The sequence below is a fragment of the Enhydra lutris genome, unplaced genomic scaffold (genome assembly GCF_002288905.1).
Source record: "Enhydra lutris kenyoni isolate GAN:26980312 unplaced genomic scaffold, ASM228890v2 scaffoldscaffold1, whole genome shotgun sequence".
Lineage (NCBI taxonomy): Eukaryota > Metazoa > Chordata > Mammalia > Carnivora > Mustelidae > Enhydra > Enhydra lutris.
The window spans coordinates 91,971,383-92,043,471 of record NW_019154085.1 but is presented as its reverse complement, the minus strand read 5'-3'; positions in this window follow the sequence as shown (position 1 = coordinate 92,043,471).

Below are 72,089 nucleotides of genomic sequence, written 5' to 3'. Positions count from 1 at the left end.
ACATAACAATTAGTTGAAGTTTTTTCTTCCATCTTTTCATTTCCTTTCTACTCCAAAAATGAAATGAAACAGAAATAATGAGGAGAAGAAGACAGACAAATAAAATGTCTTTATAAGGCACAAACAGGACGGCATTAAATTAACAAACAAAGTGTTTGTGGCATTATCACTGTAACCTCTTTACATTTGCTGTTAAAAGAGAACATTGTCTTAGATGTAATCTTACTTCACAGAAATCTCTCTATATCATGCAGTATTTTATTAATATAATAATAACAATGCCATTGATAATAGTGGAATAATATTTTGCAGTTACAGAACACTTCTCTTCAAGATAAGTGGGCTAACAATAGCTTTGATTTCATTGCTATTAAAACAGTTAAAATAATAGGTTTCTGATTTGCATAAACTGCAGATTAATGGTGTTTACTGAGCAGTGAAAGTTGTACTTATATTCAGAATGCCAATGACAAAAGACATGAAAGTTGGAGGCATCCTGTCCTGTAAACCAGTCACATGTTTATTTTTGGCAAAATGATAAAAGCACATTAGCATAGCAACTCAGTCAAGCTTAATGCAGAAATAACTAATTGAAAATCCTAGAGGTTTGTGTAAGAATGAAATGAGTATTTTGTTTATTTAATTAGAGCAAAAGTAACTTTTTAATGACCCATTTAAAAGCAAAGACACTTGAAAAACTGAGCAGGAAGTTTATAGTCTTATTGAAAATTGTAAGATTACTCTGAATATGTAAATAAAGGTTACAGAAAATGATAATGCTATTATAACCTCCCACAGTAGGGAAAAAAAAGTATATTTCCTTCCTTCTTTCCTTCCTTTCTTCCCTTTTCTTTCTTTCTTTCTTTCATCTATCTGTCTATCTATCTATCATTTATCTATAATCTTCTATGTATCTGGCCATTCTCTTTCTCTATAATAAGAGATGGTATTCTTCCTTTAATGTGGACATCCCAGAGAAGGAGCTGCTCTCTGTCATTGGATACACCACAAGGGGAAGATGAATATGGCCTGTTGCAGCCATAACATCCTGCACTTCTTTCCAAGGCTGCTTTTTCCCACTAGACCAATCCCCTGGTCCTTCAGACATAATGAATGAGCTTAGGGACTTGCAAGAGATTCAATATCGTTTGTATTTTATCTAAAGGAAGAACTGAACTCTTTGACAGTGATCAGTATGCACAGAAATGAATACTTCCTGTAATGAAGTGTTGAAGGTGACTTATGTCAGTAATTGATACAAACATAGTTTTTTAAGGCTGGAGAGATTGCTCCCTAGGTATTTATTTGTTCTTTCTTGGATTTTGTGGTGGTGAGCTAGGTTCTGCAGCTTTTGAAAGGGGATTTAAATGAAGAGCTCCTTCAAAGACTTATCAGTTTAATGTTTTATTCAAGTTGTTTTTTACCCTCATGAATAAAGAATGATCAAATATATGGTAATATATATGGGGGTTCAATATTGTGATCTGCATTCTAGGCTTGAAAGTATACATATAATTACCCATTCTTATAAAAAAAAAACATGCCATTAATTTTGAGGAATTCAAAGAGAAATTCAAAATTTTAGCAGATTTTAGGAAAAAAAAAAGTCACAGAATGTGGCCTTAGGATCCTCACCCTCACATAATTCCATCCTTTTTGTGAACATCCTACATTTTGCCTTGGCAAATGTTATTTATTCCTCTGGATATTTGCTTCTATCCTATGAAATTCAATGACTAAATTCATGTTTGGATTGTCTTTAATGGCTAGATGGTTTTATTTTCAACTATAGCCTTTATAAGGCATTTTGTACCCATTTATCACTACTAAGAAGGCAGCCCATCTTTAGGCAGTGAAGAGAATGCTTTCCATATGTTATCTTATTTTGACTCACTGAACATAGACTGACAGTAATGATTATTAGGTATACATACATAGGTTCACTCACATTTTGTTTTGATTTGTCTATTGGTTTGTACACACATGTAATGTAAAAACCAAAAATGTAAGTGAAAACAGTGCAGGCCAGTACAGAAAAATTTAAAAAAGAAAGTCATAGTTCCCTGAAATCTCATTGACTAAATATATCAGCATGAACATATTGTATAGTGTTCTTTCATACAGAAAGAGAGCTGAACACACACACAATTTTTAATTAATGGGATCACATTTATTTTTATTTATTTATTTATTTATTATTTTTTAATGAGATTTTATTTATAATGTGATTTTCTTATGGGCCCTTCTGCTTTGGCTGTGGTTTGCCATCCTTTGCACCTTCAGTGTATTCACCATCACTCACAGCTGAGATTACCTAATGTGTATCCTTCCTTGTTTTTTTCTAGGCTGACTCAATCCTACATGCAACGATACTTACACAGATTTGTTTTCTGCTTTTGTTCTCATTTTGTATATTTAGTTTTGTTTATAAAAAGTGGATCGCGAGAGGAGTTAAGATGGCAGAGAAGTAGCAGGCTGAGACTACTTCAGGTGGCAGGAGATCAGCTAGATAGCTTATCTAAAGATTGCAAACACCTACAAATCCAATGGGAGATCCAAGAGAAGAAGAACAGCAATTCTAGAAACAGAAAATCAATCACTTTCTGAAAGGTAGGACTGGCGGAGAAGTGAATCCAAAGCGACGGGAAGATAGACCTTGGGGGGACGGGCCGGCTCCCGGCACGCGGCGGAGCAACGGAGCACAAAATTGGGACTTTTCAAAGTCTGTTCCGCTGAGGGACATCGCTCCAGAGGCTTAATTGGGGTGAAGCCCACGCGGGGTCAGTGTGGCCTCAGGTCCCGCAGGTCACAGAAGGATCGGGGGTGTCTGAGTATCACAGAGCTTACAGGTATTAGAATGGGGAAGCCGGCTACAGAGACAGAGCCAAGGAGTGAGCTCTAAACTTGGGGTTACCTTGAACCGGTCGCAGGCTCGGTCAGCTCTGGGCACGGCCAGAGGCAGAGTGACGGGAGTAATTGGGCGCTGTTCTCTGAGGGAGCACTGAGGAGTGCGGCCCTGGGCTCTCGGCTCCTCTGGGCCGGAGACTGGAGGCCGCCATCTTCATTCCCGTCCTCCGGAACTCTACGGAAAGCGCTCAGGGAACAAAAGCTCCTGAAAGCAAACCCGAGCGGATTACTCAGCCCGGCCCCTGGTAAGGGCGGTGCAATTCTGCCTGGGGCAAAGACACTTGAGAATCACTACAACAGGCCCCTCCCCCAGAAGATCAACAAGAAACCCAGCCAGGACCAAGTTCACCTACCAAGGAGTGCAGTTTCAATACCAAGGAGAGCAGAGGAATTCCAGAGGAGGAGAAAGCAAAGCACGGAACTCATGGCTTTCTCCTCATGATTCTTTAGCCTTGTGGTTAATTTAATTTTTTTTTCTTTTTCAATTTTTTTTCTCTTCTTCTGCTAAATTTTTTTAACATTTACCCTTTTCTTTTTTAACGTTTTTTAACTAGTTTATCTAATATATATATATATATTTTTTTTCCTTTTTATATTTTTTCTTTATTGGTTTTCTTTTTTTAATTGTTTCTTTTCTTTTTTTTTCTTTCTGAAACTTTTTATCCCCTTTCTCCCCCCTCACGATTTGGGATCTCTTCTGATTTGGCTAAAGTATATTTTCCTGGGGTTGTTGTCACCCTTTTAGTATTTTACTTGCTACATCATATACTCTTATCTGGACAATATGACAAGGTGGAAAAATTCACCACAAAAAAAAGAACAAGAGGCAGTACCAAAGGCTAGGGACCTAATCAATACAGACATTGGTAATATGTCAGATCTAGGTTTCAGAATGATGATTCTCAAGGTTCTAGCTGGGCTTGAAAAAGGCATGGAAGATATTAGAGAACCCCTTTCGGGAGATATAAAAGCCCTTTCTGGAGAAATAAAGGAACTAAAATCTAACCAAGTTGAAATCAAAAAAGCTATTAATGAGGTGCAATCAAAAATGGAGGCTCTCACTGCTAGGGTAAATGAGGCAGAAGAAAGAATTAGCGATATAGAAGACCAAATGACAGAGAATAAAGAAGCTGAGCAAAAGAGGGACAAACAGCTACTGGACCACGAGGGGAGAATTCAAGAGATAAGTGACACCATAAGACGAAACAACATTAGAATAATTGGGATTCCAGAAGAAGAAGAAAGAGAGAGGGTAACAGAAGGTATATTGGAGAGAATTATTGGAGAGAATTTCCCTAATATGGCAAAGGGAACAAGCATCAAAATCCAGGAGGTTCAGAGAACCCCCCTCAAAATCAATAAGAATAGGTCCACACCCCGTCACCTAATAGTAAAATTTACAAGTCTTAGTGACAAAGAGAAAATCCTGAAAGCAGCCCGGGAAAAGAAGTCTGTAACATACAATGGTAAAAATTTAGATTGGCTGCAGACTTATCCACAGAGACCTGGCAGGCCAGAAAGAGCTGGCATGATATATTCAGAGCACTAAACGAGAACAACATGCAGCCAAGAATACTATATCCAGCTAGGCTATCATTGAAAATAGAAGGAGAGAGAAAAAGCTTCCAGGACAAACAAAAGCTGAAAGAACTTGCAAACACCAAACCAGCTCTACAGGAAATATTGAAAGGGGTCCTCTAAGCAAAGAGAGAGCCTAAAAGTAGTAGATCAGAAAGGAACAGAGACAATATACAGTAACAGTCACAGGCAATACAATGGCACTAAATTCATATCTCTCAATAGTTACCCTGAATGTTAATGGGCTAAATGCCCCAATCAAAAGACACAGGGCATCAGAATGGATAAAAAAACAAAACCCATCTATATGTTGCCTACAAGAAACTCATTTTAGACCTGAAGACACCTCCAGATTTAAATGAGGGGGTGGAAAAGAATTTACCATGCTAATGGACATCAGAAGGAAGAAGGAGTGGCAATCCTTATATCAGATCAATTAGATTTTAAACCAAAGACTATAATAAGAGATGAGGAAGGACACTATATCATACTCAAAGGATCTGTCCAACAAGAAGATCTAACAATTTTAAATATCTATGCCCCTAACACGGGAGCAGCCAACTATATAAACAAAATCAAAGAAACACATCGACAATAAAGCAATAATAGTAGGGGACTTTAACACTCCCCTCACTGAAATGGACAGATCATCCAAGCAAAAGATCAACAAGGAAATCAAGGCCTTAAATGACACACTGGACCAGATGGACATCACAGATATATTCAGAACATTTCATCCCAAAGTAACAGAATACACATTCTTCTCTAGTGCTCATGGAACATTCTCCAGAATAGATCACATCCTTGGTCCTAAATCAGGTCTCAACCAGTATCAAAAGATTGGGATCATTCCCTGCATATTTTCAGACCACAATGCTCTGAAGCTAGAACTCAATCACAAGAGGAAATTAGGAAAGAACCCAAATACATGGAGACTAAACAGCATCCTTCTAAAGAATGAATGGGTCAACCAGGAAATTAAAGAAGAATTGAAAAAATTCATGGAAACAAATGATAATGAAAACACAACGGTTCAAAATCTGTGGGACACAACAAAGGCAGTCCTGAGAGGAAAATATATAGTGGTACAAGCCTTTCTCAAGAAACAAGAAAGGGGGGCACCTGGGTGGCTCAGTGGGTTAAAGCCTCTGCCTTCAGCTCAGGTCATGGTCCCAGGGTTCTGGGATCGAGCCCCACATTTGGCTCTCTGCCCAGCAGGGAACCTGCTTCCTTTCATTTCTCTCTGCCTGCCTCTCAGCCTACTTGTGATCTGTCTGTCAAATAAATAAATAAAATATTAAAAAAAAAAGAAGAAGAAGAAAGGTCTCAGGTACACAACCTAACCCTACACCTAAAGGAGCTGGAGAAAGAACAAGAAAGAAACCCTAAACCCAGCAGGAGAAGAGAAATCATAAAGATCAGAGCAGAAATCAATGAAATAGAAACCAAAAAAACAATAGAACAAATCAACGAAACTAGGAGCTGGTTCTTTGAAAGAATTAATAAGATTGATAAACCCCTGGCCAGACTTATCAAAAAGAAAAGAGAAAGGACCCAAATAAATAAAATCATGAATGAAAGAGGAGAGATCACAACAAACACCAAAGAAATACAGATGATTATAAGAGCATACTATGAGCAACTCTACGCCAACAAATTTGACAATCTGGAAGAAATGGATGCATTCCTAGAGACATATAAACTACCACAACTGAACCAGGAAGAAATAGAAAGCCTGAACAGACCCATAACCAGTAAGGAGATTGAAACTATCATCAAAAATCTCCAAACAAACAAAAGCCCAGGGCCAGATGGCTTCCCGGGGGAATTCCACCAAACATTTAAAGAAGAATTAATTCCTATTCTCCTGAAACTGTTCCAAAAAATAGAAATGGAAGGAAAACTTCCAAACTCATTTTATGAGGCCAGCATCACCTTGATCCCAAAACCAGACAAGGATCCCATCAAAAAAGAGAACTATAGACCAATATCCTTGATGAACACAGATGCAAAAATTCTCGCCAAAATACTAGCCAATAGGATTCAACAGTACATTAAAAGGATTATTCACTACGACCAAGTGGGATTTATTCCAGGGCTGCAAGGTTGGTTCAACATCTGCAAATCAATCAATGTGATACAAAACATTAATAAAAGAAAGAACAAGAACCATATGATACTCTCCATTGATGCTGAAAAAGCATTTGACAAAGTACAGCATCCCTTCCTGATCAAAACTCTTCAAAGTGTAGGGATAGAGGGCACATACCTCAATATTATCAAAGCCATCTATCAAAAACCCACCGCAAATATCATTCTCAATGGAGAAAAACTGAAAGCTTTTCCGCTAAGGTCGGGAACACGGCAGGGACGTCCGTTATCACCACTGCTATTCAACATAGTACTAGAAGTCCTAGGCTCAGCAATCAGACAACAAAAGGAAATTAAAGGCATCCAAATTGGCAAAGAAGAAGTCAAACTATCACTCTTCGCAGATGATATGATACTATATGTGGAAAACCCAAAAGACTCCACTCCAAAACTGCTAGAACTTGTACAGGAATTCAGTAAAGTGTCAGGATATAAAATCAATGTACAGAAATCAGTTGCATTTCTCTACACCAACAACAAGACAGAAGAAAGAGAAATTAAGGAGTCAATCCCATTTACAATTGCACGCAAAACTATAAGATACCTAGGAATAAACCTAACCAAAGAGACTAAGAATCTATACATAGAAAACTATAAAGTACTCATGAAAGAAATTGAGGAAGACACAAAGAAATGGAAAAATGTTCCATGCTCCTGGATTGGAAGAATAAATATTGTGACAATGTCTATGCTATCTAAAGCAATCTACACATTTAATGCAATTCCTATCAAAGTACCATCCATTTTTTTCAAAGAAATGGAACAAATAATCCTAAAATTTATATGGAACCAGAAAAGATCTCGAATAGCCAAAGGAATATTGAGAAAGAAAGCCAAAGTTGGTGGCATCACAATCCCGGACTTCAAGCTCTATTACAAAGCTGTCATCATCAAGACAGCATGGTACTGGAACAAAAACAGACACGTAGATCAATGGAACAGAATAGAGAGCCCAGAAATAGACCCTCAACTCTATGGTCAACTAATCTTCAACAAAGCAGGAAAGAATGTCCAATGGAAAAAAGACAGCCTCTTCGATAAATGGTGTTGAGAAAATTGGACAGCCACATGCATAAAAATGAAATTGGATCATTTCCTTACACCACACATGAAAATAGACTCAAAATGGATGAAGGATCTCAATGTGAGAAAGGAATCCATCAAAATCCTTGAGGAGAACACAGGCAGCAACCTCTTCGACCTCAGCTGCAGCAACATCTTCCTAGGAACATCGCCAAAGGCAAGGGAAGCTAGAGCAAAAATGAACTATTGGGATTTCATCAAGATCAAAAGCTTTTACACAGCAAAGGAAACAGTTAACAAAACCAAAAGACAACTGACAGAATGGGAGAAGATATTTGCAAATGACATATCAGATAAAGGCCTAGTGTCCAAAATCTATAAAGAACTTATCAAACTCAACACCCAAAGAACAAATAATCCAATCAAGAAATGGGCAGAAGACATGAACAGACATTTCTGCAAAGAAGACATCCAGATGGCCAACAGACACATGAAAAAGTGCTCCATATCACTCGGCATCAGGGAAATACAAATCAAAACCACAATGAGATATCACCTCACACCAGTCAGAATGGCTAAAATGAACAAGTCAGGAAATGACAGATGCTGTCGAGGATGCGGAGAAAGGGGAACCCTCCTACACTCTTGGTGGGAATGGAAGCTGGTACAACCACTCTGGAAAACAGCATGGAGATTCCTCAAAATGTTGAAAATAGAACTACCCTATGACCCAGCAATTGCACTGCTGGGTATTTACCCTAAAGATACAGACGTAGTGATCCGAAGGGGCACGTGCACCTGAATGTTTATAGCAGCAATGTCTACAATAGCCAAACTATGGAAAGAACCTAGATGTCCATCAACAGACGAATGGATAAAGAAGAAGTGGTATATATACACAATGGAATACTATGCAGCCATCAAAAGAAATGAAAACTTGCCATTTGCGACGACGTGGATGGAACTAGAGGGTATCACGCTTAGCGAAATAAGTCAATCGGAGAAAGACAACTATCCTATGATCTCCCTGATATGAGGGAGAGGAGATGCAACATGGGGGGTTAAGGGGGTAGGAGAAGAGTCAATGAAACAAGATGGGATTGGGATGGAGACAAACCATAAGTGACTCTTAATCTCACAAAACAAACTGAGGGTTGATGGGGGAGGGGGGTTGGGGGGGTAGGGGTATGGACATTGGGGAGGGTATGTGCTATGATGAGTGCTGTGAAGTGTGTAAACCTGGCGATTCACAGGTCTGTACCCCTGGGGATAAAAATATATTATATGTTTATAAAAAATAAAATTAAAAAGAAATGGAAAATACATGATAGAAAATTTTAACAGTCATGCATAATGTTAATACAATCATATTTTTGAAGAATAAAATCTTCAAATTTAATGCCACAGTTACTGATGAAAATACCTTTTGTGAGTAGAAATATGTTAAATATATTATAAAACAGTTGGGAAACTTATCTGCATTCTATTAGGAGGATTGTATTAATCAAACAGTAGAATAATAACTAATTCATTATATAAATATTTGTTTCCCTTTTTGTAAATGAGGAGGGAGATTATTAGGGAATTAAAGATGTTAATGTTTTTATTCAAGAATAGCATATTATTAAAATGCATCTGACTCATACTGAAAAATAAGATTAAAGTCCAGATTCAGCAATGAAAAAAAAAAAAAAGTGGATCGCATTCTATACATTTTTGGCAACTTGCTTTTCTCATTTAGAAATACATCCAGGCAGATCTCCTCTCATCATGCTTTACTTTATTGTGCTTTGCAGGTACTGTGTCTTTTCATATTGAAAGATTGTGGCTTTGAGCAAATCTGTTGGCACCATTTTTCCAACAGCATTGGCTCACTTTGTGTCTTTATATCACATTTTAGTAATTCTTGCCATACTTCAAATATTGCCATTATTATTACTTTTGAATTGCTGCAATCTCATGATAAAGCTTTAATGGATGCGGCATTGCTTCTTATAGATGAACAAGGAAAGTGGTTTCATGAGATGGAATCTACTCCTGGTGAAGATGCTGTAATGATTATTGAAGTGACAACAAAGCACTTAGAATATTACGTACATTTAGCTGATTAAGCAGTGGCAAGGTTTGAGAGGATTGATTCCAATTTTAAAAGAGTTCTACTGTGTGTAAAATGTATGTGGTATGGTGAGTGCTGTGAAATGTGTAAGCCTGATGATTCACAGACCTGTACCCCTGGGGCAAATAATACATTATATGTTAATAAAAATAATTAATAAAAATGCTATTAAACAGCACTGTACACTACAGAGAAATTATTGGTGAAAGGAAGAGTCAATGGATGTGGCAACACTCATTGCTGCTTTTTTTTTTTTAAGATTTATTTATTGGGGTGCCTGAGTGGCTCAGTTGGCTGAATGTCTGCTTTCCACTCAGGACATGATCTTGGGGTTCTGGGATCAAGCCCTATGTTGGGCTTCCTGTTCGGTGGGAAGTCTGCTTGTCCCTCTTCTTCTGCCCCTCCCCTCACTCATGCCATCTCTGTTTCTGTCTCAAATAAATAAATAAAAATATTTTTTAAAAAAGATTTATTTATTTGGGGCACATGGGTGGCTCAGGCAGTTAAGTGTCTGGCTCTTCGTTATGGCTCAGGTCATGATCTCAGGGTCCCAGAATCGAGCTCCAGGTAGCTCTACACTCAGTGAGGAGTCTGCTTATTAACCTTCTCTGCTCCTTCCCCTACCCATGGGTACTCTCTCACAAATAAATACATAAAATATGTTTTTGAAAAGATTTATTTATTTATTTATTTGTGAGAGAGAGAGAGAGAGAGAGAGAGTGAGAGAGAGAAAGAGAGAGAAGGGAGTGGGGGCAGGGGCAGAGAGAGAGAGAATCTTAAGCAGGCTCTAAGCTGAGTATGGAGTCGGTCATGGGGCTTGATCTCACAACCCTGGGATCATAACATGAGCCAAATCAAGAGTCAGGTGCTTAACTGACTGAGCCACCCAGGTTCCCTCAGAGCTAATTCATTTAAAAAATTTGTCTTTTATTTTCAATATATATGGCATATTCATTTTCCTATTAATGAGTATTTAGTTTGTTTCTATTTTTTTGCCCTTAAAAACAATTCTATAATAAGTGTTCTTTTTTTTTAAAGATTTTATTTATTTATTTGACAGAGAGAGAGATCAAAAGTAGGCAGAGAGGCAAGCAGAGAGACAGGGGGCTGAGCAGAGAGCCCACAGCAGGGCTGGATCCTAGGACCCCCAAGATCATGACCTGACCTGAAGGCAGAGGCTTAATCCACTGAGCCACCCAGGCGCCCCTATAATAAATGTTCTATACATACATCTTTATTGATTTGCTCTCTTATACAATGAAGTAGGTAATCCAAGAATGAAACCACCATGGTAAACAGTAGTTGCACTTTCAATTTTAATATTAATTTCCCTAACAATGTTGGATATCCTCTACTATGAATTGCCTATTCAAACCTATGCTTTTTCTGTCTTCAATTAAATTTTTTATTTTATCAAATTTTAGGTCCTTATATTTATAAAAGATCTTTGTCTTTGTACATTTTAATCCTTTTCCTTATCTCCTTTACAATATTCTTCTCCAATTAGTTGGTCTGGTTGGATCTCAGGAGAGAGGAGATGCATGATTGGTTATGTCTACAAGGTGGAACTCAGATCTAAGGCAGGAGAAGCCTGATGTAAGAAGCAATCTCCTGATTACCATAAAAATCAAAGCCATCAAAGAACAATGAACCTGCTTTCATGGTTCTTTCTGATAAACTGGGATTTCTTTTTTCCCCCCTCTTGTTCATTTCCCTGTTGTTGGTTACTTATCTAATACTTCCTTTGGTTCCCTCAGGGCACCTGGTTGAGGAAACCAAATAATAGAAATTCCATCTCTGAAACATCAATATCTGAAGTAAGAACTGTGGGTCTTTCTTTCAATAGGGAAAATAATTTTTAAAAATTTCTGACAGAGCGTGTGTGGGTGGCTCAGTTGTTTAAGCAACTGCCTTGGGTTCAGGACACGAACCAGGAGTCCCGGGATTGAGTCCCGCATCAGGCTCCCAACTCTGAATTTTGAAAAATTTGAAATTAAAATTTCTATTTAAAAAAAAAGTTCTGACAGAGATCACTTGAACTAAAGAGTATTTTTATTTATTTAGGCAGTCTGCTAATCATAGCTCCTATTGGCTTTATGAGAAGTTAAAGTACACAACTTTTAGGACACAGAGAACTAAAGAAAGACTTACTTGACAATCAATTAAAGGTAAGTTAAACTTCTCACCACTCTCAAGGAGCTGTAGTCTGTGAGAAGTCACGCAATCACACACACAGTAAAATACAGTTAGAACTTTGACTGAGGTTGACTGTGTGGGAGAAAAGGTCAGGCGTCAAGAGTGGAGAGTTTTGCAGGGTCTAGTTAGTACATTTTCCTGAGATGGGGACCAGTACAATTGTACGACCACTGCATTTGCAGTGCCTATTTCAGTTTCTTGTTCCTAACTGTTCATACCTATGTAGTGACTGAATGAATAAGGGAATGATAAGAGATTTTTATTTTGTTTTGAAAGTCTATGACTAGAGAAGTATTATGCTTAGATTTACAGTTTAAAAATATTGGACTTGGGGTGCCTGGGTGGCTCAGTGGGTTAAAGCCTTTAACTTTGGCTCAGGTTATGATCTCAGGGTCCTGGGATCGAGCCCCACATCTGGCTTTCTGTTCAGCAGGGAGCCTGCTTCCTCCTATTTCTCTGCCTGCCTCTCTGCCTACTTGTGATCTCTATCTGTCAAATAAATAAATAAAATCTTTTAAAAAAATAAAAAAAATATTGAACTTGTATGAGTAGAAAGTTGGATTAAAAGGTGTTAAATGGGAGGTGGGGAGACTAATTAAGAGGGTGTTTCAGTAACTCGGGAGCCAAAGGATGAGAAAGTCTGAAGCTAGGGCTTGAAAATAGATGAGAGGAAAGATTGAAGAGACAGTTTAGTTAGGAGAATCCACATAGTTGCTACTTTTTTGTAGAAATAGGCTAAATGCAGGGTTAAAAGAAAGTCTCCAGTTTCTGTCTTGGGCATTCAGGAGAGGAGGTTTCCATTGAACAAAATAGGGGAAAGAGGTGGAAAATGGTTTTAAGTTTGAAGGCTGTGACCGTGGGCATACACACCTAGAGCTCGGGAAATAGGCCCCAGTGGAGCCCTGGCTTTGGCAACCCTAATCACATATGTTATGGTATTTGAAAATGTTGCCATGATGAGCAGCAAAATGGGGAGGAAAAGTATGGAAGACAAAGGTCAGGGTAATAGCATCTAAGGAGTGTAGTAGGAGAAGTGGTTTTAAAGGAATTTAAGAAGGAGTGAACAGAGAATTAGAATAAAGAGGAAAAAGACTGTTCCTCATGTTGACAAATGAGTAATTGATAGTGTTAAATTCAACAAATTAAAAGGTATTCAATGTATGGAGCATTGTCAGAAGAGTTTCAGTACTGTCTGGGGTCCAAAGGATAGTTTTAGGTAGCATGAATGCCTGGATACAATGGAAAATAGGCAAGGTAGAGATAAACCACTCTTGGAAAGCATGGTTGAGGGAGAGAGGCTGATACAAGTCCAATGCTTAGCATATAATAGGTGCTCAATAAATGTTTGTTGAAGAAATAAATGAGTACTTAGTTTCTGAGCAGGTCAAGGCAACGTGGTTATTAAGTGATGAAAGAGACATACACATGTTTGTATGTTGAAAGATATGGAGCCAAAGAAGAATGAAAAAAGAAAGTGATATAACATCTTGGAGAGTGAAAAAAAGGAATGTCTCAGCACATAGACAAAACAATTCACTTTGCGTAGGAAATAGGAGTAAAGATCAGACATTCAAATGTTAATGTATTTGTAAATGGAGACAGAAGGGGGCAGAATATGATCCTGTCTATTCTCTGTATAAATTAGGGAACACAGGCCTGGGGCTGAAAGGAATGAGATCAATGATTGGAATGATTTTTGAGATAATAGTAAATGAAGCTGGTCATGGACAACTGGGACTGGCCAACAACACAGGGTATCCAGATCGCTTTGGATATTAAAAATCTTGGTCAGGCAAATGGCTCAGTTTTTGTGTGTTTCTCCAGCTGTGCAGGGCAATACAAGAATAGATGCAGAAGGAAGGTGAGTGGATTGGTGATTTCCTAGGGATTTTAGGTCTGGATCAATGGAAGGCCAAAGGTGTAAAGGGATGGAAGGTGCTGGCAAAACAGGTTTACTATAGGATCTTTACTTGAGAAAGAATAAAATAAAACCAGAAGTTTGTTGAAAGATTTAGTGGTAATGAAATAGAGAAATTCATTACACAGTTTCCTAAGGAATACATATATCCTAGTTATGTTTTTATAATATTAAAAAATTGAAATTAAAATTTCTAAGATGGAGTATTTCCAGTGCTTGACAGGGTCCAATGGATTGCTGAAGTAGAAAGGAGATTTAAAATATACTTATACACATACACATCAATTAATTATGATTCTTTATTCAAGGTTTTGAGATAGAAGCATCAGATGCATAAATACTTTCAGATATATAAAATATATATGATACATTATCGTATAAGTATGGGATATAATACATATAATTAGAATTTGGGTTCATAGATTCTTAAAAATGGCTCTGCTGATCCAGCGTGAGGGGCATCCTGGTGGCTCAGTCGATTAAGTGTCTGACTCTTGATTTCAGCTCAGGTCATGATCTCAGCAGTCTGACCTCAGCATTGGCTCCTCACTCAGTGCAGAGTCTGCTTGAGATTTTCTCTCTCCCTCTCCCCCTCACCCCACCCCTCTTGTGCTTGCTCTCTCTCTCTTTCTCAAATATTCAAATCTTTAGATAGCATGAGTCTTTGGCAGTTTGAATGAACTGCCTATATACTTTGTAATTTTTACTTATTATGTGATTCATATCTGTTGTTTTAGAAAAATTCAAACACATCCTTAATAGCCACAGTGTGGAGAATCCTGAAGGAAATGTTAGCAGTAAGGAGGTTTAGTTTTGATGTGGGCACCATTTTTAATTGACTTTCATAACAGAATGTTGCTGTCAGTGGGATGACAATTTCCTTCCTTTCTCTCCACTTTTTAGCACACCTCTGTGCTGAAAATCTGACCAGCAATTTTACCTGCAAATCTACAATCTCCTGAAATAATATTTGTTCAAATAGCATCATTCTATTCTAGATAAAAATACTCCAGCTTCCTCACAAGAAATAGTGTTATTGCAAGCTTGAACTATTGAAAAGGTAATATTGCCTCCAAGGGGGTACGCCATCTTAATAAGACATATCTTCAAGACAAGGAAAAATGTACTTTCCAAATCCTACATGCGTTATAAACCACCACTTACGAAACCTTTGTTCTAAAGTGTTGCCAATTTTACCTGAGGCAGGCATTTTACTGCATTTAAAAGGTCTCCAAGGATGTTAGGGAATCTTAGGTGAACCTGCAGGCCTGGTGAATATAATGGAAACTAAAGTTTTTGTTTTGTGAAGTTTTCTCAAGGCTTTTCTCCTGGGTATTGAAATGCAGCTTTCATTTTGCTAGTCTAACTTCACTATGTAGTGTAGGCAGAAATTTTAAGAAGAAAATAGCTGGTGAATGTAATGCACTAAAAAAATAGGGCTCTTTCTTCACTCACCTGCTGTTCGACTGAAGGACCTGATGGTAGAAATATTGTTAATCTAATTAAAAATAGAAGCCAGCAGTCCATAAAAATGGGAGACCAATGTCATTTTTAGAATCTTTTGCTTTTGTGACTTACTTGCTGGTTAGCTCTAGAAAAAAATTACCAAACCAAATTTACTCCCAAATTACTGCTAATGTCAACTTTTTTTCTCTCATTTAAAAATTCTAACCTTTCTTGCTCAATGGGACCAGGGTTTTACTCGAACTGGTGGTGTAAAACAATTCACACTAGGGGGCTAATGCCTTACTACGTTGCTCTTTTCAGAGATATCGTCTGCTTACCTTCCTTTATATATGTGATCCTTTTAATCATTCATTTGTCCAAAAAAATATATTTTAAAGATTTTATCCATTTATTTGACAGAAAGAGATCACAAGCAGACAGAGAGGCAGGCAGAGAGAGAGAGAGAGGGAAGCAGGCTCCCTGCTGAGCAGAGAGCCCAATGCGGGACTCGATCCCAGGACCCCGGGATCATGACCTGAGCTGAAGGCAGCAGACTAACCCACTGAGCCACCCAGGCACCCCAAAATATATTTTTTGAACAGGACTTATACATCTATATATTGTTCTGGAAATATAGAAGCAAACAAGACCTTAGAGATCTCTGCTGTTAAGGAGTTTGAATTACAATGGAGGGCAGACAACAGTACCCAGAAATTTCATAATATACATACATATGGCTGAGTGGTAGATGCTGTGAAGAAATCAAAACAGGGTAAAGCACTGGAGAGTGGCTAATGCGCTTTACACCTCTTGTTCCCCAAACCCAAATCAGAAGATAACAAAGGTTCTTTATTTAAAAAACTTAAATACCAACTTAAAGAATATTAGTAAAGTCATTTTTATCCATTTAATTTCAATGAAAGCTGACACAAAAGGACTGGTAACAAAAATATTTCACACTTGAGAGAATGTGGCAATAGCATGATACCAGGGAAGTGCTACTGTTACATTTGGTCCTCACTGGTACCAAAATTTTAATGGAAAAACTGAGAAAACATGCTTAATGATGAAAGAGGTGTAGAAAGGACGAAATCATGGTAATGTCTAGATCTTTTCTGTCCAATATAGTTGTCACTGGCAGGTGTGGACACTGAGCACTTGAAATGTAGCTGGCCCAAACTGACATGCACTATGGGAGTAAAAATGCACATTTGAATTTTGAAAATTTACTATGAAAAAAATGTGTAAAATATCTCATTAATTATTTTTATATTGACTGCAGATTGAAATAATGGCATGTTGGATATATTGGATTAAAGTTAGTTTTATCTGTTTCTTTTTACCTTTAAACAGAGGGCTACCAGAAAATTGCACATTGCTTATGTGGTTCGCATTGTATTTTGAACAGACAGTGCCGAGCAAAATTCTCTAGGCCTTAAATCAAGACTCAGCAAACTTTTTCTGTAAGGAGCCAGCCAGTGAATACTTTAGACTTTGTGGACCAAGAGAAAAGAATGGCAGATACGTTGTGTATAGTTATATAACCATTTCAAGTACAACCACGTAAAAATGCAAATATCATATTTAGACTTCAGGTCATACAAAAATAGTGGAGGGTGACTGGGTGGCTCAGTTGGTTAGATGACTGACTCTAGATTTCCTCTCATGTCATGATCTTGGGGTCTTGAGATTCAGGCCCAAGTCTATAGGGCTCCATGCTCAATAAGGAGTTGGCTTGTGGATTCCCTCTGTCCATCTGCTTCTGCTCCTCTCCTCCCATCCCCCTGGCTCATGTGTGCATACCTGCTCTCTCTCTCTCTCTCAAATAAATAAATCTTAGGGGGAAAAAAGAAGATAGGTGATGGGCTGGGTTTGGCCCACAGGACACTTCTGCCTTAGAATACTATGGAATGATGAAGGAGCTCAGAGCTCAGGGGTCAATATTGACTATCACTGAGCCAAAAAGATCAGACTTGGTTTTCTTTTCCCTTGTTTGTAAAATGAGGGAGTTAACATCTACCCCTTCAAGGAATTTAGCAAGATTTGATGGAATTGGTTTGGAAACCACTTGACAAAGTGTCCATTTCTAATTTCTTACAAAATGTGAGATTATCAAAAAGGACTAGGGTATTTGGACAGCACGTCTTTTGGAAAACTATAGCATATACATGCATACACACATACACACACCTGCCCACAAACATGAGTTCTTTTTAAAAAAAAGTGTGAAATGGGTCATATAATAACAGTTTAGATTGTTAGAAAACAACAAAATCTATGACTTACGATACATGTGTCCTGACCCTCTAAAGAAAATGTACAGTCCCTTAAATCTAATTGCCCCCAAAATGCTTGTCACCAAGAAGCACCAAGAAGCACCAAGAAGCTCTCTGCTGGTGAAATTTCAAATACCTGGGCTGGGGACCGTCTTTGAACAATGGTCCTACTTGAAATGTCTCACAACAGACTGTGCAGAAAATCACTTCAATATCAAGTGCTTTTGAGTGTTGCTTGTTGGTCTTTTTAGAAGTGAGAGAATTGTCAGATCACATGACTAGTATTCACGGTTGAGGGGGAAAAAACTGAATGGAAAATGACCCCTAAAAATCCAAATAGCTTATTTTTTTATTTTATTAATCACAACAGAATGTAAATGAATTTGGCAAGTATTTGCAACAGTGAGTATGAGACATGAGATGTATTCAGGATACAGATCATCTTTGTTGAATACCTGGACCATAGACTTCCCAAGAGCTCTGTGAACACTTTGGGCTCAGCAAACACATGTGCACCACCTTGGAAAATAATACCCATCCCATGAGATGAATTCATGAGAAATTTAGAGTTAATTTCATTCCCACAGTAATACTGACTTACACTAAAGCACTCACATTTCCTGCCCCCGTGTGTGTCCTCTAGTAGTGTCCCAAAATTCCATAACCCTGCTTCAATTTCTGAGAGTGTCCTCACTTTTATATGTGTTGTATCACAATCTCACTGCATGCTTTGGCCTTTTGCAAGCTACCATTATTAAGCATTGATACTAAGTGTCTCTATCACTGGCTCCATAGGCCTAAGCAGAAAACAAAACTCTTCACTAGAGGCCACAGTTTCAGATGCTCGTGGCTCAAATGCAATTAAAGACAGGCACTGACTCTAAATAGGTGTCCCTTTGAGAATTTTCAAAAACTCATTTTTAGCACCATTGCATATGACATGCCATAATTGCCATGCAAAATTGTTCTACAAAATTTCAATGTTTCTACACACCTTAGTCAAAAGATTAAGGGCTCTGTGGAGGGAAACCAGCCCAAGTTATAAGCTGCCTTATTAACTCGTTGAAATTTTCATCCATCAGCATTCATTTAATGCCCAGAACAGAGCACAGCTCCAGGTACTTCTTTGTCATTCAGTGTGACTCAATTATACTGAAGGTCAGTTGTTCAAATTAAAAAATAGGCACTCTTCTTGGGATGCCTGGGTGGCTCAGTTGGTTAAGCGGCTGCCTTCGGCTTGGGTCATGATCTCAGGGTCCTGGGATCGAGTCCCACATCGGGCTCCTTGCTCCGCAGGGAGCCTGCTTCTCCCTCTGCCTCTGCCTGCCACTCTGCCTGCCTGTACTCTCTCTATCTCTCTGAAAAATAAATAAATAAAATCTTAAAAAAAATGCACTCTTCTCTCCATCAAACTTAATTATTATCAAAGACTTGCCCTTATTATTTATTTGTCTGGTTTTATGCTTAAGTGAAAAGGGTGTGTGATATTATCCCACAGAGAAGATACAGCCAGATAATTTGGATTCAAGTTCATATTTTGAAGTTTCCATACATGGCATGAGATCCTAGACAAGTTATTTAATTTCTCTGGTCTCAGTTTCATCTGTAAAATGGAGACGATAATAATATCTGCTTTATAGAGTAATTATGAGGTTTAAATCAGTTAATATATATGAAATGCCTGGCATGGAGAAAGCCCATAGGAATAGTTGTTAATCATGGTACATAGGTAAAGAACACACACCATTGTGGTCTAAAACTTAACTGGCATGATTGTATAACTTTTTTAAAAATTTTAATTTAATTCATTTTTTTTCAGTGTTCCAAAATTCATTGTTTATGCACCACACCCTGTGGTCCATGCAATACATGCCCTCCTTAATACCAACCATCATGCTCACCCAACCACCCAGCCCCCTCCCCTCCAAAACTCTGTTTGTTTCTCAGAGTCCACAGTCTCTCATGGTTTGTCTCCCCCTCCGATGACCCCCAACCACTTCCCTTCTATTTAGAAAACTTTACAAGATGGGGCACCTGGGTGGCTTAGTCATTTAAGCGTCTGACTCTTGATTTCACTCTGATCATAATCTCAGGAATATGAGATAGAGCCCTACTTGGGCTCATCATCCAGTCTGCTTGAGATTTTCTCTCTCCTTCTGCCTATCCCCTGGTTCAATTTCCCTTTCTCTCTAAATTAATCAATCAATCAGTCAAATCTTTAAAAAAGTCTTTATAAGAACTCCAGTTTGATAGGGACTTTTTTGTTGTTTTTTGTTTTTGTTTTTGTTTTTGCTTTTGTTTTGATAGGGACTTTTTGCATAGTGAGTTACTGAGAACTCCTATAATTTAAGGAGGAAGTTTTCATTGTAAATATGCTTTTGAAGATTATTAAAATTTTAAATTAAAAGATATCTTAGAAACCTTAAATCCAACTTGCCTAACTTACTAATGAGAAACTGAAGCCTACGGAAGCAAAGTGATTTATCTAAGAACACGAAGCTACTTAGTCACAGAACTCAGACTACAATCAAAATACTCTGGTCTTTGACTCAGTGTTTCTTTCAGGACATCTTACTGACACAATTAAATTTTAACAGATAAATGTGTCTGCAGTTTCAAGGGGTTTTTCTACATATTTCAAGGTAAAATGTTTAAAGAAAAAGAATGAAAGAGGGCGTATTGTTACTATCAAACCAAGAATGCACATTCTTCCAGTTTATAGTTGCCAAATATGATCCAGGACGCCAGTTACATTGAGTTTCAGATAAACGGCTTTTTTGTTTGTTTGTTTGTTTTAGCAAGTATGTCCCATGTAATATTTGGCTGTGATATACTTATCTGGGAAAAAAAAAATGTTTGTCTGAAGTTAAAACACAACCAGTGATCCTATATTTTAATTTGCTTAATATGGCAATACTACTGAGCCCCCGCAGATGAAGTAATCAGTGAATGACTATAACTGGGTTAGTAATTTCCACATGGAGAAGTAGGATAAGACATAATCCAAATTTGTGACTTTTTATGAAGAAAGGATAAAAGTATCATACTTGTAGGAGGGCAGATACCAGCATTACAACCTCATCCTGGACTTAGATATATTTGTGATATTAGTGATAGCGGTTGCCAACACTGAATGCTCTCCCTGTACCAGACACTTTACAATAACTGTCTGGAAACTGTCATTTAATTCTCACACAACCTAGATGGCCAAGAACTATTATTATCCTCTTTATATATGAGATAGATAAGTTAGTTTGGGTTGCGATCCACAGAGGATTATTTCTTGCTCATGCTGTGTCTCTCAGGGCTAAGAGGCAGTCCTGCATTGTGGAACCACACTGAGGGGGAAGCCTCCATCCAGGACATTGTGAGTCTCGTGTGCAGAGAAAATAGATCATGGTGGATCTCTGTCATGGTTCAGAACGCTACTGCTTTTAAGTGACACAGGCCATTTTGGTTCAGTGGCAAAAGGCACATGCAAGCTTAAGAAAATGAGGCAAGAGAGTATAGTTCTTTGCCAGGTTAGAGCGGCAAATATTTTGAGCAACAGTGTCATGTACACTATGGGAAAGCTGAGGTGCTGAACAGTTAAGGGATCCACCCACTGTCACATGGTAATATTTTTGACTTGAACATTCTGAGTCCATATCCTGTGTTTTTAACCCTCTACTACACTGTCTTCTTGCTATGTGGGGACAATAGCCTGGACAGTAACCTATGTCTGTTAGCATGCACACTGAGCATGTCGATTGTGATCAGAGAGGATCATGGGAATTGTGTCATGCTGGGGGCTCCTTGACAACCTCCCTGTGAGGCCCGCTTCAGAAATTCCAGGAGGTCACATTGGGGCCTTGCTTTCTGCCCTATGTACACTACTGTAATTGAAGCAGAATGTCTTTTTAGTTGTGCTATATAGGGTTTTTAAAAATGTATAAATAGTGTCCTGCACTTTAAATAAGATCCATTAGCAAAGCCCAGACACTATTAGCCAGTGAAATGACTTTTGGGTTCCAGATGTTTGTACACTGTTTTCCCATGATTCCCATGATTGCCACTGAGTGGTTACACCTCCTTTACCAAGCTGAATAATACATCACACTTAAACTGACATCTCACCAGAGACAGAGTGCTTCTGGAAGGCCTTGGAGAGCCTGAGCTGTTGAAAATGAATGGATATTAAAGTGAAATATTAGGCCACATGGTAGAGCATGGCTTGTTGCATAAGAATGTTAAAATGATGTTATTGGCAAGTTGGAGAACACAATAAGCAGAAAATGATTATAACAGCTAGAAAAAATGACGTCTTATGAAAAATTCATTTATTACCTTAAATGGCTTGTTCATAATTGTAACCATTTTCCCATTGTGGTAAGAAAACATAAATCTTTTTTTTTTTTTCTCTTTCATGCTCAGGTAGGTGATTTTTTTCTTTTTTCTTTTTTAACATCCTTTCAAAACTGAGATCTATTTGCATTTTTCTAATTGATGAGAGAAATAAATTTTACTCAAATCAGCATCAAGTGAAACCAAAATTTGCATATGGTATTTCTGAGAGGAGATTCTAAGAACTCTTGCCTGGTTGTGTAATTTTACAAGTTCACTTTATGGCACATAATTTTACTATAAACAGCCACTTTCCATTCAAGCATTTAAGTCATTCAGAGCGAGGTTTTATTGAAGTAGCATTAGGAAAAATCCCTGTAGGTCCAGTCTTTGAAATTTTCCTTCTGGAAATGCATATAAACCTTAAAGACGAGGCTGTCATTGGCTCTACATCCCATTACATATTCTTCTCCAAGCAGGACAGGACATTTTTATTTGTGAGTCAGTATGTTATGGGATAACTTCATTCCTCTTTTTAAGAATAAGCCTAACATAGAGAACAATACCCAGAAGTCTAAGGGTATGTGTTTTAATACACCCTCTTCTCCTTTGCTAAACGAATATACTCATTTTGAAACACTCGTTTCCAGCATGATTTACTGGGCTTCAGGTGCCATGGCAGAGCCAGCAAACATGCAGCCGGCCGTGGTTACGAATATAAAGATGAGGAATGCAACAGAGTCATTGTTTTTAGCCTTAGCTCATGTTGAAATCTCCTATAGAGATTCACAAACTCCTGCTGCCTGGGTGGCATTCCTAGCACTTCTGATTGAAACTGGTTTGGAGTGCAACCTGGGCACTGGGATGTGAACCCTCCCCAGGAGGTCCTAATGTACAGCTAAGACTGTGAATCTCCAGCATCAGAATGGAGGGAGAAAAAAAACGTGTGTTCAAGGGAGATTGGGCAGACAGGAAGGGCCTTGTTCTTTTCTGATAGAATTGCCAGTAACCTGTTCCTCCTCCTCCTTCTCTGCCTGCTGGTATCTTCCTCCTCTTTTCCCCGATCATATACAGAGTCCTTACTATGTTACAGTGTCCTACATGGACACCCTTATTGAGTCCTCAACACAAACACATGCTTTAGATAATATTACTCCTGTTTTGCAAGGGAGGATGTGGATGGTCAGACAAGTTTAGCCACAGGCACAGTGCTGCATATTCATGATGGCTTTGTGCGTGTGTCTCTGTTTTAAAGAGTCCAGCCCAGGATTGTAGTTTGTTCTTTTTATGACCCTTAGATCAGTAGGTGTTGAATTTCTGATTTTTTTTTTTTTTTTTTTTTTTGCATTTCAATTTGTATTTGTGAAACAAAGATACTGTTGTAAGTTTAGAAACGCTCTTCTTCTAGTCTCCTCTCTCTGGTTTCTTATTATTGCATAGAACCCACTTCTTAGGCAGCCGCCAGGTGGGACCGAGTATCCTTTTCTCTTCATATACAAATAATCCTAATCCTGGTAACAGAGTTAGCTATTGACATTTTTTTACACCATAACCAAAGCTCCCCAAATTCTACTCTGATGTTTTATCACTGGCTTTGGGTCAAGTCTAGTATGTAGTGAAGGGGGGCAATGAAGATGTCTGAATGATGCGTCGCCATCCTTAGACTCCACGTCAACATAGGGAATCGAGATCGTTAAAATGAAAGTGGAAAGGACAGTCCCAATTTCTATGACAAATCCTCTGTAGTCAGACACTGGCAGTTACATAGGAACCATTTCCTCCTCCTCCTTTTTTTTTTTTTTTTTTAAAGATTTTATTTATTTATTTATTTGAGAGACAGTGAGAGAGAGCATGAACGAGGAGAAGGTCAGAGAGAGAAACAGACTCCCCGTGGAGCTCGGAGCCCAATGCGGGACTCGATCCCGGAACTCCGGGATCATGACCTGAGCCGAAGGCAGTCGTCCAACCAACTGAGCCATCCAGGCGCCCCCCATTTCCTCTTTCTTATGAGTAAACTTGCTTTTTGCAGTCATCCTCTTGGTTTTTGAATCTCAAGTTCCTATGCGTGTGTTTGCCAGTATTTTGTACACATTCACATTATTGTTTAATAACATTCTTAGTCTAATGCAACACTCCTATGTATTTTATAAAATAAAACCATTTCTAGCATACACAGAGATCATGAACAGCTAATAAGTGACGAGGGAGGAAAAAAAAAACTTAAGGAGTGGAGAGATTCTGGAAGTATTTTATGATATAAATGCAGTGGATTGCTGGTGTGGATGGATTATCTGTCTGCCTGTCTCTCTATTTTGCTTATGGGGGAAAATATGAAAACAAAACTCATCTCCTTCAAAATTTATTTTGTATCTCCTTAGGAAATTTTGACAACTCAATGTTATGACTTTATATAAACATAGCAGGAGAAGTAGTTTATTTGGTTTTGTGTCCCCCCAGATGATGAGAGTAGACAGTGATCACTTTCATCCACAGTGTGACCATGTTTGCTGCCAAAGAGGAAGTCACAAAATGATTCCCTAACACTGAGTGAGATTATAGGAGTAGTGTCTTTAACCAATGAAGGCTATTAAACATAGAATATAAGGACATATGATATATCTTCTAACGATTGCTCCTCGGCATGTTCATTGTCATTAAAAATCACCTCAGAAGTTAATTTAGTCCCATGGGGCTTCTATTATTCTAAACATTTTGAAAATATCTCTGTTGCATATATTTTTCACTATTACTACATCAAGATGTTTCTACTTCTGAAATAACTGCATACCTGAAAATGTTTGGGTTTTAAATTTTGGCCTGAAAATATTCGGTGATAAGACCAAAATGCTACACTAAATTTGAACAATCTCCAAAAGCTCTGTGTGGAGGAGTTATCTCTCTGAATAGTCATTCTTTCTCTAAATAATTAAGGCATGGTTTGCACTTGCTGAGGAAGCCCTCATTAGCTGGGGATAAAAGGCCTACTCAGTAAGAGAGAAGCAGCAGAAATGTGTTTTGGAATTCATGAATCCTTCTACGTTCTTAAACCCTGTTATCTGTAGTAATAGGAAATAGCAGAGGCCTTGAGTCACTCTCTCTCATTTAGACTCTCGGTCTTCAATTCTGTGTAGAATAAGCATTTGCTGCATTCATAGGAATTCCGAAGGACACTCTCCCTGAGGAATTTTTTTTTTGTTAATATTTTATTTATTTATTTAACAGAGAGAGAGACAGAGAGACCACAAGTAGGCAGAGAGGCAGGCAGAGAGAAGAGGAAGCAGGCTCCCCGCTGAGCAGAGAGCCCGATATGGGGCTCGATCCCAGGACCCTGAGATCATGACCTGAGCTGAAGGCAGAGGTTTAACCCACTGAGCCACCCAGGCGCCCCTCCCTGAGGAATTTTTGAGTCAGACTCTCTTCACTGCACAAGGTCGCAGTAGATCTGAAAGAGATAAAAAGGAATTCCTTCTAGTTTTTATTTTCTAAATGACAAGCCAGGGAATGTTTCCTTTGCTACTGTCTCTGATACTGAAATAAGTATTGCTTAAGTCTTTCTTTCTTGCATTCCAATTTACACAGTTAGGCCCAATTGACAAATCATCACGTATCTTTCTTATTCCATTCCGGTAGTCCTTAACTTCACATGCCTCACGTTCGGGAGGGGAACAGATACATAGCAAGGAGCTGTTTACACATAATCAGTAATGCCAAATGATGTTAATAAGGAAGAATGACTATGATTACAGCAAGCTGACAAAAGCTTTAAAGATTCACTCTTATAAAATGGGAGAGCAAGTTGGGAAATAGTCAGGTGACCAAATATCTACATGAGATTAAAATATAATAGGACTGGATGTGAAGTGGTCTTTGGAGGCAAATCCGAAAGGAGAATTTTATTTTGAACAATAAAAGTTACATTGGAATAAAAATATCACTTTATAAGATTAGTCTTTGAAGGACTGCTGTCTTGTGCCTGCCTAAGCTAGGCAATGTTTCATAAAAAGATGCATTACTTATAGTTAATTTTTTCATAACTCACCATATGACTGATCTAGTCATTCAAAAACTATGATGGCTCTTCTCAATCTATACAGTCATGTCTCTGGCAAAACACAGTAATTCAATTTGATCAGAAAATTTCTGTGTAATATTTATAGAGTTAACTAGGGTGAGTTAAGCGAAAATAAGTAGTGAGAGTTACAACAGTGGCAGAGTGTGCTGTTTCCAATACTCTTGATTTCATATCATTAAAACCATGCAGAATAACCCAGTGTGGAGCCTGGGGCACATATGGCCCCTAAAGGCCCTTTGACTTGGTTTTGCCCATGATCTTCACTAACATCTCAGATTTCTTTGTTTTAATAGTCAGTTCAGTACCAAAGCCCAGGGAGGGTCTTAACTCAGGTTTATGTCATTGGAGTTGAATTTAAAAGCACCACATCTGAGGAGGGATGTCAGCAAGATGGCTGAATGAGGCCCTCCTTAGTCATATGCCCCTGTTAAGAACAATAATTTGGCATCTACCTCCAGACAAAAGTGTGTTTGTAAGAGCTATGGGATTCAGATAGGGACTGTGAACCCCTAGTGCAGTCTAAGAATGAAGAGAGCAATTTTGAGAAAAGATATTTGCATCTAGGCTGCTCACTCGCCAACCACTGTCCCAGTGATAAACCTGGAGACAACTTCACACCCCTGAGGATTCTGGTACACTCCCATTTGGCTTTGGCCTATTGCCAGCACCATACACAAAGGGACCCAGGAAGACTCTTGTTCACCCGAATGTTGAGCAATAGTCCTATAGACCTCTATCCTGACAGTAGATCCTGAATTGCCCCATGAACTGGCTCCAACCCCCCTTAGTCAGAGTCCAGAGGCCCCTGGAGAACACTGAATTAGACAGTCACCACGGATGAGATAGGCTTTGTGAAAATCCAGGAGTCTGGTGGAATTTCCAGCACACTATTAGAGCAAAAATAATCCAAGATTGAATGTTATAACACAGTAAAGACTAGAGGAGGTGAGTGCTATGTCAAATACGAAGACAGTGATGCAAAGACTTCAAGGAACGTGAAAACCGAAGAAATGTGACACCACCAAGGGAACAATGATTTTCTAGTAACCAAGTCCCAAATCATGGAGATCTACAATTACCTGATAAAGAACTCAAAGTAGGCACTCTAATATGGCTCAGTGAGATACAAGAAAATACAAAAAGACAATTCAATGAAATCAGGAAAACAATTCATGAATAACATGAGAAGTTTAACAAAGATGTAGAAATCATCAGAAAACATCAAATAGATTCTGGAGCTGAAGAATACAATGAATGAAATGAAAACTATGACAGAGACATTGACAGTATAACAGATTAGCAAAAGAAGCTGTGAAATAATAGACAGGAGCTCTTAAATTAAGAGTTAGAGGAGAAAAAAGATAAAAGAATTTTTAAAAAAGCCTACATGAACTATGGGGTACCAGTGAGAGAAACAATCTGTGAATTCCTGGAGTCTAAGAAGAAGATGAAGAGAAGAGAAGGGCAGAAAGCTTAATTAAAGAAATAATGTCTGAGAATGTTCTAAATCTGGGGAGAGCATTGTAAAGCCTAATTCACAAAGCTAATAGGTCACTCCAAAATTTCAATCAACTATGTTCTCCAAGACATATTGTAATAAAACTGTTTAAAACCCAAGAGAAAGATAATTTTTTAAAGCACCAAGAAAAATATTTCTCTCCCAGAAGGGGACCCCTTCTCCCCTGCAAAGACTATTTCAATGGATTTCTCAGCAGAAACCATGCAGACAAAGAGAGAGTAGGATAATATATTTAAAGTGCCAGAAGAAAAAAACTCCCAACCAAGAACACTCTGGCAAAGATGTCCTTCAGAAGTGAAGGATTTCATCGCCTCTAGAACTGCCTTACAAGAAACAGTGAAAGAAATTCTTCAAGCCAAAAGAAAAGGATGCCAGTTAATAATATGAAAATATATGATATTATATAGCACACTGGTAAAAGTAAGTATAAAGTCAAATTCAGTATACTCTAATACTGTCATATGGTGGTATGTTAACCAATAACTCTAGTATAAAACCAATAACTCTAGTATAAAGAGACAAAAATATTAAAAATAAGTATAGTTACATATTTTTTGATAAATACATAATATAAAATGAGGTAAACTGTGATACCAAAAACATAAAAGGAGAGTAATGTGTAGAGTTTTCCTTTGTCATCAAAGTTGATCTGTTATCAATGTAAAATAGACTGTTATATCTGTTGGATGTTTTATGTAAGCCTCACAGTAATCACAAAGCAGAAACCAACAGTAATACACAAAAGATAAAAGAGAATCAAAGCATACCACTACAGAAAATATAAATTCATAAAGCAACAGCAATAAAGGAACTATAAAACATCCAGAAAATAATGAATTAGATGACATTAGTAAGTCCTTGCCAGTCAAAAATTACTTTAAATGTAAATACATTTAATTAAAAAATCAAATATATATACACAATGGAATATTATTCAGCCATGAGAAATAAGGAAATCCTGCCATTTGCAACAACATAGATGGAACTTGAGAGAACATGTTAAGAAATCAGCCAGACAGAGACAGAGAGATACCATATGTTATCACTTATTTGTGGAATCCAAAAAAGTCGAACTTATAGAGACAGAGTAGAATGGTGGTTGCCAGGAACTGGAGATAAAAGAAATGGGGAGATTAGTCAAAGGGTACAAAATCCCACTTTAAAGAGGAATATATTCTGGGGATCTAATGTCCACCATGGTGTCTATAGTTAACTATATTGCTATATGTTATATGTTCTTATTATTTAAAATAAGGTAATTATGTGAAGTGATGGAGGTGCTAACTAACCCTATGTGTTAATCATTTCACAATATATATATGTATCAAATCATCACATGTACATCTTAAACTTCACACAGAAAATAATAAAGTGAGTCTCTTGTAGAAAATAAGAAAACATTACATTGATATTATAGATTAAAACTTTCCTTTCTAATTGGAAAATGGTGTTATTAATAATAATACCACATGGGCAGAACTATGATAGTTATTTTGATAAGCTTTTTTATGAAAAAAATACTTTAAAAATTTAAGCTAAAGATTGAAATTCAGTAGGGTTTCCATGGGTAAAAACAAAAATTGTTGTAGTGGGCAAGGCACTCTAAAGTTTAGGGGAAATGCTGAGAGTCAGGGATAGAAGAAAAACAAGTAAAAGTCCTTTTAGGTTGTAGTTAGGCCACCTGTTGTATCACTAATGAAAAAAAAATGATACAAAAGCTTTATCCTACTTTTCTAGCAACTGAGATATTTTGAGGAACATAAATTTGAGTATTTAAGTCAGACTCAAAATAATCATAATATAAATTTTAAAATAGGCTAATATTGTATAGATGGAGTAGTTTCTGGAAATGCAATAATAAACATAAGTCAATTTTAGTCATAGAACTTATCACAAAGTAGAATACTTGGTTCATGTTAGTGCTGACATGCTAGCCAACCAGTTTTCAGCTACTGTGTGTTAATCTAAGGGTGTTAAAAAATATGTACATTGATAAATTTATTCAATTAATTTTTGTATTATATTTTAGAAGAAAAATACTCAATTCCACATTTACTTTTTTCTTTTTTAGAGAGTTAGAGAGAGGTAGGGGAGGGACAGAGGGCAAGAAAGAGAGAATCCCAACCAGGCCAACTTGGGGCTCGAACTCACAACCTTGAGATCATGACCTGAGCCAAAATCAAGAGTCGGATGCTTACATCGACTGAGCCATTCGGGTGCCCCTCCATTTCATGTTTTAAATGTATCATTTTCAGGTTGGTGAATAGTCTTTTCTATATAGGTTGGCCAATTAAAGGGAGCTATAAACTTTCCAGGGCTTACAAATACTATTAAATTCTTAAATCATACAGGTACCTCTTGCCCCCAGAAATTGACTTTCACAGCTGTAAAATTGAATTGCGGGGGGGGGGTCTTGAATCTGATCCAGCATCCCAGCTAATTGGAAAACCATGCTTGTGATATAGCATGTCTTTAAAGTGGTCAAGATAGCAGATGGTCTCTAAAGCAAATTAAAAGCTAACAAGCCCAGTTGGGGCACATCTGACAGCAACACTTAAAATGCAAAGGGAAAATGGACACAGTTCTGCTACTCTGACAATGGCAGTCTGTTACATAGATCTGTTTCCGTTTTGAAGGGAAACGCAAAGCATGTGCCTTTTGGCAAATAGTCTGTCATCAAAGGGCAGCCTCCTGCCTCTGGTGTGTCTCTCTTAAGTCTCCTCTGTATTCCTCATCTAGGATTTATATAAGCAATCTTTCAATTTAAAAGTTCTGTTTTGTTTTGTTTTTTTTAAGATTTATTTATTTATTTTAGAGAGGAAGAGAGAGAGAAAGAGCATACACACACAAAAGGGAGGGGCAGAAGAAAAGGGAGAGAGATTCTGAAGCAGATTCTGAGTCAAGTGCAGAGCCCGATGCAGGGCTTGATCTCACAACCCTGAGGTCATGACCTGAGCGGAAACCAAGAATCTGACACTCAACTGACTGTGCCACCCTGGCAGCCCTCAATTTGAAAGTGTTTTTATGATCTATAGCACATTCAGGTCATAATAATCATTCTTAGCTCCCCTCCCCAAAATAATTTCCTGACATCTCTTTGCCTGCAGTCATCTCCCCATCATACCCTGGTGTCTATCAAACTAGGAAGTTTAACTGTGGGGAAGAGGCTCTACACTGACTCAGTCTCACTGCTTGAGATGGGTAAGTCTAAGCAATCTGACATGGCAGAAGGGGTTTGAGCCATGCTACTTGTGCCAGAGACAAGGGCCATTTACTTTCATTTGCTTACTCAGCACTGGGAGGAAACATGATAGGCAGCTGGCAGATTAGAATTCTCTTTCCCCTCAAGCAAACATCATGGGTGTTCACTGGGAAGGATGATTCCACTACTTTTTTTTTTTTTAAATAAACATATAATATATTTTTATCCCCAGGGGTACAGGTTTGTGAATTACCAGGTTTACACACTTTACAGCACTCACCATAGCACATACCCTCCCCAATGTCCATAACCCCACCCCCTGATTCCATTACTTTTAACCAAGACATTTTGACAAGGTCACAGGAGCCTCCCATGGCTATTTTGTAGGAAAATAAGAATATATTTCATGTTAAGGTTTAGTTGGCCACCACACAATTCAGGCACCCTACAGTTGGCCTCAATAAAGGAGTTAGTCCTATTTGCCTGCATTTGCCTTGAGAGGTCTGGATAAATATTTCACAGTATTCATTTCACTTTGGTGACATGATAGTTATCAAAACTATCAGTTGCTTAAGTTTTTCTTGAGCACCATATGAAACATGCTAGACATTTTTTTGTCCTCTGGAACTTAAATATTTTGTTAGCAAGATTTAATATATTCATTCTTTATCTCACATCATGTACTAGGAATGCAGTAGGCACTTGGAAAATATGGATTGACCAACTGGTTATTTGATGAACCCATGACACTGTTGGTTTTATTAAATGATCAAGAGAGGTGCATTGTTACCACTTATCCAGTATGCTAAATATTTTGGAATGTGACTGCACATTCCTGGCTATTTGTTTGATTTTGATACATTCTTCAGTACATTTCCGCTCTACAAATAGTTGCAAAAATCTGAATATTTTTCAATAGGATTATTCAGAGATCAAATGTCATTTGGGGAAAGTCTAAATGACTAATGGTTTTAATTTTTCATTTGGATACGTTTTATTGTAATGCAGATACAACTTCCTTTGGGCACCCTATCAATTGAAGGAGATAATATTTTAACTCACTAGAATTTTTCATTGTTTTACTCAAAGCCTACTGAGAAATACCTGCCACTAGCCATGTAGATGGAAATTTAAAAAAAAAAAAAAAAAAAAGACTGATTTTATCTGTTGTGGAATGCACGTACTTCTTTGCAACTTAGCCACTTAGATTCCGTATGGCATGTATGTGTATTACAGTGAAGAAATAGACATGGGTTTTCTGCTTAGTACAAATTCTTGATTTACTGCCCTTTATATTTCATGAGTCAGTGCCAGTCATAACCTTTTTACTGTTTGTATCTTGTATTAACTTTGTAGGAACATGGTGGCTGCTTGCTTCACAGGTAAGGGAACTGATACTTCAATTTCTCATTTGCTTGGTCAAGGTCATTTAGCGGGTGAAGCTGAGACACTGACCAAAGCCAAAAACCGCTAGACTCTGATGATCATTCTCTGTTTACTCAGAAGCATTACTGTACCTCTAAAGTTCTACACTCTATAGTTCTTGACTGTCGAGCTTTTAAATGCTTTTGGAGGGGAACCTGGGTGTCTCAGTTGGTTAAACATCAGACTCTTGATTTCACCTCAGGTCAGGATGTCAGGGTTGTGACGTTTAGCCCCAAGTCAGGCTCTGCAATCAGTGGGGAGTCTGGTTGAGATTCTCTCTTTTTTCCTCTGCCCCTCACCCCATGCATGCTCTCTCTCTCTCTTTCTTTCTTTCTTTAAAATAAATAAATAAATCTTTAAATGGTTCTGGAATTTCTCTGAGACATGAGTGAAGCAGTCATCTGACCCTTGCTGAAAGTGAGGACATGGGACTCTCCTCCTGATCTCTCAGTCACCGTGACCATGTGGTCAGGCCCCTGTGCAGTGCTGATTAGTGCAGAGAGGGGGAGATGGAACTTTTTGAATAATCTTTTATTCAGCTATGAACAGCTTCTTCCAGAGGCTTTCTTTCTTGAAAAATCCCAGGCAATGGTTGCTTTAACTCACCTGCTTTGCATTTTGAATGAACAATTTGGCAACTGGAAAATATACAGAAGATGAAAATTCAATAATTGTAAAGGGGGAAGGAGATTATAGAGGAGAAATATATTTCTCTTCCTCCCTCTCAGGTACTATTGATCTTTTTAAAACCAAGACACTGACACTTGAGTTTGATCTCCAAACCAAAGGTGAGAACATAGTCTCTGACAAGTCAGACTTCTGCCCCTGGGCTGGCCATCAATCTGGACTGTGCTGCCAGGCCTTTAACCTCTCCATCTTTGATGCAGCAATGCATGGAATAAAGCAAAGACATAACTGTGAGGACATAATAAGAAAGGCTCCCTCATTTTCTGGCCCTGGAATATCATGGACTCTTGGGTTGTAAGGGAACGTTGTAAGGTTTTCTAAGCAATTCTCTGCCATATTTTTAATATAGATGCTCCTAATGAGCTGAGACTATATCCTATATTCAGTTCAGCCCTGCAGGACTAGGAGGAGGCCAGTATTGGAACTCTTCCTCAGACCCAGTTTATCCCTGGGTTTTGTGGAATGTACATTTTCAGGAATTTGAAGGGTAGTGAACGTCATTTATTAAGTACCTACTGTGCTAATTATTTCATAAACATGATAAATATGTGTAAGTTTTACAAGTTTACAAGGTAGATGTTCTTACAGATAAGGAAGCTAAGGCACAGAGAAGAATAACGATCATGTTTATTGTTTATCACATTTAATCAGTTGTGGAGCTGGGTTTCCAGCCCAGGTTTGTCTCATTGGAAAGACCATGCTCTTAATGGATTATACCATGCTGTTTGAAGAAACTTTGCTCTTAGAAAACTAATGTTTTCCCCCCTCATAATTCTCTCATCTTTTTTCCTTGGTTGAAACAATGCATAACTCTGCTGCTTACAGTTTCAAAGATTATGTTTTCTATCTTTGCTGACATTTTTGAAGTCTAAGCGAATATTTATATACAATGCCTCTTTCTTGCATTTTCTTCTAGATTTCAAGCTAATTTAATAACTCCAATTTAAACGCACATGCCCAGAGAAACCTAGAACCTGTGTACACTAACATTTTTAATTTTAAATCCTAAATTGAGTCCTTTTATCATGCTGAGATTTCTTGAACTAGAATGGGATGACATTCTCTTTGAGTCATCCTCATATCTACCCTATGATACCAGGGCTACTATGTGAGGAAAGGAGAGAAATTTGCCCCACATGTCTCTGAAACTATTGTTTTTATATTTACCTTCTTTATTTTTTTTTTAAGATTTTATTTATTTGACAGACAGAGATCACAAGTAAGCAGAGAGGCAGGCAGAGAGAGGAGAAAGCAGGCTCCCCACTGAGCAGAGAGCCCAATGGGAGTTCAATCCCAGGACCCTGGAATCATGACCTGAGCTGAAGGCAGAGGCTTTAACCCACTGAGCCACCCAGGTGCCCATATTTACCTTCTTTAAATTAAAAAATTATCCAAGTATAATTAAACTACAGTGTTATAGATGATTCAGGTATACAACACAGTGATTCAACAATTCTATACGTTACTCAGAGCTCACTGAGGTAAGTGTACTCTTAATCCCCTTTATCTATTCCACCCATCTGCTGCCAGCCTCCCCTCTGGCAACCACCAGTGCCTTCTCTGAATTTAAGTGTCTGGTTTTTTGTCTGTTTGTTTTCTTAAATTCCATGCATCCTTACGTTTATTTCAACATTATTTATAATAGCCCAGATATGGAAGCAACGTAAGTGTCCACTGATAGATAAATGGATAAAGAAGATGTGATATCTGGGGCGCCTGGGTGGCTCAGTGGGTTAAAGGCTCTGCCTTCAGCTCAGGTCATGATCCCAGGGTCCTGGGATTGAGCCCCGCATCAGGTTCTCTGGTCAGCGGGGAGCCTGCTTCCTCCTCTCTCTGTCTCTGCCTGCCTCTCTGCCTACTTGTCTGTCATATAAGTAAATAAAATCTTAAAAAAAAAAAGAAGATGTGATATCTATTATGCAGCCACAAAAAAAGAATGAAATCTTGCCATTTGCAACAACATGGATGGACCTTGAAGGTATAATGCAGTGAAATAAGTCAGTCAAGAAAAGACACATACCACATGATTTCATTCTCTGAAACTATTTTTAAACATCATTTATAAAAAACATCAGGCAGATTTGGATTTTGCCATTTGAGCATGTTAAAACTGTACCTGTGTATTTATGCCTAACCATGACATCACCCTCAGTATTCCCTGAGGAAGTCAGGCTTCTCTATTCTCAGGGCTTGGTTCATCTATTTTGCTGTCCCCCAAAGTCTCTTCCCCTAGTTCATTCTGAAGAATATTTATTCCTTCTTTACAGTTCTGCATAGGCATGCTTCCCTGACAACTGTTCCACTTTCTTAGTCCTATCTCTGTTTTATATTATACCTGCATCTGACTGTGAGTCTGTGTGTTTCTGAATGTATGTATTCATGAATCTGTATAGCAAATTAGCTTGGCACATCTCAGTATAAGCAGAAAACACTTCTTCCTTTCTGAATCCAAGAAGCTAGCTAGGACAATGCATAGCACATAGTAGTCACTAGATGGGCTTGCCAATTAAAACTAAGCACTCTAAATTTCAGAATTATATTATGAACTTGGTTTATGAAATCCTGGTTGGTTTCACTAAAGAGAAAGATGTACTTCTCAAGGAAGCTGAATACTGAACATCAGTATTTTATTGGGACACCTGGCACAGTGAAGAAATTTTGTGGCCATTTTTTATTAAGGCAAAATCTAATTTTGGTTTCCTACTTCTTAATAACAAAAGTTTATAGCTTATTATTTTAAGAACTTAAAAGGAAAGAATCACTAAGATAGCATATAAATAATAAAACCATTAAAACTGAATTTCAGTATCCCTTGACATAGGCATTATTCTTAGCTAGTCGGTTAGAAAATGTTGTAACTAGCAAGAGACATTTTTTTTTTCTTGTATATGTGTCTTTGTATTCTAATGAGATGAAAAAATCTTGGCTACAGTACTCACAGAAGACATATTGCTTCCTTTGTAATACAACTTTAATGGTTCTTATGGAGATAGAGTACAAAGTCAGTGCTATATGGCTCTAGACCCAGGGTTGGCACGCTAAGCCTTATGGGTCAAATCAAACCCTCCATCTATTTTTGTGCAGCGTGGGAATGAAGGATGATTTAAAACATTTTTACATCCTTGAGAAAAATCAAAAGAAGAATTATATTTCATAGCTTGTGAAAATTATATAAAACTCAAACTTTAGTGTCTATAAATAAAGTTATATAGGCACATAGCCATAGCCATTCATTTATATATTGTGTGTGGTTGTTGTTGGACCACAGTGGAAGAGCTGAGTAGTTTCTACAGAGGCATTATGGCTCACAACTCTAAAATATTTACTATCTGACCCTTTATAGAAAGTTTGCCAATCTGTCCTCTAAAAGACATGCTTCTAGTGCTCTTCCACATCCATTTATCTTGGGAGAAATGTACAATCAATCAACACTTCCTTGCTACACTGGACAGTCTGTGTTCAGGATCTCACTTGGTTATATGAGAAATCAATGTGATTCAGTTCTAGAGTTTCTGATAAATCTAGCTGTGTCATAAAAATAAACAGGGTTTAAATGTAGCCTCTATTCTTGTTTGTCTTGCACATTTCAATAAATAAGGATGAATGGAAAATACTCCAACAAGACTCAATAGTATGTCACAGAGATAATAGGAATTTATTAAATTGAAGTATTTTCATTTCCAGTAACCCACTAATTATTCCTAGTTGTCATCCAGCTCTGCACCCATCAAAATACATTTGTTTTTATGACTCCAGGAAAAAGGTAGATATGGGCTGGAATAAGAAATTCAATATTTGGCTTTGCCTTTACAAAATGGTCTTCTCATATTTAAGCATCTATGAAGACTGAAGCTTTGGGTTTGCAAAAATTAGGTTTTGTTGAGTGAAAAGATTTTACAAACCAATCTCATATCTGAGCCTGAAGAAGGTAAAAGCAGAGTCAAGCCTCATTTTTTGGCATTTTTCTATTAGCTATTCAAGGAGAAGGGTGTATTATAATCACAAGTTTTGCTAGGAAAGGAAGGAGAACTAGGAACTTCTCTTGTTGCTAAGGGGTGAGGGTAGATAGGAGAACAGAAAGGCAGGAATGCACAACATCTGGCAATATCTTTGTTGTATTCCTTACCTCCTCCCGTAGGCTTTAACCAATGGTTAGGTGATAGAAATATTCATTTAAGTGTAGGGACATGAAAGAGCAAGTCCTCAGTCCTCCAGCAAAGCTTAGAATGCCTGGGGTCTCAGGACACCATGTTCAACATGGCAGAATCCGCACATTCAAGTACACTCTGTACCCAAGGGGAGACCCGGTGGCCCAGCCTGGGAAACCTTTCTGCCCCATTATGCAGGGACCAATAAGGGCTCCTACAGTTTCTGATAGAATAAAATAAGCAGACAAAAATTACACTGTAAGAACTCTGAGAATTAAACTGCTCTTGGAAGCATAGTAGAAAAGTAGGTCAAGGCCCCAAGACCCATGTGATAAACCTAAACAGAGTGACTTCCTGCTAAAATCAAATATTTTAATAGGACAGAGAGCTTCATAGCATAATAGACAATATGTCCAGAATGCCATAAAACTCACTTAACATAGTAAGAACCAAGGAGAAAAAAAAATTCGAATAAGAGAATCAACTGACAGTGACATTGAGAAGAATCAGACATTAGAATTATCTGACAAGGATTGTAAAGCAGCTATTATAAATGGTTCTAACAATACATTATAAAATCTCTTGAAATAAGGAAAAAATCAAAATTTCAGAAAAGTAATGAAAGTTATAAAAATATCACCAAATAAAAATGATAAAACTGAAAAATAAAATAACAAAAATTAAAAAAAAGTACTGGGTAAGCTCAGTAGAAGTCTTCTGTTTTTTAAATCTTGAAGCCATATAACCTTATTGGAAGAAATAGTAAAATTAAAAGCAAAAACTTAAGTAAATATTTTGCAATGCATATTGCAATATGCATGTCTAGCATGGTGACCATGAGGTTAATCTGTAGCTATGGGGAAGGCGGTCCAATCTCAGTTCTTACTGCCATCAATCAACATGAGCTTGTCAAGAGGTATTCTGCCACAGCTTCTGGGACCCTTATCTTGTGCAGATTGGTGAGATGGCCACCCACTCTTTGATGGACCTGACCTGCTCAACTCCCCAGAAAGTCACATAAATGGAACTCTCTCTTACTGGTGCCACCTGGTGAGGCTACAACAGAATAAGTGAATGTGAGGACAAAACAATATAGGTGAGGTAATATGAACAACAGAGAGAAATGGAAGATTTAAAACAAAAACAAAAACAAAAATCTGAAGAGACCCAAGCACTTGTGGAACAATAACAAGAGATCCAAAAATTACATCATCAAGGAGAGGAGAAAGAGAGTGGGATTGAAAGAGTATTTGAATAAATATGACTAAAGCCTCCCCAAATAAGGTGAAGCACACAAAACTACATATTCGAGAAGCTGAGTGAACCCCAAACAGATAAGCTCAAAGGAATTCATGTCAAGACACACTATCAGTAAATTTTGGAAAGCTTAAGATAAGGAAAAGATCTTGTAAGCAAGCAGAATTAAATAGTACCTTACTTGTAGACAAATGCTAAATCAAATAATAGTGTATTTTTCATTTGAATCAATGAAGGCCAGAAGGAAATGGTATAATATTTTTTCTTTCAGTACTGAAAGAAATGTCAAAACAAATTGTACAACTTATGTAACAATCATTTAGAAATGAAAGAAAATAAATTCTTATTGAAAGAAATTCTTATTGAAAGAAAATAAATTCTAATTACATAAAGTCAAAAGAATTTGTCTCCAGCCCCCAAAGATTGGCTAATGGAAATTTTCCAAACAGAAATGAATAAAACAAGTTTTGGAGCAACAGGGAAGAAGAAACAAACAGAAAGATCAGGATGATAAAAATATACAATAGACTACTTTTTCTGACAAACTTAATAAATCGTATTTGATAATTGAAGCAAATATGACATCAGGCAATACCGAGGGCAATAACATGTAAAAGTGGGGAACGAAAGGAAACAAAAAGCAAATATGGTGTCCATACTTCACTCAAAGTGGTAAAATGTTGATACTAGTAAACAGTTTTAAGTCAGGAAAGTATATTGTAATACCCAAAGCTGCCACCACAGAAACTATACAAAACACAAAGAATAAATCAAGATGTGATGTCAAAAATAGTTCTAATAGTCTTTGGAAGGTAAGAAAAGAGAGAAATGGGGACATGAACCAGAGGAAAGAAATAGAAAATAGAAAATAACACTAAATATATTAAATGCTAATATATCAATAATTATTTAAATGAAAATGGTCTAAACTAAGATTAGCAAAGTAGACCCAAATGACCAACTGTATGTGGTCTACATGAAACTCATTACAAATATAAAAGGTGGATTGAAAGCCAAAGAATGGAAAAACATATAACATGCACACATTAATTTAAAAAAAAAAGTATGAGTGGTATATTAATATCCGGTAAAATAGACTTTGAAGAAAAAAAATGCTGGAGATACAGAGGAGGAACATTACATAATTATAGTTGAGGACTTTAGCGCTTCTCTCTAAGTAACTGAGGGAAATACAAAACAAAATCAGCAAGATATAGATAAAGTGAATGAAAAAACCAACCAATGGAAAATAATATATATTGAACACTTCTTTCAGTACCTAGAATATAAATATATATTTTTCAAGTGCTCATAGGACATTTACCATGACAGACAATATGCTGTGCTATAAAATAAATTTCAAAAAATTTAAAAGGATTGAAACTGCAGAATGTGGTCTCTGATCATAAGGGAATCAAACTAGTAATTAAGAATAAAAGACAATAGGAAAATCTCTAAACATGTGGAAATTAAACAATACACTTATAAATTATTCAGAGAGCAAGAAGCCTCAAAAGAGATAAATACATAGAATTGAATAAAAATGAATATGCAGGGATGCCTGGGTGGCTCAATTGGTTAAGCAGCTGCCTTCGGCTCAGGTCATGATCCCAGCGTCCTGGGATCGAGTCCCGCATCAGGCTCCTTGCTCATCAGGGAGCCTGCTTCTCCCTCTGCCTCTGCCTGCCATTCTGTCTGCCTGTGCTTGCTCTCTCTCCCTCTCTCTCTCTCTGACAAATAAATAAAATCTTTAAAAAAAAATGAATATGCAACATATCAAAATTTATAGAACACAACAAAAACAGTGCCAAGAAGGAAATTTATAGCACTGAATATTTACATTAGAAACAAGGAAAATTTTCAAATCAATAACCGAAGTCCCTAACTCAAGACAAAGAAGAGCAAAATAAACCCATGTAAGGAGAAGGAAGGAAATAAGAATGATAACAGCAGAAATCAAGGAAATTGAATAGGAAAACAAAGTATAAAACAAAATGGTGATCTTAAAAATAAAGAAATTTGCTAAAACTATACTGAGAATGCAAACAAAAAAAATGAGGGAAGACACTGATCACCAAAATCAAATGAAATTGGGGCTAGTACTATAGATCCTGCTGCCACTGAAAAGACAATAAGGACATCCTACAAACAAGTTTATGCTCATAAATGTGACAATAGAAGAAATGGACCAATTCCTTGAAAATTTAACCAAGGGGAAATAAGCCATCAAATGGCTAAAATTTAAATAGTTATGACCATGGAAGCAATTGAATTCATATTTAAAACCTTCCAAAAAAGAAATCTTCAGGTCAGACTGTTTCACTGGAGAATTCTATTAAACATTTAAAGAAAAAAATAACACCTCGTTTTTTCTGGAAAATGGAAAGGGGAACACTTCTCAACTCTGCATGAGGCCAGTATTACATTGATTCCAAAACCAAACAAAAACAGCACAAAAAATAAATAAATAGAACTGTGGACAAATATCTCTCAGGAAATTCAATGCAAAAATTTTCATTAAAATATAATTAAGCAGAATCACACATTCTATAAAAATAATTATATAGCTGAGCCAAATGAGACTTATTGTATGTATGAGAGTCTTAACAATATGTGGATAGAATATGTTTGTTGAAAATATAAGATGCTGATAAAAGAAATTAAAGAAAATCTAAGTAGATGGAAAGAAACATAGATTGGACCACTCAACTTAGCAAAGATGTCAGTGTCACCAAAGTGATGTATGGTTTTAATGCAATTCCTATCAAAATCCCAGATTTTTTAAGGCATAGGCAGGCTTGCTTTAAAATATACAGGGAAAGGTATAGGTCCTAGAATAGTTAAAACAACAATCTTGACAAAGAATAAGGTGGGGTCAATCAGTGCATTGATATTAAAACTTCATATATAGCTACATTAATCAAAACTGGATAACATTGGCAGGAGGATAGATACACAGATCAATACAACAGAACAGAGAACCTAGAAACTGATCACTAAAATAGGCCTGATTTTGATAAATGTGCACAAACAATTAAGTGTAAGAAGGATTAACTTTTCAACAAATGGTGCTGGGAATCCATAGGCCAGAAAGTCGAAACCTCACACCTTATACAAAAATTAACTCAAAATGAATTGTTGACTTATATACAAAATATAAGCATATAAAAATACAGTAAAAATTCCCAAGTAAAAATTTAGAAAGTAAGATAAAATCTTCAGAATCAACTCTAGGTGAAAAGTTCTTAGACATATCCCCAAACAAGTATGATCCATAAAAAGAAAAATCAGTAAATTTGATATAAATAAAATTAAGAACCCTGCTATGAGAAGCCCATGTGAAGAAAAGGAATGGTAAGCTAGAACGTGGGAGAATCACCTCTCTGACAAATGGTTAGGATCTTGATTATATAAACTCTCAAAACTCAATAGTGGAGAAAAAACAATTTGGCTATAAATGGACAAAAGACATGGACCGAAACTTCGCTGAAGATTGATAGATGGCATAGAAGCATTTGCAAAGATGTTCATCGTCATTAATCATTAGGCAAATGTAAATTCAAACAGTGAGGTAGGTCTACATATCCATCAAATGGCTAAAATATATAGTAGCTATAAGTACAAATGCTGGCAAAAGAAACTGAAACCTGATTATTCACACATTGCTGCTGGAAATGTAAAATAGTACCATCAGTTTGAAAACAGTCTCTTAGAAAATACTAAACATGGAAGTACTGTAAGATCCAGAAACTGTACTCCTTGGCATGAATCCCGGGAAAGTAAAAATATATGTTTACACAAAAACTTTATGTAAAGGTTGTTAGCAGCTTTATCTGTAATAATCAAAAACTGCAATCAGCCCAGCTATCCTTCAACTGGTGAATGGTTTAACAAACTATGTTTCATACCTACAAGGGAATACTACTTAGCAGTAAAAAGAAACAAACTATTGAGACACTTAACAATTTGAATCACTCTCCAGGGAATATTTTTGGCCAAAAAACCAAAACAACCCCCAAACCTGGAAATATAATATATGATTCCACGTTATAACATTTCTGAAATAAATACATTTTAGAAATGGAGGACAGATTAGTGGTTATCTGGGATTAGAGATAGGAAGATGGGCACAGGAGGAAAAATGTGTGCGATGTAAAAGGACAACCCACGAGTCCTTATGACTTTGGAGCTATTCACTGTCTTGACTGCTGGTGGCAGATGTACCCACACAGGTGAAAAAATTATCTAGAACATAATATACACACCTATATATAAACAGGTAAAACTGGGTAAATCTGAATAAGATTGGTGCATTATATCCATATCAATATTCTGGTTGTGATATTAAACTATAGTTTTGCAAAATGTTACCCTTGGGGAAAACTAGGAAAAGTATACAAAAGTATACAAATAATCTCTCTGAATTATTTTTTACAAATTAGTTATGATTTTACAAATCATATTATATTTATGTGAGTCTACAATCATTTCTTCAAAATTTCAGTTAACAATATTCTAAGACATTAACAGTCATTATTGATAAACTATTTCCACAAAAAACTTTTTGTTTTTTTTTTTTAAAGCCTATAGACTGGGGGTGCCTGGGTGGCTCAGTGGGTTAAAGCCTCTGCCTTCAGCTCAGGTCATGGTCCCAGGGTCCTGGGATCGAGCCCCACATCTGGCTGTCTGCTCGACAGGGAGCCTGCTTCCTCCTCTCTCTCTGCCTATCTCCTCTGCCTACTTGTAATCTCTGTCTGTCAAATAAATAAATAAATAAAAATCTTTAAAAAAAAAAAAAAAGCCTATAGACTGTAGGGACCTCCAAGGCTACCAACTGTGGCAGTCTCCTCTATCATCAGTAGTAAGTTCCAGCATTAAAAATCCAAAGTTCAGATAGGGTCTACCCTGCGCAGGGCCAACAGGCTCAGATCAATCAGGAAGAGATACTTCAATGAGACCATGAAGAACCAAATGTGTGCTCCTTTTCTGGACCTTGGGCAAAGCTTCTCTCCCCACCACTTCACTTCCAAATCTCAGATCTTTGCCAGAATGAAGCACCAGCCTAGAGGGAAAGTGAAGAAACTCTGAAAGACTATTTTCCTAGAAGTGCCTGAACAGTCACAGGGACACTGTCTAAAAGAATGCTACCTGAATATGGCTGAAACATACTGGGTTAGATGGGGTAGCCAGGAATGGAATAGTGCAAGCTCACCATTTTAGATGGATGTTAACCAGAGCAAAGTTGAATTCAGTCTTAAAACAAACAAACAAACAAAAAAATTAGAGATCATATATATATCTGCATATCTGACTCAAGTGTCAACCTTGGTAACATAATTTCACTATACTGAGTATATTTGAATGCAGAGCCACAGGGGTGATGAGGAACGTGGTAAACCTCAGTAAGTCAGCGTCCCCTAAGCATCTGCTTCAGAGTGTCTTTGGCAATCTGCTCCATCAATTTAGAATGATCATGACCTTGAAGACAATGAAGCAAATGGTTCAAGTCCAGATAAATTCCTGCCCACAAATTAAGCTCGAATGAGTTAAATGCAGCCCCTCACTCATAAATTAGACTGACAGTCTGTGTATTGCCAGTAACTGGTGCAGAGCCAGCAGCCGCAGAACCAGGCAGGGTTGGATAAGCAAAGTTGAATTTTGAGATGTCTTGGGATATCTAACCTAAATACAAGGTACATTTTTTGGATTTGTGTAACATAATTTTTGACTGACTGCTATTTACCTTCCCTGTATCAAGAGATTTGGAAGCCTTTATTAACTTCTGCTAAATAATGTAATAAGAGCTTGACTCTTTCTCAGTATTTTTAATATAAGACTGAATTTTTAGCCATTAGAAATATGTGTAGTTCAATTGTTCTTAATCTTTCCCCTTTTGTTATTTTCCCTTTGACCTCACATATTAAGCTGTTTAGTTCTGCATATGTAATCTTCAGAGCCATTTATTACTAAGTATGTAAATCAAGTATTGAATAACAACGGTCCAATTTCCATTAGGCTTTTAAAAGTATTGGGACCTAGTTCTTGAAGCTCCATTTTCACATTAATTTTTTTTTTAATTTCTAACATCCTGAAAATCACAGTTGAAGGGAAGTAGAATATGCCACACCAAAATGTGCCACCTTGGCATGTGGATTATTTTGAGCTGAAAGCATTGAGACAGCAAATTCAGGAAAAGCCTTTTAACTTTGTTTTAACTGCCTAGAAGAATCTAGATGATGAATCTGTATCAGGAAGAAAGCTAGTTCCAGAAATAACTTCTTATAGCAGAAAGACTTATCTGTATCATGTGGCAAGCATTTGTTTACCAAACATCTGTTCTTTTCATCTTCTTGTGATTATCTTCCTCTCCTTTGAAGCCATAGACCCCTTGTCCTTTCTCCTTAGCTCGAGATGGTATATGAGCCTCAATTGCCTGACTATCTTCAAGTGTCACATTGTTGAGGAGCTCCCGTACATATGTAATTGCATTTGTTTATCTCCTGTTAGTTTGTCTTGTATCACTTTTAGTATCGGGCCAATCCATGAATCCAGAAAGGAAGAAGGGAAAAAAAAATCTTCATCCCCAATACAATCTTACAACCACAGTGCCACTGGATGCTTTTTTTCCCTAACAATTCCAAGGACACCCTTTTTAGCATGGATAAAATAACATGACAACCACATCCTACAGTTGCAGGATTTATTCACAGAAAGCAGCAGACTTTTGAACAGATACTCACTTATGCGTGACTTGAGGCTTCTTAGGAAGCTTTCCCTTGAGTCATCCCTGCTTTTTCTACAGTGGGACATAGGCCCAGAGAAGATCCCTTTATGCTAACATAACATTGTAATTTAGACAGCTGGCCTGCAGAGGGGTCCACAGAGATCTTCCTGGTATTGTACAGTGGCCCATGACTTAGATACCTGCATTTATTACTGCTCTTTCATGCCTTTAGAAAAATGTACGTTGGTAAGTAACTGCTTGTGCAACACATCAGAAATGACAGCTTTGAGATGGCTGGAACAATTAAACTTAATGATTACTGTTAAAATTCCAGCCATGTAGAAGGCTTTATAATAAGCATTGCAGGAGATTCAAAGATGAGACAGGTAGATTCTCTTCCCTCTGATTGCCTGAATATCACCCAATATCATCTTTAAGTCATACATTTTAGTTCGTATATTTTCATGTTCATCTTGTCATTTGGTCCTTGGAATATTATAGATGAGAAAGTTGAAGCTGGAGAGCTATGACTTGCCTAAAATTATAGAACTGGCATGCAGTGTGCAATGCTCAGTCCTAAAGCCAGGTTATCCTGATGGTTTCCCAGTCCATCATTCCATTTCCAAACCTATTCCTGTTAACATTGTCCAACACCTGTTTGCGTTTTTAAATTAAGGGCATTATGGATTTTTGTTTTGTTTTGTTTTGCTTTAGCACATTGTCTTTAATCGAGAAATATATGCTTGATGTGAACATTATCTGAAAAATTCTGATGCCACGATTATATATTCACATCAAAGGATTCCAGTTGTTAGAACAATGGACGGCTAGTGTGCTATGCCTGTTTTATCTCTAAAAGCGATAGTAGAATTAAGTCCAGGTGCTATCAGTGTTTCCTCATAATTAATTGAGTACTGGTAGCCTGCTAGAGAAATAAGCATATGATTCCATCATTAAAAAAAGATAAAATATTTATTATTTTTAGAAAGAAAGGATTTCTTGATCTTCTTTTTCTCACAGTCTCTCTCATTATCTTCTAAAAGTGTTTATTAGTTATCTTACAGAAAAATGTGCTTACTGCCAAATGTTTCCATGGGGAAAAAAATGCTCTGCATTCAAATTATCTTGCACTAAGATATCTTAATAAAGTTGTACTAGTAGGCAATTAAAATTAATTGAGTCAGTGCGGTATTTTAAGGGAATAGACAAAATGAGAAATGTAAATAAATGCAGGTAATTGAAAAGAGGCTGGAGATCCAGAGATTTCTCTCTACACTTATTAAATTCTAAGAAGTCTTTCTTTTTCTTTTTTCTTTCTTTTTTTTTTTAAGAACACTTTCTTGCAAAATTCAAGGAGATTGCCTATAAAAGTTGTGGTCCTTACACAGTGTCAAGAGTAGGAGCCTAAGCCCTGAAAAAAAGTCCAAGACACAAGCAGCAGAAGAACATACAGAATTGGTTGAATTGCAGAACAAGAGGTATAATGACCAAAGGGAGAGTGTGAGAGATTAGTGACTTGAGGAATGGCTCTGAGTAGTGGGCACTACATAGAGAAAAATTGCAAGGAGAGTATGAATATGGGTATGAGAAGAGAATATGGATATGAGAAAACAAAGGTGTGAAGAATAGAAAAATTAATAGAGCAGAATGGGGGTATTAAAAGAAGCAAAACAATCTTTGAACACTTCCTCTAGACCTCTTTGAGTCTCTGAAAGGAAGAGGCCGTTGATACATGATTGTACCTATCTAGGGGAAAGGTAAAGGGTGAAGTCTAATTGTCAGCAAGGATCAAGACATTTTGCATGTATGTTAAACCGTGTGCATCATTTGATTTTTCACTTTGGCAGCATAGACTTCAGTGTTAATAAATCAAAAGGAAATATGTTTAGTTGATAGCATATGTGTTTGAGCTATTTTCTTGAGATAACTCAAAGATTTAAATTTCATAATTACTAATTAATGCACAAACAAAAGGTCTTCTTTTCCTGCACAAGGAAAGAAAACAACCTGTCATTTTTTTCTTCAGTGATCATGGGCACCTTAGCTTGGGTAACTTTTCCATGAGTCACAAACCTGACAGCACCACATTCACAGAGAGCTGAACTTCCATCATACCATTGAATTTATTGTTGAGTTTGAACTCGGTGATTGCCATTTGCTTTGTAGCAAATTCGAAATCCATTATGGGACTCATCAGCTCAAAACTCCACTCACTGGTTTCCCAATATTTATCAGATTTCATTGCACTATGTCCTACTTTCATTAACTAGTAAAATCGTCTGCTTTCACAATTGTTTTAACTTTGATCCTTGTCTTTCTCCTTTTCTTTCAATTATCTTTGTTTCTTACTTTTCTTTCGTATTCCTATCAGCTGTTTTCAAGTCATTACAGGCATTGTGTGCTTCATCTTTTAAAATGGCCTGAACTTAAGGTGTTTCTTTTTCGACCTGGAGTTTTATCCCTATTCATAAAAGTTTTTTTTTTTTTTTCTTCTAGAGTTACACCGTATTTAAAAAAAAATCTTAATTCATGTTAAATTTCAGCACGTGATTATTTTAGTATGTTCTTACCTATGTATAATCGTGAATATAGAAACCCTTCTAGAAAATTTGCTCATTAGGAATACCATGCTTAAAAAAAAAAAAAGAATACCATGTTTAAAGTCTCAGCTTCTTTATTTTGTAAATTACCTGGCAGGAGGAAACTCTAAATAATTCCGTTTTGTATTGCACATTAAATATATTGAATGAGGATATAATTTTATCTTTCATGTCCAGTTCATCAAGTAGTTGACGGTTCTTCATAAATCATAGTTTAGCCATTATAGAGACTTATCTTAAAATTTAAAATTTCTTTTTGATTGACCCACTAATTTTCTCTAGAAAATGAATGATTATTTGTTCTTCCCATTTTAAACCACCTCCCTTACCTTCTTTCTCATCTAGCACTTTCCATAATGAACCTGCTGATTTTATGCTTCAATATTTTACCCTTTTAATGCATTATTTTACTCCTTTGTCTTATTTTTTCTAAAAATATAAGTAAATACCCTAGAGTTTTATGGCAGTAGGGGATGTAGTTCTATTTTCCTAAATGTTTAATAAGATTAATAATGAATAATAAAGGAGGCAAAGGACAAGTTCGTTCTAGATCATTTCTTCCCTCATCCTTATTCTTCACCATGTTCAACAATTTTATCTTTCCTTTTGTTATATAGAAATGTAAATCACCTGTTGTTTGTGGAATGTGCTCTCTATAGGACTGTTTTGATGTTGTAGTATGTTTATATTCACACACTACGCTGTTTCTTCTCTAGTATTTATTTTTGACAGCTCAGAGAAAGTCTTTGCCATAGATCTTGGACTATCTGGGTCTCCAACCATTTTTAATCCTAAATGCTTTTTAACAACTCATAGGCACTGTTTCAAAGCCTCAGATCTTTTTTTCTATCATGTCAACATCCATGACATGTACAATAATGGCTAGTTCCTCTCTTTGACTGGTAAATTAGCCACCCTTTCTTTGATCTTCTTAAACTTACAAATAAATTCCTCTCCTTTTCTTAATAAACATATTTCTATGTAACTAAAATGTTGCAGTATTAATACTCAGATATTCCTTTTAATGAAGCATGCAATTCAGTACATCAGGTCATCTTTTTTGTTTTTCTCATGGGGTGAAAGGTAGGACAGACAACTTTCAATCATTCAGTGAATAATAAATCTGTGCTAATCTTACTCTTTACTTTTGTAGAGCCATAATTAGGATGTTGATCATATTTCTATGGATACCATCTTTTTAAATTTGACATTTTCACTTAGTATTACACCCAACATTTAAATAAGAGAACATTGTTCCTCAAATCCTGACAGATACTTTGATAAATAATACACTAGTGTCCACATGAGCCTGTATGTAACTTTAAAATGTTATTCCTCTCTCCATGAATTAGAAAAGAAAGGTAGGGGCGCCTGGGTGGCTCAGTGGGTTAAGCCGCTGCCTTCGGCTCAGGTCATGATCTCAGGTCCCTGGGATGGAGTCCTGCATCGGGCTCTCTGCTCAGCAGGGAGCCTGCTTCCCTCTCTCTCTCTCTCTGCCTGCCTCTCCATCTACTTGTGATCTCTCTCTGTCAAATAAATAAATAAAATCTTTAAAAAAAAAAAAAAAGAAAAGAAAAGAAAGGTAGGTTTGTAGCAGAAAATGCTAGTTGCTTACCCCTACCAATTTTCCCCTTTTCAGTTATCGAGATTTTATTCATGATAGCAGTATGTCCACCTAACACACATTTTCCATCTCCTTGTAGCTATGCAAGTCTGCGTTCCTAACTCACTGAAATGAAGAGTGAATACAGTGGATGGGACTTTGAGGAAAACAACTAAAAAAGAACTGACTAAGCTCCTTTGTTTTTCTTGGAATTCATACATGATGGCTGGAGTTCTAGCAGCTATTTTGGAGCATGAAGTGACCTTGAGGATCAATGGATCTGTAATAGCTATAGATTCACAATACCACTCTGAGATTCTGCTCCCAGACTTCTTTTATGTGAGAGAGAAATATCTGAATAATGTTTAAGATTGATTCTTACTGATAACAAATCAAAGGAAAGGAAAGTGTGATTAAGTTCTTTGGTTTTGGGGCACTTGGGTGGCTCAGTGGGTTAAAGCCTCTGCTATCGGCTCAGGTCATGGACCCAGAGTCCTGGGATCGAGCCCCACATCGGGCTCTCTGCTCTGCAGGGAGTCTGCTTCCTCCTCTCACTCTGCCTACTTGTGATCTCCGTCTGTCAAATAAATAAATAAAATCTTAAAAAAGTTCTTTGGTTTTCTGTTTTCATTTGAGTTAATTTTTGTAACTTGATTTTATAATGGGCTGCTGTTTTTTTTAAAGATTTTATTTATTTGTCAGAGAGAGAGAGAGAGAGAGAGAGAGAGCACAAGCAGAGGAGCAGCAGGCAGAGGGAGAAGCAGGCTCCCCGCTGAGCAGGGAGCCTGATTTTGGACTCGATTCCAGGACCATGGGACCATGACCTGGGCTGAAGGCAATTGCTTAACCAACTGAGCCACCCAGGCATCCCAGGTTGCTATGTTTTCAATTTGCAAATACAGCTACTCATTCTCATGTATAAATACACAAATACAAATGCTCCTAGAATTAATTACCAACTCAATTTTTTATCCTCAGAATATATGTTTTGATTCCTATACAACATTTTCATAACTATGATAATAATAGCTAACATTCATGTAGCACCCCATATAGCAGACAAGGAAGATTATAGCTAATTGTTAATGATAATAGTTTAAAGCTAACCTTTTTTTTTTTTAATTTTATTTTTTATAAACATATAATATATTTTTATCCCCGGGTGTACAGGTCTGTGAATCGCCAGGTTTACACATTTCACAGCACTCACCATAGCACATACCCAACCCCAATGTCCATACTCCCACCCCTCCTCTCCCAACCACCCTCCCCCCATCAACCCTCAGTTTGCTTTGTGAGATTAAGAGTCACTTATGGTTTGTCTCCCTCCCAATCCCATCTTGTTTCATTTACTCTTCTCCTACCCCCTTAACTCCCCATGTTGCATCTCCTCTCCCTCATATCAGGGAGATCATATGATAGTTGTCTTTTTCCGATTGATTTATTTCGCTAAGCGTGATACCCTCTAGTTCCATCCATGTCATCGCAAATGGCAAGATTTCATTTCTTTTGATGGCTGCATAGTATTCCATTGTGTATATATACCACTTCTTTATCCATTCATCTGTTGAGGGACATCTAGGTTCTTTCCATAGTTTGGCTATCATAGACATTGCTGCTATAAACATTCGGGTGCACGTGCCCCTTCAGATCACTACATCTGTATCTTTAGGGTAAATACCCAGTAGTGCAATTGCTGGGTCATAGGGTAGTTCTATTTTCAACATTTTGAGGAATCTCCATGCTGTTTTCCAGAGTGGTTGCACCAGCTTCCATTCCCACCAACAGTGTAGGAGGGTTCCCCTTTCTCCGCATCCTCGCCAGCATGTGTCATTTCCTGACTTGTTCATTTTAGCCATTCTGACTGGTGTGAGGTGGTATCTCATTGTGGTTTTGATTTGTATTTCCCTGATGCCGAGTGATGTGGAGCACTTTATCATGTGTCTGTTGGCCATCTGGATGTCTTCTTTGAAGAAATGTCTGTTCATGTCTTCTGCCCATTTCTTGATTGGATTATTTGTTCTTTGGGTGTTGAGTTTGATAAGTTCTTTATAGATTTTGGACACTAGCCCTTTATCCAATATGTCATTTGCAAATATCTTCTCCCATTCTGTCAGTTGTCTTTTGGTTTTGTTAACTGTTTCCTTTGCTGTGTAAAAGCTTTTGATCTTGATGAAATCCCAATAGTTCATTTTTTCCCTTGCTTCCCTTGCCTTTGGCGATATTCCTAGGAAGATGTTGCTGCGGCTGAGGTCGAAGAGGTTGCTGCCTGTGTTCTCCTCAAGGATTTTGATGGATCCCTTTCTCACATTGAGGTCCTTCATCCATTTTGAGTCTATTTTCGTGTGTGGTGTAAGGAAATGATTCAATTTCATTTTTCTGCATGTGGCTGTCCAATTTTCCCAACACCATTTATCGGAGAGGCTGTCTTTTTTCCATTGGACATTCTTTCCTGCTTTGTTGAAGATTAGTTGACCATAGAGTTGAGGGTCTATTTCTGGGCTCTCTATTCTGTTCCATTGATCTATGTGTCTGTTTTTGTGCCAGTACCATGCTGTCTTGATGATGACAGCTTTGTAATAGAGCTTGAAGTCCGGAATTGTGATGCCACCAACTTTGGCTTTCTTTTTCAATATTCCTTTGGCTATTCGAGGTCTTTTCTGGTTCCATATAAATTTTAGGATTATTTGTTCCATTTCTTTGAAAAAAATGGATGGTGCTTTGATAGGAATTGCATTAAATGTGTAGATTGCTTTAGGTAGCATAAACATTGTCACAATATTTATTCTTCCAATCTAGGAGCATGGAACATTTTTCCATTTCTTCGTGTCTTCCTCAATTTCTTTCATGAGTACTTTATAGTCTTCTGAGTATAGATTCTTAGCCTCTTTGATTAGGTTTATTCCTGGGTATCTTATAGTTTTGGGTGCAATTGTAAATGGGATGGACTCCTTAATTTCTCTTTCTTCTGTCTTGTTGTTGGTGTAGAGAAATGCAACTGATTTCTGTGCATTCATTTCATATCCTGACACTTTACTGAATTCCTGTACAAGTTCTAGCAGTTTTGGAGTGGAGTCTTTTGGGTTTTCCACATATAGTATCATATCATCTGTGAAGAGTGACAGTTTGACTTCTTCTTTGCCGATTTGGATGCCTTTAATTTCCTTTTGTTGTCTGATTGCTGAGGCTAGGACTTCTAGTACTATGTTGAATAGCAGTGGTGATAATGGACATCCCTGCCATGTTTCTGACCTTAGAGGAAGAGCTTTCAGTTTTTCTCCATTGAGAATGATATTTGCAGTGGGTTTTTCATAGATGGCTTTGATAATATTGAGGAATGTGCCCTCTATCCCTACACTTTGAAGAGTTTTGATCAGGAAGGGATGCTGTACTTTGTCAAATGCTTTTTCAGCATCAATGGAGAGTATCATATGGTTCTTGTTCTTTCTTTTTTTCTTTTTTTTTTTTTATTTTTTTTTTAAAGATTTTATTTATGCATTTGACAGAGATCACAAGTAGGCGGAGAGAGAGGAGGAAGCAGGCTCCCTGCTGAGCAGAGAGCCCGAGGCGGGGCTCGATCCCAGGACCCTGGGATCATTGTTCTTTCTTTTATTAATGTATTGTATCACATTGATTGATTTGCAGATGTTCAACCAACCTTGCAGCCCTGGAATAAATCCCACTTGGTCGTGGTGAATAATCCTTTTAATGTACTGTTGAATCCTATTGGCTAGTATTTTGGCGAGAATTTTTGCATCAGTGTTCATCAAGGATATTGGTCTGTAGTTCTCTTTTTTGATGGGATCCTTGTCTGGTTTTGGGATCAAGGTGATGCTGGCCTCATAAAATGAGTTTGGAAGTTTTCCTTCCATTTCTATTTTTTGGAACAGTTTCAGGAGAATAGGAATTAGTTCTTCTTTAAATGTTTGGTAGAATTCCCCCAGGAAGCCGTCTGGCCCTGGGCTTTTGTTTGTTTGGAGATTTTTGATGACTGTTTCAATCTCCTTACTGGTTATGGGTCTGTTCAGGCTTTCTATTTCTTCCTGGTTCAGATTGTGGCAGTTTATATGTCTCTAGGAATGCATCCATTTCTTCCAGATTGTCAAATTTGTTGGCGTAGAGTTGCTCATAGTATCTTCTTATAATTGTCTGTATTTCTTTGGTGTTCGTTGTGATCTCTCCTCTTTCATTCATGATTTTATTTATTTGGGTCCTTTCTCTTTTCTTTTTGATAAGTCTGGCCAGGGGTTTATCGATCTTATTAATTCTTTCAAAGAACCAGCTCCTAGTTTCGTTGATTTGTTCTATTATTTTTTTGGTTTCTATTTCATTGATTTTTGCTCTGATCTTTATGATTTCTCTTCTCCTGCTGTGTTTAGGGTTTCTTTCTTGTTCTTTCTCCAGCTCCTTTAGGTGTAGGGTTAGGTTGTGTACCTGAGACCTCTCTTGTTTCTTGAGAAAGGCTTGTACCGCTATATATTTTCCTCTCAGGACTGCCTTTGTCGTGTCCCACAGGTTTTGAACCATTGTGTTTTCATTATCATTTGTTTCCATGAATTTTTTCAATTCTTCTTTAATTTCCTGGTTGACCCATTCATTCTTTAGAAGGATGCTGTTTAAACTCCATGTATTTGGGTTCTTTCCAAATTTCCTCTTGTGATTGAGTTCTAGCTTCAGAGCATTGTGGTCTGAAAATATGCAGGGAATGATCTCAATCTTTTGATACCGGTTGAGACCTGATTTAGGACCAAGAATATGATCTATTCTGGAGAATGTTCCATGTGCACTAGAGAAGAATGTGTATTCTGTTGCTTTGGGATGAAATGTTCTGAATATATCTGTGATGTCCATCTGGTCCAGTGTGTCATTTAAGGCCTTGATTTCCTTGTTGATCTTTTGCTTGGATGATCTGTCCATTTCAGGGAGGGGAGTGTTAACGTCCCCTACTAGTATTGTATTATTGTTGATGTGTTTCTTTGATTTTGTTATTAATTGGTTTATATAGTTGGCTGCTCCCACGTTAGGGGCATAGATATTTAAAATTGTTAGATCTTCTTGTTGGACAGATCCTTTGAGTATGATATAGTGTCCTTCCTCATCTCTTATTATAGTCTTTGGCTTAAAATCTAATTGATCTGATATAAGGATTGCCACTCCTGCTTTCTTCTGATGTCCATAAGCATGGTAAGTTCTTTTCCACCCCCTCATTTAAATCTGGAGGTGTCTTCGGGTTTAAAATGAGTTTCTTGTAGGCAACATATAGATGGGTTTTGTTTTTTTATCCATTCTGATGCCCTGTGTCTTTTGATTGGGGCATTGAGCCCATTAACATTCAGGGTAACTATTGAGAGATATGAATTTAGTGCCATTGTATTGCCTGTAAGGTGACTGTTATTGTATATTGTCTCTGTTTCTTTCTGATCTACTACTTTTAGGGTCTCTCTTTCCTTAGAGGACCCCTTTCAATATTTCCTGTAGAGCTGGTTTGGTATTTGCAAATTCTTTCATTTTTTGTTTGTCCTGGAAGCTTTTTCTCTCTCCTTCTATTTTCAATGATAGCCTAGCTGGATATAGTATTCTTGGCTTCATGATGTTCTCGTTTAGTGCTCTGAATATATCATGCCAGCTCTTTCTGACCTGCCAGGTCTCTGTGGATAAGTCTGCTGCCAATCTAATATTTTTACCATTGTATGTTACAGACTTCTTTTCCCAGGCTGCTTTCAGGATTTTCTCTTCGTCACTAAGACTTGTAAATTTTACTATTAGGTGACGGGGTGTGGACCTATTCTTATTGATTTTGAGGGGGGTTGTCTGAACCTCCTGGATTTTGATGCTTGTTCCCTTTGCCATATTAGGGAAATTCTCTCCAATAATTCTCTCCAATATACCTTCTGCTCCCCTCTCTTTTTCCTCTTCTTCTGGAATCCCAATTATTCTAATGTTGTTTCGTCTTATGGTGTCACTTATCTCTTGAATTCTCCCCTTGTGGTCCAGTAGCTGTTTGTCCCTCTTTTGCTCAGCTTCTTTATTCTCTGTCATTTGGTCTTCTATAGCACTAATTCTTTCTTCTGCCTCATTTATGCTAGCAGTGAGAGCCTCCATTTTTGATTGTACCTCATTAATAGCTTTTTTGATTTCAACTTGGTTAAATTTTAGTTCTTTTATTTCTCCAGAAAGGGCTTTTATATCTCCCGAGAGGGTTTCTCTAATATCTTCCATGCCTTTTTCAAGCCCAGCTAGAACCTTGAGAATCGTCATTCTGACCTCTATATCTGACATATTACCAATGTCTGTATTGATTAGGTCCCTAGCCTTTGGTACTGCCTCTTGTTCTTTTTTTTGTGGTGAATTTTTCCGCCTTGTCATTTTGTCCAGATAAGAGTAGATGAAGGAGCAAGTAAAATACTAAAAGGGTGGCAACAACCCCAGGAAAATATGCTTTAGCCAAATCAGAAGAGATCCCAAATTGTGAGGGGGGAGAAAGGTTCAGAAAGAGGTTCAGAAAGAAAAAACAAAAAACAAAAACAATTAAAAAAAGAAAGCGAATAAAGAAAAAATATAAGAAAGAAAAAAATATATATATATTAGATAAACTAGTTAAAAAATGTTAAAAAAGAATAGGGTAAAAGTTAAAAAAAATTTGGCAGAAGAAGAGAAAAAAAAATTGAAAAAGAAAAAAAAATTAAATTAACTGCAAGGCTAAAGAATCATGGGGAGAAAGCCATGAGTTCCGTGCTTTGCTTTCTCCTCCTTTGGAATTCTGCTGCTCTCCTTGGTATTGAAACTGCACTCCTTAGTAGGTGAACTTGGTCCTGGCTGGGTTTCTTGTTAATCTTCTGGGGGAGGGGCCTGTTTTAGTGATTCTCAAGTGTCTTTGCCCCAGGCGGAATTGCACCACCCTTACCAGGAGCCGGGCTGAGTAATCCGCTCGGGTTTGCTTTCAGGAGATTTTGTCCCCGGTGCGCTTTCCGTAGAGTTCCGGAGGATGGCGGCCCCCAGTCTCCGGCCTGGAGGAGCTGAGAGCCCGGGGCCCCACTCCTCAGTGCGCCCTCAGAGAACAGCGCCCAATTACTCCCGTCACCCTGGCCTCTGGCTGTACTCTGAGCTGACCGAGCCTGCAACCGGTTCAAGGTAACCCCGAGTTTAGAGCTCACTCCTCGGCTCTGTCTCTGTAGCCGGCTTCCCCGTTCTAATACCTGTAAGCTCTGAGACACTCAGACACCCCCGATCCTTCTGTGACCCTGCGGGACCTGAGGCCACGCTGACCCCACGTGGGCTTCACCCCGGTTAAGCCTCTGGAGCGATGTCCCTCAGCAGAACAGACTTTTAAAAATCCTGATTTTGTGCTCCGTTGCTCCACCACTTGCCGGGAGCCGGCTCCTCCCCCAGCGGTCTATCTTCCTGTCGCTTTGGATTCACTTCTCTGCCAGTCCTACCTTTCAGAAAGTGGTTGATTTTCTGTTTCTAGAATTGCTGTTCTTCTTCTCTTCTATCTCCCATTGGATTTGTAGGTGTTTACAATCTTTAGATAAGCTATCTAGCTGATCTCCAGCTACCCGAAGTAGTCTCAGCCTGCTACTTCTCCCAGCCTGCTACTTCTCTTGACTCCTCCCAGATAATTGTTCGAGAAAGTGAGCCAGAATATACTGAGAATCTGTCATGTGCCTAATATTGTGCTAATGATCATTTAAGATACTAAAAATGTTCTCCTTTGATCACTTACCTTTAGATGTATATTCTGGTTAAGGATCTAAACAGGAAATATGTACGAATATCTACTTAACAAGATACCATGCTAAACAGTGTAAAAGTATGCAAAAGCATGTATGCCTCTGAGGGGAATATATTCTAAGACACATATAGGACAAAGAATAAGACATATCCATGCTGTTAAATCCATACCTGGTTCCTAATGTTTTTAATTCTTTGCATGTTAAAAGTTCATTTTAATGGATATAATAATTTATTTTAATGCATACCAATTATCATATTTTTATAATCAACATGGATTGAGTGCCTGCTGTCTGCCAGGCAGTGTCTAATTGCTTCTAATCCTGCATTAGTTTGTCTAATGTAGTTTAGTTTGTTTAATCCTCAGGATCACTCTGTGAAATGGTGCTATCATTAATTTCATTTTATAATATGCTTATTCTTATATTTAATATTAGTAGAAGCATTTAGTATCTTTTAAAGTGAGAAACTGAGAAAGAGAAAGGTCAAGTGATTTAACCAAGGTTTCATAAAGTATAAAGTAATGAAAATAGGCACATAAGGAATTGTTCTACATGGTTTCGATTTCGCAGAGAATACATGATCCATTGGAGCATGGTATAGTCTCCCAAGTCAACAACCGGGGTGCGTTAGTATTTGGAAATCTTCACTAACCACAGAACAATTGGAGAAAGCCCACACAACTTTTGGACAAATTAATTATCTTATTAATTAGTTATTTTGGCACCTACTATGTAGTAAACATTATTTGAGATATCAGCATATATAGAGACAAATGAGATGGACAGAGGCTTCGTCCTTGTATCCTTTAGGCTCTAGAAGAGGGTTTGGTAACATACCTGCACTAATGTTTTTCTAAATGGAAGCCATCACTGTAGATTATTCTAATAAAAATGGGGTAAGGCCAAATAATCTTACTTTTACCTCCTGATAAATGGAAGGCTTTTCTCCCTTCTAATAAACATGATCTCAGTTGTGTGTTACCTCTTTTAACCTCGTCAACACTCTTCCTCTGTGCCATGAGATTGTTCAGTCATAAAACTCAGCCACGTAGTGTGAAACTCAATTAAGTTGTGTGTAATAAATTCCAGGGGACATTTGAAAGACAGAGTGAATTACAGATCCTGAATTTAGTCACCTTGTTTTACATGTCAATGTGTTTTTCTCTCTTTCCATCTGTTTCTCACACAGGCTGATTCCCCTGGAAGAAGTCAGAGGTTTTCCACCTTAGGAGGCAGGTGACACCTCAGCCAACCCTTGGACCTGAGGGTGCAAGCGAGGCCAAGGCTGTCATTCCAAGGTATCAAAAGCCTGGGGTTCTGCTACTTTTGAACAAGGTTAGTTGGGGAAGCATGTAATTTAACTGAATTTCAGCTTCTTTATCTGCAAGATGGACCTACAAGATAAGGGAAAAATAATAAGATATCTTGAAGATGAAATGAGACAAGTCATGGAATACTCGGACCAGTAAAAGCCATATAGCAATGTAAGGCAACATAATAGGGTGAGAAGGAGAGGAATTTTGACACCAGGCAGATGGAGCTCAGTGGGTTAGCCTAGAGGCTCCTGACTCATACTGACTGATTTCAAATACAGGCTAACCACCTGCCAGGGTACAATTTTGGGCTATTTATGTGATTTATCTAACTCTCTCTTTTCTCATCTCTAAAATGCTGATAACAGTTGTACCTGTTTTTAAGTGTTTTTTTTTTTTTAATTTTTAAATGAGAAAAGCAAATGCTCTTAGTATAATATCCTAAAATGAACTTGTGTTTTATTATGTATTTAGTACATACCAGTAGTGTTCTGTGTGTTTCATAAGTACCATCTTGTTTTGTCTTTAGTGTAGTTAATATAATAGGTACTATTATTATCTACATTTTATAGATGAGGAAATTTAAACATAGAGAGTTATCTAAGTTGTCCAGATTTGTTAAAGATAATAAATACTGGAACAAAAATATTGGAACATCATGAGTCCAGAGCTCATGCTCTTAATATTCTGGTTTACTGCCTATAAGATGAGGAAGAGCAGGTGTTAGAAGAAGGGAAATCTATTCCCCTAAATTCTAGTTTACTATCTGTGTGGTCTTTGGCAACTTTAAACACCCTGAATCTCAGTTTCCTTACAAAGGGTGAAAAAATTTATTGTGTGCATTGAATGTGAAAACATATGGAAAAGTATAGCAGATAGCCTGCATATACACATAAAGAATACAAAAGATAAATTAGCACATCCCAGAGTATGAGACACAAAGTAAAGTTTCTTTGACTTTAGATGTTATTTTCAGAGTTTGATGTAGTTTTTTTTTTTTTTTTTCTGCTGAAATATAGAACTAAGCATAAGACTAAGCATATTGTGTGGTATTTGAAAAGTATAAAAACCTGAAAAGAAAAATCACCAGTATTCCACCCGGAAGCCATCATTGGGATTGCCAGAATATTGTACAATTAAAGAATTTAAAAGTGGTTTCCTTTTGAAAAAATTGTTTTTCTTTCTTTTTAACATTTGAGTGCAAAGGAAAATACTTTATGTGCCACACACACCGCTCATCTTCTTCACATTTCTCTATCAACTCAGAGAGTTCATAGCTAGCTCCTGTTTTGTCTGAGTTACTGTGGTTTAATGGGTAACTTCTTAAAGGCTCCCAAATCTCCTGCCTCCTCTTACTCATGCCCTGACATAATGTTCTTCCCTGGTATGTGGTTGGACCTACTGACTCACTTCGGATTAATAAATGAAGGGATGTAAAAATGAAAGGATATTACTTATGATGTCTTGATAGCATGATAGTAGGAACTTTCTCAAAATTGGGCCAGTGCAGATAAAGCAGAAGAGCCAGAAAGGGAAACAATAGCAAAAATAGTGTTTGAAACCAAACGGAGCTCGCAGAAGTCAGCCCTGTTCTGAGGTTTCAGGCTGTTCTTTGGCAAAGTTTTCTATCATTTGCAACCAGGAGCCCTAACTGATATATTATATATATTTTTAAACCCATAAGCCAAACACTTCACCCAAAAATGGCATCATTCATAAATGAGCAAATATAGGAACTGTAACATGAATAACGTGTGTTTGAATCTCCAGGTGGATAAACTACTACTTGCTTCAAGAAAATAGGACTCACCAAATGAAATATTATCAATTCAGTGTTTACTTGCCACTCAAGATGAGGGAAGTGCCTTAAAACATTTTACACAGAACATTTTTCGAGATAATCTCTCTCAAAGTAAGTTATATAGTTGCAATTTAGTAATTTGTTGTATGATATGGTCACTTAAAATATTCCTGGGTTAGGATTTCATTCCTTCTTTGGGTGTTCAGAGGAAAATTATGAAAGGACATTGGCACCATTCTATCCATTTTGAAGTCATAGTTACCCTATCTGCATTCTGAAATATCACAAGAGATTTAAAAAGGCTTTTACTGAGAAAACGAGGCATTTATCAAACAGATTTGAATTTGCTTTAGGTTGTGTTTAATACAACTAAAGTCCTTAGCTCCTGGCTATATTAATATAATTTAAAGGTGACCATAAAATTTTGTTCTCTGGAGCTAACCCTTTGAAAGCTAGCTGCTTTTTAAATTAATATGAATAAAACATGAAATGTGGATGGAGGTTTTTCTGGACTCACTCTATGGTATCATTATCAAGACATGGCAAATAACTGCTAAAGAAAGAGGTTCAAAAATAAAACAGGATAGCATTTATTACGCATTCCTATTATTGCCCCACATCAATTTTTTCTACTAACTTTTGAAGTACCTGACTACTGAGAAATCATGGAAAATATTGATTGTAAAATACATGCCATGCTTTAAAAAACTGAGCAAAATCTTTAGCTATCCATCCTGATTTAGCAATAAGACACTCATCAGTTATGTGTGTAGTTGTCTGTAATTTACCTGTAATTTACCATGCCTAATAATTAGAGTAATTAATATAAAAATGTTTTACAATATAAATTATTTTGAGCACAATAAAATCTTTCTTCAATGTCTCGGTCGACATTTTGGATACCTATGGTCTGCATTCTATCAATATTGATTGATAGAATACATCTACACAAAATTAAGATGAAATGAATCCTAGATTTTTAATGTTTTCATAGCAATGACTTTCTATGGTTCAGTATACATTAATAACATCTGGAATGGACTCATGGGTTTAAACAGTTTGATCTACAAAAATATGTGTTATCTTCAGAACAACAGTTTGATAGAAGTAGACATCCCAAGGATTTTCAGAAATACTTGGTAAAAGATTAGATTTTCCCTAGTTAGGCTGAATAATGATGCTGACTATGCCTGTTGATTATAAAGAGGTAATCCTCTGATGTGTGAATATACTATGGACCCTTGGGTTTTCTGGGTTATATTTTAGGCATAAAATGAACAGGTTAGTTGGGTATTATTGTAAATAAGAAAACTCTCTTAATATCCATGAATCACATAGGACACATGTCTATCTACCTATGTATCATTGACCATGTTAGATCTGTACATAGAGTTAACTACATATATATGTAGTATATATCTTAAGCATAACACATACATACACATATCCTTTGATTGATGGATCTAATAAAACTCCAGTTCATAGATTTTTGCTTAAATTCGTTTTTTAAATGTTGAAAATCTTAAGTTGTTCTCAATTGTTAATCTACAATTTTACTTTCCAGAGATAACATTTCCAAGAGATAATAACATTTGGTTCATATGGGCCCAGAGGGTTTCACTGGGCAGTCTACTGAACTTTCAATTTCCAGATAATCACAAATGATATTTATATTCTTCCAGAGAATAGGAAAAAAAAAACCAACTTTCTAAAACAATAATAACAACATCAATGAAGTCAAAATTTCTACTTAATGGAGAAACATAGGAGGCATTCACACGGAGTCAGGGACAAGATAAGAGTGTTCAATATTTTTAGTACTGTTTAATATTAAATTAGGGCAAAAATTCTCAATTTATTCTACTAACATTTTGGTTGGATAATTCCTCATTGTGAGGACTTTCTTGTGCATTTCAGGATGTTGAATAGCATTCCTGGCCTCTCCCCATGATTTGCCAATTAGCATCAGTACCCTGCAATCAAAAATGTCTCTAGAAATTTCCAAATATTCCTTGGGGAATAAAATCACTCCTAATTAATAAGCACTATGTTAGTGAACTGAATGAAATTGGTGAATTTCATTCAATAATAGTGAATCCAGTGAAACTGGTTGAGATAAAACTTTAACAACATAAGAATTGGAAAAGAAGACAATGGTTTAGAAAACTACTTTTTACAGATGGTATCTTTAAATATCTGGAAATTGCCTGATAAAGCACAATAAAAAATCAGTAAGTTAGTAGATGTTAAAGTTAATATGCAAAATCTTTGGTCAAATAGAAATAATCATTGTTTAGAAAATATAACAGGAAGACAATTTATAATAGCAACAAGATATATAAAATGTATTGGACTAAAGATGAAAAACTATATGAGCAAAACCTTAAACACTTCCAAAAAACACAATAGTTTTCAACAAATGTAATGATACACTTTTTTCTTGAACAGTTACACTCCATATCATAAAGATGCCAATTCCCCCAAGTTAATATATAAATATAATATATCAATAAAATGTCAGTAACTTTGAGTGGAACTGGGTAAGTTGATTCTAAAGTTCATACAGGGGTTAAAACACCAAGAAGAACTAGGAAAATCTTGAAAAAGGAACAATGGTGGAGTGTGGAGACAAATTGCTCTCCCAGAGAGTAAAGCCCTCTATCAAGTGATTCTAAATAAAAGAGTGTGTTTGGGCACATGAACCAATGGAATAGAATAAAAAGCCCAGAAATAAACTCTAGTACATATGGAATTCAAATATATGACAAAGTTTGAATCTAAAATAACTGAGAACAGACATTTTGTGGATGGTGTTGAAACCAGAGGATAGTCATTTTAAAGAAAATAAGAATCTGGATCCTCCTTACACCGAACATCAGATTAAACTCTGAATGAATCAGAATTAGAAATGTACAAGTGTTAGAATAAAACATGGGAAGAAACTCCCCTTATAATCTGGATGTGAAGAAATTTAAAAAACTTGGCAATGTACTTTGTTGAGGAAATGGGCATTCTTACACATTGCAGATAGGAGTACAAAATGTTGCAATTCCTTGTGGAAAGAATTTTTTAAATATCCAATCAAATTGCATATGCATTTACTTTTAAATCTATATCTCATTTTAAGGAATTTTCCTGACAAATAATCAATATGTACAAAATGATATATCCAAAAGGACAATTATTATAGCATGACTTTCCTTAGCAAAAAAATGAAGTAACCTAAATGCCCATCTAGAAGAGACTGCTTGATTAAACTATGACACATGTACCCAATAGATTGCAATCAGCAGAAAAAAGAAAAAAAGATGTGAAAGATCTGTATAAACAAATCCAGTATGAATTCCAAAGTAAATTGTTAAATGACTTACAGGACATTGTGAGAGTATACCTTGTATGAAACATTCAATTATTTATAAATATGTCAATTTTTTTTAAAAAAAGGAATACAGCAAAGATAAATTGGAACAGGATGAAAGCGTATAATAAAAAGAGTATGGGAATGTAGTTTAGAGAAGAGAGGGACAGGCGTGAGACATCTCTGAGTACACATTTTTACAGGTTAACTTGAAACGTAAATGTCACATATTAAAAGAACAAAATTAAATGAGAAAAGATAAAATGAATAGAAATAAATGCAGCTGACTTTTTTTAAAAACAAATTACTAACTTCAAAGTTTAGAAGAAAAACACAAAATCACCCAACTACTAGTTCAAATAAATTGTGTATCCTGCAGCCTGGCAAAATCCTTTAAGGGTATCTTCTAAGGACAAAAAGAATCTCAGTAAAATGGCAAACTTAATTTAGTAAGTTTATTGTTGTTAATGAAACTGGTAATTCTCAAACTATTTTCTGTGTTTGAAGAAGAGGGAAAATGAATACATATATTTGTGATTTAGGGAACTATGGTTTTTAGCATAGAAGATATGAAGTGAAAGAAAAAAAATTAATAACAAACTCTAGACTGTTGGGTTTGAACTGGACATTTCAGCATGAACTCAAGATTTTATTTTTGCTTTCATTTTTTCTTTATCAATATGTAATTCTCATAGTGAGAAATGCATGGATCTTCCTTATTTCCTTGTACATCTTACTGTTCAATACCCCAACAACATAGGCAACTATCATTCTGATTTCAATAACCATAGATTACTGTTGTCTGCTCTAGATCTTCAAATTATTTGAATCATGCGTATGTGTTCTTCTATGTCTGGTTTCTTATATTAAGTATGATGCCAGTGAGAGATACCTATATTATCTGTTTCAGAAGTTCATTCATTTTTACTCTGTAGAGTTTCATTATATTAATATGAAGATTCATCCATTCTCTTTTGGCAGGCACTAGACTTTACTTCCTCTGGCCAGAAAAATTCTGCTCTCTGGGTTTCATATCCCTGTTGTGATTTGAAAAGTGTCCTTGGGTGGAAAGTTCACTTCAGGCTTTGTCCTTGTCATATGGAATCACAAATGAATGCTATTTGTTGTCCAATGCTTAAAGCAGTTATGTCATATACTTTGTCCAGTTTTATAATTGTTTAAGGTAGAGATTAAGTCCAACACTGGTTACTTCAGTGTGACTGGAAATGCAATTCAATCAGGATTTTAAAATATATGTATATTTATTTAGTTCTATCCACAGAAAGGGTATAAAAGTAATGATATGCCAGTAGCTGTGGGCAAATTTATTCTCCATATCATGGTTTCTAAGTGCTTTCCCCAGAAAAACAAAACAGAGCTTTATGGAGAGATAGTTGATTTCAGTTATGTACCTGGATGGTAGAAGTTGATCCTGGAACAATTTTCTTCAGTGCCAAAAGCAAAGATGTACTCAAAGACTGTTGAGACATTCAAAAAGACACAGGATCCTGCTTGAAAGGGTCCCCTTATGAAAAAAAATAGGCTCAAAGGATATCCTTTCACCAGTAAGTATATTTGAACATGGATTGTATATTATATGATATTATGGAATCAATTATGAATTTGGGAGCTGAAAAACTATTTTGTGTTTTTGTCTATATTGATATAATAATCATTATGTTTGTTACGCATAATATTAATAGGTATTTTTGGCATTGTTTTTCAAACACTTTTCAAGTATTTTACTTACATTAACTAATTTAATAATGAAAAGAATTATGATAAAGATATAATTATTATTTCAGTTACATAGACATTTATATAAAATCTATACTTTTCAACTTTTTCTCTTCTAGTATAGAGAAAAATTCTCCATAAATTCACAAGTGTTTCATAATCAATTATAAATAATTTGTTACGCATAATAAAATTCCAAAGCACATTGAATTAAAAAAATTATTACCAAATATATCAGAGATTTACAATTTTATATGTATAAAATACCTATATGAACTTTCCTCAATTTATGATGGGATTACATCCAATAAACCCATCATAATTAAAAAATATCATAAGTCAAAATTGCATTTTCTATACCTAACCTACTGAATGTCATAGCTTAGCCTGGCCTAACTTAACCATGGTCAGAACACATTAAACTACAGCTGGGCAAAATAATCTAATACATTTATTAGATTTAGCCTACTTTGTGATAAGGTATTGAATATTTCATGTAATTTATTGAATACTGTACTGAAAGTAAAAAGCAAAATGGTTGAATGCATACAGAATGTAGTGTATCAGTTGTTTGCCCTCATGATTGTATGATTGACTGAAAACTATGGTTCATTGCCACTGCCCAGCATCACAAGAAAGTATTGAATCATATATCACTAGCCCCAGAAAAAAAATCACTATTCAAAATTTAAAGTATAATTTCCTTTGAATGTCTATTGCTCTCACACCATCATTAAAGCTGAAAAATCATTGAGTTGAACAATTGCAAGCTGGGGACTGTCTGTAAATTTTACATATTTATACAATACATATATCTATACTGTAAAAAGTACCATGGAATGGGGACTAAACAAAAGAAATTTATTGTTTCAGAGTTCTAGAGGCTAGAAGTCTTAGATCAAGATGCCAACTAGGTGTATTCTTTCTAGGGCTGTGAGAAAGAATCTGTTGCATGGTTCTACCCTAGTTTCCGATAGTTTGTTGGAATCTTTGGCATTCTTGATCATGTAGGTATGTCACCCTGATACGTTATGTTCACATGATATTTTTCCCTGTGTCTGTGTTCAAATTTCCCTTTATTAGAAAGACACTAGTCATATTGTATTAGGGGTCTGCCCTACTATGGTATGACCTCATCTTAACTATTACACTGGCAATAACTATTTCCAATTAGGTTACATTCGGAGGTACTGGGGTTTAGGATTCCGCATAGGAACATTGTGGGGAACAATTCAACCCATAACAATAACAAATGTATGTAGACATAAAATCGTGATTTAATTTTGTCTTTTTTAAGTTTTATAATTACCCAGCATACATTTTTGGTGACTTGATTATTTACTCCATATTCTGTTCCTGAGATTTATCTTTGTTTACACTTGTCTCATATTTACTCTGTTTTATAAATATACTATGATTTATTTACATATTTTACTATCAGTGGATATGTAGATTGGTTTAATTTTAAGTTTCTACTATTAAAAATGCAGCCATGGCTATTCTTTTTTTTTTTTTCCAAGATTTTATTTATTTATTTGACACAGAGAGAGAGAGATCACAATTAGGCAGAGAGGCAGGCAGAGAGAGAGGGAGAAGCAGGCTCCCTGCTGAGCAGAGAGCCCGATGAGGGGCTCGATCCCAGGACCCTGAGATCATGACCTGAGCCAAAAGCAGAGGCATAACCCACTGAGACACCCAGGCGCCGCCATGGCTATTCTTGTACAAGTCTCCAGATATATATTGCATGGCCCTCTCTAGGACGGTATTTCCAACTAGTCTGCTGTATTTGCGTTATGGATGTGGGGGTTTATTGACCCCCTGCATCCTTTGGGCAGCAGGCAGCCTCACTCATTACCCTAGTATGCGAGCAAATATTATCTTCTTCTGTGGACTTTAAAAATGGTAAAAAGCATTGCTTTACAATAATGTTGATGGGATATAGAGCATGTCTACAATTATTAGATGTTACCAAATTTTAATATTTTTTTAGATTTTATTATTTTGACAGAGAGAGAAATCACAAGTAGGCAGAGAGGCAGGCAGAGAGAAGGGGGAAGCAGGCTCCCTGCTGAGCAGAGAGCCCAATGTGTGGCTCAATCTCAGGACTCTGAGATCATGACCTGGGCCGAGGCAGAGGCTTAACCCACTGAGCCCAGGCACCCCCCCAAATTTTAATTTTAATGCCTGATTTCCATGAAGGATTTGCTTTCTACTTCCATGTTGATTTTTCTTTATGTAGTTTTGAGACAAACTATTAGGTAATACAATTCTAGAAATTCTATATCTTCTAGGTAAATTTTATCCTTTTTTAATGTGTGGTGACCTTCTCTATCATGCTTTTTTACCTTGAAGTCTCTGTGTGTTTCACTATAGCAGTCTTCTGGGTAGGATTTCTGAGATGATTTTTTTCAATCTTTTGCATTCTAATCTCTCTGGCCTTAAATCTTAGAGCTATCTCCTGTCAACAGCATGTAACTGTCTTTAATTTCTTTAAGTAGTCTAAAAATTGAATAATTTGAGCAATTATTCATCTATCACTTATTCATTGAACATGTAAAATGGAACAAGTTCTGCTCCGGATCTTGGAGTAGTAAATGAGTCAAAAAGAAGATGCTAGTGTTCCATTTGTTGATAGGTTTATATTCTGGTGGGAAAGAGATAAATAATATCAGCAAATAAATATATGGATGATATACTATATAAGGAATATTGTACAGGAAAAAGGAGAAAAAGGAACAGAATAAGGGAGTGTGGTAGACAGAATTGTAAAATGACCCCTCAACGACACTTGTGCTTGTATAATCCCCCCCCACCTCGAGTAGGGGGAAGATCTGTGAGTTTAATGATATATCACTTCCATTATATGGCAAGAGAGATTTTACAGATGTAATTAAAGTTCCCTAATCAGTTGCCTTGGAGTTAATCAATAGGGAGATTATTCCAGTGGGCCTGGCCTAATCACATGAGGCCTTTAAAAGATGGTGAAACATAAGAGAAATGTTCTTCTGGCCCAGGAGATGAATCCAATTACCATGTTGGGAGAGGAGAAAGCCATGTGGCAGGAAATTGAGGGAAATCTCCACAAGTGAATTACAGCCAGTGGTTGGCAGTCAATAAGAGAATGGGGCACTTAGCCCTTCAACCAGAAAAAATTGAATTCTACCAATAACCATGAGCTTGAAAGAGGACCCTGGGCCCCAAGGGAGACCCTCAGCCCCAGCCAGCACCCTCACTGCTGCCTGTGAGATGTGAGCAAAGGACCTTGGTTGGTGGTGCCTTGCCTCCAATCCAGAGGAACTGTGAGATAATAAATGTGTGGTTTAAGCTGCTAAATTTGTGGTAATTTGTTACTCTGCTATAAAATACCAATATAGGGGGATTGGGTCAGAGAAGGCTTTTTTTTTTTTTTAATTTTACTTAAATTGAAGTTAGTTAACATATAGTGTGTATTAGTTTCAGGGGTAGAATTTAGTGATTCATCAGTTGCATATAACATGCAGAGCTCATTACATCAAGTGCACTCCTTAATGTCTGTCACCCAATTATGACATCCCCCTACCCAGAGAAGACAAGATATGAACCAAAAGGTGAAGAGTGAATGAGGGAACTATTTCAGGATTTTAATCATTTGAGTCAAATGCTGACATAAGTATCAAAATTCAGGATTTTATTTATAGAAATTAAGAAATGAGAAACTATAATTATATAATTTTATAATTAAGATATGAGGGAATATTTGAATGGAAAAGGATAAATTATTTTCTTCTCAGAAACATAAAGTAATCACTATTCTCAGAAGCAGAATCTCAAATTACAGAAGTCTTAGGAGAAAGTTCTCCTAAAAAGATAAAATCAAGGATCTAGAGATATGTAGCAATATTGCCAGCAGAGGGTGGTGGTAGTGGTGAAGGTGGGGATGAGGTGGAAAGGTTGTTTTTTAATTCATGTGATGACTATTTAAAGGAGTCACATCCTGGAGAGGAGCTACTTAGCGACTAATCAATGCATTCATCAATGAATAACTAATTGTAGTGCTTTAGCTGTGTGTGCAGTAAGTATTCACTGGCACAAACAGGGGACACCATGTAAGGCTTTGGCTTTTCTTAAGAGTTCAAACTCAACTAGGTAAAGAACACATGTGGAGCAATTATTTATAAGACCACAGGCAAATAAGGCTTAACCTCTTATGCAGTGTGGCCACAGGTTGAGGAACAACAGAAGTAGAAAACAGTGTAGAGCAAGAACCAAGGAAATGTTTATGGAGAAAGTATCACTAAAGTTGGTCTATGAAGGTTGTGGCGAAGGAAACTAATCAAAGGGGGTTGGAAAGCGTTATGGAAAGTGCTTAACACAGGGACTAAGGAAGCCCATCATTCTGATAAGAGCAGCAGGTTTGGAGTTGGAAGTACCACTAGAAGGTGTTTCTAACTTTCTTAACTTCTTTTAATGCCAAGCATGATGTGGAATCATTCCTTTTTTTTTTTTTTTTTTGATCACCTCCCTTATCTTCTATCCTGAAAAACAGACAGCAAGAATCCTTTTTCATTCACAAGCACTGAAGAAAGATACTGTCCTAAATATGGATTCAGGTTAGTGAATGAATAAGTGCATTCCAGAAGATTAGAAAATATGATTAGAAATAGTTTCAGTTTTTAAAAATAGTGTTGAAATTTAATATGATTCCCTACTAGAGCTTAACTTCCTCAAGGGAGTAGTTATGATTTGAGTTAGTATTTTCAGTATGGAGGACAGTGAGTATGGTTTTGCTAAATGGATTACCAAATGAATGATGAATGAATGAATGAATGGCAATCTGGTTTATTTAATCATGTATGCATTTCAGCAGATGGTTGAATTTAGGGGGTGCATTCCCAACCCTCATTATTCTTTTCAAAATCCTTAAAAGCCTCACCCTGATTTCCTCACACCTGCCCACCTTCTCTTGAAATATACTGTCTCCAGGCCCAGCCATGTTCCAAAATGAAACACCGCCATGTAGAGTCACAGAAAATGAAATCAATTGATTCATCATATTCTTAATGAGTGTTGGCAAACACCAAGACTGGCAGACAGATGGGATTCCACAGAGAAGGTACAGATGGACCAGTCTGCTCAGAAGGGAAGTTCTTGTTTGTTTGGAAAAGCAAATATTTCATTTTAATACAACTTTCATGGTTGGTATTGTTGTAGTTGATATTTCAAACCATGAAAATACCTATAGGTATATAAGACTTACTATAAATACCCCCTTACTTTGATCATTCCTTCTTGATCAGACTTCTAGAAGAGGGCTTTTTTTTTTTTAAACAAAGTAGAGCCTTGCAAAGTTATCTGTATTTCAATAGTATTATTATGTCTTAATTTAGTATTAAATAAAGACTCCAGGCATAATGATCATTGAACAATTCTGTTATGGCATAGGAGAGTTTTTCTGAGATTTATTTGAGTCAGACAACCACAAATGTTTAAATTCTAGAGAGGGATTAGAAATTATTTCAAGATTAGGAAACACAATCTGTGATCACTTGGTTATTTTCAGCAAGATACAGTGTGCAAGGGTGCGGATTGTAGACAGAAAGAATGTTCTGTATGAATATAAACCCCCAGAAAGGCTAAATCAATTGTTTAAGGGTCCCCTGATTCAAAGGATGTAATTTATTTTAAATTTGTGTCTTATGAGCTGGAATGGAGTGTGCTATCACAGGTGCTACTGTTTTGCATTGTCTTTAGTACTGTCCTGGGAAGGAGCAGAATCTGACTCTATGTTTTGTAGAGTTAGCACTTGTTAGTGTTCAATAAATATTTAATAGTACGATGTGCCACACATACTAATGTGTTGAATATTTTAATTTTCTGCATTCCTGTGTGACTTAGCCAATGTTGCATATTAAAGAAAACTTTTTGAAGCTTAAGCTTGGGTGAACATAGAAAAGTTCAAAACTAAGTTGAAATTGTCAGTCAAGTGGCCTTCTCTCTCCTAGGGTAGATCAGTGGTTTAAATTAGGTGATTATCTCAATGGAATACATTTACTCATGTGAGGATATTCACACTGCAACTCTCTGATTTGGGAGAACAGACTATTGAGAGAAGACCTCCATTTAGAACTCACTCAGAATGGAGATAAGATGGTTCAGTTGCCATTGTAAGTGTTTAGAGTGTAGTTTTATTTTTTAAGACTATCTGCTTGTTTTAAGGTAAAGCTACTTACTCCATCAAGTCTAGCTATAAAATGATTTCTCATATATGTTATTTATGAGATAATCTACTTTTCTAGCTAACCATTAAGTCCTGACCTGGATGAGTTCTATGAAACATTCACTTCAAGCATGATTTCTATTACCTAATAACTTTCCATAAGGGGGCTGGCATAGAAACTCTACACAGCCAGGGGAAGGGCTAATAAAGATGGGATGGCTAAAGTGTTTCTGACCATCTTTCAGAACAGCCCTGAAGCCAACAAGAAGAGATTTTAAGGGTAGATGATGGTGAGGCTCAGGCACTGTAAATGTCTCCAACTGGCCAGCCACTACGCACACAACCTATTCCGACCTTACTTGCTCTACATTGTTCCTTTACTCCATCTTTCATTCCTCTTTGATTTTTTTAAAAGATTTTATTTATTTATTTGAAAAGGAGACAATGAGAGAGAGAGAGAGAGGACGAGAAGGGGAGGGTCAGAGGGAGAAGCAGACTCCCTGCTGAGCGGACAGCCTGATGCGGGACTCCATCCCAGAACTCCAGGATCATGATCTGAGCCAAAGGCAGTCACTTAACCAACTGAGCCACCCAGGTGCCCCTCCTCTTTGATTTTTAAAATAATTTTTTTTTTAAAACCCTGACTATTGTGGCTGATTATACTTCACTGTTTCTCAAACTTCAACCACATACAAATCACTAGAGTTCTTATGAAAAAGCACATCCTGATCCAGTAGGTCTGAGCTAGACCCTGATACTTTGAAATTCTAACAAACTTTT